Source organism: Mustela erminea, chromosome 16 (genome assembly GCF_009829155.1).
Source record: "Mustela erminea isolate mMusErm1 chromosome 16, mMusErm1.Pri, whole genome shotgun sequence".
Taxonomy (NCBI): Eukaryota; Metazoa; Chordata; class Mammalia; order Carnivora; family Mustelidae; genus Mustela; species Mustela erminea.
The window spans coordinates 40,147,277-40,208,224 of record NC_045629.1 but is presented as its reverse complement, the minus strand read 5'-3'; the positions used below and the strand labels follow the sequence as shown (position 1 = coordinate 40,208,224).

The following is a 60,948-nucleotide window of genomic DNA, read 5'->3' as shown; positions in this document are numbered from 1 at the left end:
GTTTACTTGTAGCAGTTACCATACTGTCAATGTACATCTTTTTTGGTCAGAATTGCTTGCTGGAACATAACATAGGCCAAAAGGGGGATACCCCATGTTGACAGACTGCTCTAAGTGGAGAGGTGCAGTGGAGTGCCCATTGGTTAAGCGTGCCTGGCAGCGCATGTGCTCATTACCCAAGATGGCACAGTACTCTCTGCCATGCTCACCGTCCCTGGTTGAGGGGCCTGTCAGCACCCATTGTGAATACACAGTAGTATCCTGTATTATGAGATCAATATTGAACTTTTTTAGGGATAGCATTAAATATACAGTGGTATTAAAATAGCATATGTGTATATGGTAAATATGACCATTCTGCTGTGTTTCAACAAAGTTGGTTAACCAAAGAGTAATGACTAACTGATATTACTGTCCTAAAAATGACTAGTATTCTGTAGGGTAATCTGCTGGGTGAAAGGCTTAAAAATCACAAAATATGCAGAGAAGTGGCATAGAAAAGAAAGAGTAGAATATGCATTATTCAAAGAATAATTTGAAAATTACAAAATTCTTACAGTAGGTATACAATTAGAGTGGCATTTTTTTAAAGATTTTATTTATTCGCTATAGAGATAGATGGAGAGAGAGAGTGTGAGCAGGGGGAGGAGCAGAGGAAGAGGGACATGCTGAGCACAGAGCCCCATGCAGGGCTCCATCTGAGGACCCTAAGATCATGACCTGACCTGAAACCAAGAGTTGGACACTTAACTGACTGCGCCACTCAGGTGCCCCTAGAGTGGTATGTTTTAATGTGTGTTTATCCTAGGATGCCTAAAATTCGTGACCACCATATAGTAGAAGCCGCTAAGGGGGAATTCTTTGATTCTGTCCTTATTAGTTACAAAGCGCTTCTCAGTTGAAATGTTTCATACTCATTTCATACTCATTTTCTCTCTCTCATTCTCATTTTCTCATTTTCTCTCCCAGCCCTGCACTAAGTTGACCTCAGTAAGGAAGGCAGGGAGCTGAATGGTTTTCCATTAAGTTTTTTCAGTTCATTACACCAGATTTTAAGTTAATTTGGTTTTGTGTCAGTTTTTAACTGGTTTTGTGTCATCACATTTCTACTTTAAATTGACAAAAGAACAGTTTTGCTTGGAATCTACATTCTAGGTAGTTTTCATAGGAGTGCATTACGTTATTAGATGGACTTGGAACAGATTCTGGAAACATGGAGCCTGAGATTGTCTTTCCTCCACTTGGCCGCTAGGATCTACAGACTGCTGGGCACAGGTGAGGTTTGCTTTCTGTGGGGGTCTTCGCGGAGAAAGCCCTCCATTGGTTTTCTCTGGTTTCCCAGAGAGCAGGGCTTTCTCTTTTGGGAGATAAGACTGGAGAACTGCAGATCGTGGGGAGGTTCTTACTTTGAGATTCCTGAGCCTCTCAGTGGAGGTTTGGTATGGGCCCCACCAAAATATGTCCGCTCTCCCTGGCCTCCAGTGGGCTGAGAGCAGCTGAGTGGCCTGAATGTTTCCTGCTCCTGGAGAAGGAGAAAATTCAGGAAGACCACATACAAAGAAGCTTCCTGCAAACTTCCTCCAAGGAATTCACAGCCTGCTTGCTTCACCTTCCATCCTTGGCATTTCTGATGTCTCCTATTAATTGCAGCATTGTTCTTAGTGTCAAACAACTGGAAGCAAAGTGAACGTAGCTTGGAGGGGGATGGCTGCACAAATAATGGCACATCCACACCCTGGGAGATGAGCAGCCACTTCAGGGAAAGGAAGAACTCGGTGCATGTCTGTGAGTGCTGACATCCACTCTCCTAGGCCAGTCACGGGGCAAGGCGGGGGTGCTTGAGCTTGTCCATTCCTGCCTGATGTGGGAGTCCTCTAACAGGAAACATTACCTTAGGGACACTCCATCAGTGTAACTGAGGTTTTCTCAGGATTGAACTGCAATCTGAGGTTCATCTTTCGTTCCTCTCACAGTTATTAGTCCCAAGTCTTGGTCAAAAGGCCCTCTCTGCCAACGCCTGCTTCTTTACCTTTATTCTTCACAGGCATTTCCCCCAGTGAGTCTCTTGTGTTTAGTTCAACTTGCATCTGTTTCTTGGAGGACCTGAACTGATAAAATCTGCTGTGATGCAACGAGGGGGAAAAATCACTTCTATGATATTTCTGCCAAAAAATACATGATCTGAATCTCTTCATGAGGAAACACCAGACAAATCCAACGAGGTACCTTGTAAAAACAAATGGCCTCTAGTCCCCAAAACTGTCAAGATATGATTTAAAAAAGACTGAAAACTGTTCCAGGTGGAAGGAGATGAGATAGCTAAATGCATGTGTGATCCTGTATTGAATTGCTACAAAGGACATTATTAAGATAAGTGGAAAACTGGTTCTTTTTATTAGATGGTGATCACCATCTTGATGGCACAAGACGAAATGCTCACCGGAGAATTCGGGGATAATGAATGGATCATCATGTTCGAGACTGGGTTCAGAAGATAAAGGTCTTTGCACTATTTCTGCAACTTGCCTATAGATTTGAAATTCTCATCTTTCAAGAAGTAAATGTAGAATATGGAGAATGGACTCGGGAGCTGAGAAGGAAAGTCACAAATCGGAAGGCTGTCGAAGATGTCCAGCTAACCATGAGTGGGCCAGCAGGTTTGATAAGCAAAGAGAGACTCAAGGTAGATTTAAATGATCAAATTCACCAAAATTCACCAGACTCACTGATGAATTGGATCTGGAGGGTAAGAAAAAGGGCTATTGAAGATAATTTTTTTTGTTTCTGGCTTTAGCAACTGAGTGGAGGCTAGCCACTCAGTGTAGCAAGGAAGATGGAGGGGATAATAGGTTTAGGAAGAATTTCAAGAGTTATAATTGAGTAGGGAGTTGGTTATATGGAACTCAGCCTTAGAGTAGAAGTCTGGGATAGAGGTGTAAATTTAAGAATTAATAGCATATAGAGCCATTGAAATAGATGGGAACCCCTGCCAGGAAAAAGTAGACATTAAAAGAAGTCCCTCAGTTAAACCCTGATGACCTCCACCATTTATGGGTCAGTTAGAAGAGATACAGCTAAGGAGACCAAATTTGATGGAACAATTTACTAATTACTCATCTGTCCCAGACTTTTAAAATGGAATGTAGGCAGGATACTGCTTGCTTACCCAAGAGGAAGCCATGCCACTGTGCTGGATTTGTGAGCTCCTGCCTCAGAAAACATTTCTCCATTGTAATTTTCCCTCGGGCTGCAAAGGGCTGAACAGTTGCTGCTTCCAGCATCACCCCCTATTGTGATAGTGACTGAAAACAGGATGAACTCTAAATATGCTTTTAAATTTGCACTTGCATTAGGCTGACTCCTCATAAGAACTTTGGGAATTACTTTCTCTCCTGGGGCTCATTAGAAGCTTCCTCAGTTTTACAAACAGGTAACTAGGTGCCTTATTACATATGTAATAGGGGGAAGACTACTCTCATTTTCAATTCACTGTCATTGTTACCATCAAAGGGAATTGTAAATGAGAGTTTTCTTAAATACAATTAGCTTAAGGCCACTTAAGTATTCTTTCAGAAAACATTCTTACTTAAAAATGTTTAACTCTGGTCTGTGTCTGAAAGATATACAACATATATAGACTGATTTTATTTATTTTATACATTTGCTGTTATAAAATTTGATAAAGATAGTCCACATTCTTTAGATAAAGATGGGTGGTAATTCTTTTTGGGATGCCCCAGTAACAGGTGAGTAGGAAAAGCAAAAACAAAACTAAGTACGCAGGAAAACAATTCTTCAGGAGTGAAAAAAGTTGGGGAGGTCAGTCATCGCGACATTTCAGTGAGGGGATTTCTGGGAAGATGTCGCAAATATACATATGGACCAAGAAATCTGTTCCAGTGTTCCATAAGATGTGTATTTTGTATGACCCCTACTCCAGATTGTCTCAAGAGGTCTTGAGAAAGCTGATGTTGAAAGACTGAAAGCGTTTTACTTATCTGTCAGTTTAACAGTAAGACTTCTGTCTCAACTCTGCCATTCACTAGGGAAAAGCTTCACCAAATGGAGTTTGGCTCTGCCTTTTCCCCAGGTTCCTGTTCTCTGCCGTCATATTAATAAACAATCGAGCTAGAGTTCTTGGCTTCTAACCCTCCAAAATATTAATAGTGAAATCAGTGGTAGTGTATTGAGTTATTTGAGTGGTTGCAGAGAGCAAAAGGAGAGAACAGCTGAACAGGCTGTCTTGGGTATCACCAGTCAGCACACAATTGCTTTTCTTCTTTTCCCCAGAGTTTACCAAAAACCCTTAATAGGGCTCAGCTGAAGTGTACACATGGAAATAACATATTTCATGGAGCCTTAGAGATGCCTACTAATGTGCACTATTCTCTTACTTCACCCTTGCTCTCTCAGAGGCGTTTTGTCTTGTTCTCTGTCTTGTTCATCACTGCCTTGCCGGCACACAGAATAGTGCCCAGCACCTAGGAGATGCATTTGAATATTTGTTGACTTACTGGATAGTAAAATTAGCATAACCTTGTAGACATGAGATATGGCTTGCTTACATTACTGGATCTAACAAATATTCTGAAAATACTGGCTCTAAATCATTTGTCAATTTTTCATACTTTATATGTCCTATAAAACCAGGGAATATAATTTAATACAATTATGCTACACCAGAGGATCTTTGTTTTTTTGGACTACTGCAAACATGTTCCCTTTTCTCAATTTCTCCCACTGGTAGCATCTTATGGAAATATAGGACAGTATCCCAACTGGGGTAGTCACATGGATATAGTCAGGTAGACTAGTCCTATCACAAGGGCTCCTCATTTTGCCCTTTTACAGCAACACGTACTCTCTTGCCCCTACCCTGTTCCCAGCCCTGGCAAGCATTAATCTGGTCTCCAATACTACAACTTTGTCATTGCCAAAATACTAACATAAATATATAGTATGTAATCTCTTGGAACTGGTTTTTTTTCCCTCAGCATAATTCCCTGACGATTAATCCAGATTGCCAATAATTAGAAAGAATTCAGCTTTACTGGTAATTAAGGAAACATAAATGAAGATGATGATGATGATACTGTTCTGTTAAACCAACAAAGCTTAAAAAGCACAAAAAGAAAAACATCCAATGTATGCAAAATTGGAAGAAAATGGATGCTTTCATAAAAACAGTAACAGCTAATATTGATTGCCTATTACATGCTTTGCAAGATTCTAAGCATTTTACCTATGTCAATTTATCTAAGCACAACTCTGTGAGGTAAGTGGTACTATTATCTCCATTTTATAGATGAGCAAGCCAAGCTTTGAGAGGTTAAAGTAATTTGTCCAGTCATAGAATACGAGTAAATGGCAGGGCTAAGACTCAAAGGTTTATTTCCTAGTTTGTTTTTTAATAACAGACATGCATTATTTGTAACATCAAAAATCCATTCGTCCACAATTAAAATGATGCTCCCCTAAGGTAGCAACCAAATATTCTGGCATCATAATTATCTCAATACTCCCATTTCATCTCCCAACCAATCCAAATTGGTGTTATAGCTACTTAAAATTGTGTGTAAGTTATTTCTATATTATCTATAATTAAAAAAAATTTTCCTTTTGATCATGTCCAAAGCCCTGAAATCATGACTATCAATATCTAATAAAATTTATAAAGTAAAATATATTATCATCTTAGTGTATTTCCTAAGTTCCATGCTATCTGAGGCATCTTACAGTAAAACCAAGTTTATAAAGCTTATTTTTTGAAAAGCAGTAGTTTATTTTAGATCTATAGATTCAGATTTTTTTAAGTGAGAAAATAAGTCAACTGTCCTGAAGGTATCATCCTCCCAAAAGTGTTTTGAAATGGCAGTGTTTTTTGTGGAACCAGAATCCATATTAACTATAAATAGTTTCTAAACTATTAAAAGTATTACAATTATCTACATGATTTCTGAGGATGGCAAATGACAGATAGATTATGTTAATGAGTTAAATATCTGCCTACATTTGAAATAAAATCGCTATTAAATTTGTTATTTTCCTCCGATAACAGAAATTAGTGAAAGACTATGTTCTTCACTGAGCTTCTGCCGTTACGGTTCATTTGCTTCATTCTAAAAGCGTTATTTTCTTTCCAGTTTTAAAACTTTTAGGTATATATATTTATCAGGGGAGGAAGAAAATTACATACATGAATGACTTAACATTACTCAGTTAAAAAGAAATTCTTAAAAAAAAAAAAAAAAAGAAAAATTCCTTATTTTCCTAAACTTAAAAATACTATTTCATGATTATTGTGGCTTGTCTTTAAGTTGTGATTAAAATTATGACAAAACATTTTGTTTCCAGGTAAAAATGTTGCCGATACGAGCTGAATATTACTGTCATCATTATCCATATAACTGGGCAGTTATACTGACAATGCAGCCCATATGAACCCATCAAAAAAAAAAAAAGCCACTGAAATGTTTGTGACTCAGAGCACATTTGAACAATTCCTATTTAACATGTCATGTGACCCTTTTCAGAGAGTAACTTATTACTGTTACTCAAAATAATGACAATAAATGTATCCTAGTATTTTGACCCTAGTGCCATTATGAATTAATGTTGAATATCTGTTCATCTTGGATTTTCTTTTTTGTGCTTCTTGGGATTTTGATTATCCCACAGTAGAATCATTATGTAATTTTGTAAAAAGATTTCTTTGTAGCAAATTCTTCATAGAGAAAATACAGAGGACTCAAAATAATTCTCAACAGATTTCAGATATGGATTATATGTTCTAATTTTACCTAGTGGGAAATAGAGTACTAACTAAATTTGCCCTTCACCCACAGAACATATGAATTGACTAAATGAGATGCTAATTACATGAATAAGGTAGAGACAAAGTCTGAGAATAAATTCCTATTTAAGTACTATATTGACAAGTATCTGTTCATATATTACAGCCCTTTTCAAGATAAGTAAATTTACTTCTCAACTTCATTAAATTCACATTCGAATTTATAAATTTCTCACATTATTATATTGCAAAGCCCAAATTATCTTCGATTCTTAATAAGAAAATAGGGGTATGGCGAAAAGAAATAATTTAAATGATATTTGCTTTTATGTAGTGAATAGATTCAATTCTGAAATAGGGACCTGTGCTGTAAATCCTATAAATTAAATCCTGTTTGCTCATTGAACTCTAGTCTGTATGTAGAATTATTCTTTGGGAAAATGTATGCCACAATCTAGTTTAGCTCTGATACTGCTCTTTGGAGCAGAGCAGGGACATTTCCATAATAACAATGTAGCCTTTTCTCCAGTGACCCACCCAGCTCCTGGGAAGTTCCTGTACTTTATTCGTGTGACATGGCTTCCTCCTATTTGGATAGTCCAAGGGTCTGAGTAGAAAATAATGGCTGACAGGTTTTGAGCTCCTACTGTCAGGCATGATTCTAATAAGCACTTTACAGGGATAATGGAAACCTGTGAGGTAGAATTTATTAGCTCTTTTGTAGATGGCGAAACTGACGAACACTGAGCTCTCCCGAGGAAGGGCTTGAGAACATGGTTTGATTCCAGAGCTGAGATTAGGGCCAACAATACACTATACTGCCTTCTTATTTTCTAGACTAGAGCTTCTCAGTCATGGATGGGTTCTAGGTGAGCTCAGGCATGGATCCTCTCAGCCCATGGGGTTGCCAGACGGGAGCAGTAGCCCAACTCACCTGTCTCTTCCCATGGTTGTGAGCGGCTTCATTCACTTAGACCAGTGGAGGGTCTCCACCAAGATGATTGTTTTCTTTATATGCCATAGTGTGAAAGTATCTGACAAACACATTGCCCTAGAACAAAGTACACATTTAGAGGTAAATATATGAACTGTGTTTCCTAACTTACAACTGACTTTAAAATAAATGTTCAGATTCTGTTATCTTTTGACAGGAAATAACATGTATACCTTACATAATTCTACTTTATGTTACTTCTTAATCAACTATTACAAATGAAAAAAGAATTGAGAACAAAAGCTGATCATTTTTCTCATTGATATTTTGTTACAATTCATATTAATTGTTCTTCCCTATACATTAGGCAACATTGACCCTGACTAGTTACCATGGAGTCTTAACATCATTAGAACTGCCATTATTTAATTATTATTGGTAAATCATTTTTGACTGTTTATTTGGGCTGCCTGCTTCCCAATTAATTGAATTGGCAAATATTTCACCTTGAATTTCAATGTACCACAAAGCACATCAGAGTACATAAGGTTAATAAGGGAGTGCTCTCTGAAGAGGGACATCTGCAGGTTTAAAATATATATATATATGATGGAGGAACTAGGTATGCTCTTGAATATCAGCTCTTGTGCCGCATTGAAGTGACTTTGGAGACTTCACATCTTCAGTACCAGAACGAAATAAAGACAAAACAGTTGAGAGTTCCTGGGCATCTTAGAAAGAGCTCAGAATGAATCCACTGGTAACCCAGCTGGCTTCAATAAAAGTGTAGACACAAACACTTGCACTCATATGCATTCATTGTGTTTAAAGTGATTTGTTCACAATCCATTAATCATGGAAGCTCATCTGGAAGTATGGTTTGTAGACCAGAAACCCAATTTTACCTCAATAGAAGTTTTCAGGTAAAGATAAACATGTTGCAGATAAGTCAAAGAGGAGAAAAAAAAAATCTTTTCTTGACTGCAATAAGCCAGAGAATGATGGCCCACTTATAACACATCCAGTCCTGTTTAGTATCTTGGTGGGGTCCATCTTTGGATCTTGGACCATTTGCATCTGGTCTGGATAACAGATTCCATATGAAATAGCAGGGAGGAGAAAGCAAAGGTGACTTTGAAGTTCTAAGCCTCACTAACTCAGTGACAATGGGCTACTGGAAAGTATCACCAAGAAGAGCTGGTTGGGTGTGTATGGGCTGGAGAAGATGATGAATTCTTTGGAGCACGTAGATCTGAAGGAACCAGGAGGAGATTCAAGTGGCAATTTCATGAAAGCAATTGAAAATGTTTGCCTGGGATCATGTGGAAAGATTAGGAGTAGAACTTTTGAGCTGGGAGACATCTACTCATAATCTTAGGAGTGAAAGACACCTTTTCTCCAAGAAAGAAAGGATAATGAGCTAAAGAGCTTCATCCCATTGCTGGGATAACCAGTTTCTCAGGAGGAGAAAGGCTGAAGGCAAAGGCTGACAAGGCCACACTGGCCGCCTTGATTTTCCCCAACCCACCAAACATAGACCCCTTTTAACCTCAGCCCGGAACGCTCTTTGTTCCCACAGAAGTGCTTTCTTTGTGCTTCCATAATACTCTGTTTCTGATGCTACATTCAACCACAGACTATGACAGTTAACTGTTCAGCTTCCTGTCTCACCTGTGACACAGGAAATATTCATTGAATGAATGAACCGGTTATATGGAATGGAGACTGTGCTCAGGCCACATTTCAGTACTCGAGATCTTGGCATTCTCATAAATTGGTCAGATGGTGTGTTATTTCAAGGAAAATAAAACTGAATGCTCATTGTGTGTCAGCCATTCCCAGAATAAAGGCCAGACATTTAAAAACAACATCAAACAGGACTCTCCATTTCTTGGCTCTGGTTTTTTAGGTACTTATCCTCAGTCAGGCTTTCCCTAAGTAACAGCAAAGTCAATATTCACTCCTCTGAAATCACTCTGGCCCTCCTGAGGTCACTTGCATACCCCTGTGAGTCTAGAGCAAGTGGAGCCCTTGATGGACCTCCCAGGGGAGGGGTGGGGCAGTTTTGAAAGCAGGGGCTGATATGGTGGCAGAAACAATACAACGTAACAGAAGTCCGTGGTAGAAACCATACAAAGGCCATCAAGTGAAACAACAATAGGGGAGCAGAGGGGAAAGGAAGTAAATACATTCTCCTCCCTTCCTCTGTCTTACTGTCAAAATTACAGTCTGTCAGGAGAAGGACCCTGAGCCCCCAGGACTGCCTTTGCCTTGTAGATGAAGGAGAGTTAGAAAAGCACCAGCTGTCGATAAAGCCACTTGTTGGCATTAGAACATTGAGCCTTAGTGTTTGTTTTTATTTAAATCTTGCCTTTGGTTTGATGTGAAAAATATAAATATGAAAATCTCACATAAACTTTAAAAAGACCTCTCAAGTTCTAAATATATATTATATAAAAACTAATATATTTATAATGTTAGAGAAGGATGATGTAAACTTTTGTATTTCATTCTCTTTGGTACTTTCCTTAGAGGTTAAATGGGAGAATGCACACGAAAAACACTGAGCACTTGCCCAGCACAAGTCAAAACTGGTAGGTATTATTGACATGATTGTTGTGGCTTAAGGATTTTTTTTTTTTTTTTTTTTTTGGTGGTAAAACATGTATAACACGAAATGTGCCACTTTACCTACTTTCTAAGCACGCAGTTAAGTGGCAGTAAATGTAGTCACTCTGCTGGGCAACTGTTATCACCCTCCATCTCGAAACCTTCTTAATCTTCCCACACCGAAACTGTACCCATTAAACAATAACTTCCCGTTTCTCTCTCTCCTCCAGACTTTGACACCACCGCCCTCCTCCCTCTCCAAGTTTGCCTATCCTACGTACATCATGTAAACGGAATCATGCATCTGTCCTTCTGTGTCTGGCTTATTAAAAAAAATTAATAGTAAAAGCTAAATCCACACTTTTTAATCATTGATTCCTGGGGTTCCTGTACTCTACGGGTCACATTCAAAAGGCCTCAATTCCATCATCCTCCTGCTAGTATTTACTAATTACTGGCATCATCTCAGTAGGAGAAAAACAATCTCTACAGTGCATTGTTAATGTCCCATCTATTCCCCCCAGCATCACAGAAGCAGGGCTTGCTTCAGGAATCTGGAACTATCTCTGGCAGGGAGCTCTAATGCTTTGGTGCCTTAATTGTAGCTGAGCTGAAAAGTTTCCAGCCTACGTATTGCAGCTTCCTCGCCATCAACCTCCCGGCTCCTCTCCCGAAGTGACTGTGATTTTGCAGTCAGTAAGCAAAGTCGATGGTAATGAGACATAAATATTCATTACTAAAAAATGAGGGCCTAAATCAAGAGATAAGATTAATTATTCAGAAAAAGCTCTATTTTAAAAGTTTCTCTCACAGATGTGTAGCAATTATGCAACCTGTTTCTTTTTTATCATGCATATGAGTTCGTGGAGCATTTCCCAGCCTGGCAAGTCTGCATTCCTTTCCGCACGATGATGCCAGTTCCTAATTCCTGGACAAAAAATAAGAACTGCTAAGCCTGTAACCATCAAATACCAAGCGGGCTGCTTCTGTAGCGACCAGTTACCCACGTGAAATCTCTTAGGGTACACTCTTTACTCCAAGGACTTGTCCATGCAAATGTGGTTTTATCAGTCAGTGGAACTTGCTAAAACTGCTCTCCGCTCCGGGAGCAGACCGTTTCTCCGTACCTCCGTGCCTTCACGCTGGGTCTTTCCGATGCCCGTGACCCAGATTACCACAACCACTACTACAAACAACAAATGACACCTCGGAATGCAATTTCTGCCCCATGATCTTGGGCAAGGAATTATCTCTGGACATTGGCTGTTTCCTCTGTAAAATAAGTGAATATAGCCTGTGAGGCCCGAGAGCCCAGTGGCCAGTAATCAGGAATGCAGGTAAATACTGGATTTAGGAAAGATGCATGCACGTCTGTGTTGTACTTTTCCAGCACTCTTTCTCCTTGAGACTGTTCCTCATTTCTCTGCCAACAACCATCTCACAGCTTCTCACTCCTGTATTTGGGAACTGAAATTTCCACCCCATTTGCCCTTCCGCTAGCAAGGCCTGTCCAACCTCAGGCTCTCTGCCTAGCATAAGCTAAGACTACAGGCTGGAAATCACCACCCTTGTGATTTAATTACCTTTATCTCATCCGTACCCTTGGCCCTCACGACTCCCAATTGCGGCTTTGCAGAGCAAATTTGACAGCCTCCTATCTCTAGCTTTTAATCTAAACAAAATGCCAATGACTCAGACAGACATATGAAAGGACACCGTGATAATCAAGAGAGAGGAAAATTCTATAAGAACAACAACAACAAAACCCCCCACAAAAACCAAACAAACAAAAAAACCCGTGTTCATATTTTATGTTAACTCTAGGCTCTGTTAGGAAAGGTGATGCTATGTTTGGCACATAATTCTGCACTTTGAACAAATATGCTGGTATTTATTAGGTGCTCACTATAGCCTAGGCACTGGGCTACAGAACTCCCGTATATTATTTCATTTAAACCACCCAGTAATCCTAGAAGGTAGGTGCCATGCATACCTGTTCATAGGTATGAAAACACAAAGGCTTAGGTTAAGTACCTTGCCTAAGTTCAGACAGTAAGTGGCGGGGCTGGATCAAACCAGGCCAACCTCAGAACCAATGGTCTGGCCACTAGGCTAGAATATTCAGTGATACGTTCAAGGGCAGGTCCTCACTCCGGATAAGGTAATACTGAGTTACTCCTTTAAATCCAGAAGCCTCTGGAAGGCTTAAATGATGGATACTGTATCTAAATAATTTACTCCACTTTCTCCCCACCCCTTATCTGTTTTTCTTCTATTGAGGTCCTTAGGTTTAATTTTTTTTTTTTTTAAACTAAAAGCCATCTGTTCTCTGTTCCTTGCAGTAGGAAACATAAAGCTTCAAGAGGGCCATACAAACATACATGTTTGAAATTCCTTGTCGATATAACATGCTGAATTCATCCAATGGTACATTGTGACCTCAAGGACTCTTGTGGCTGGAATTTTTCTTTTTTAATCAAAATAGTAAGAACATTTGAATACTTTCCGGTGAAGGTGTCCCTGTAAACTAAGAATTAGGAATACTCTTTATCCAAGTAGGAAATAAATAGTCCCACTTATAGAATTTATTGTCTATATAAAAGAATATTACTTAGAAATATAGGTAAAAAATTAATTAGGAGATTTTATGTGGGTGAGTTATAACGTCGTCCCCAGAGTGGGTCCGGAAGATAGTCCCTTAGGAAGGTTCTATTTCTTCTATTAGAATTTCTACTTTTATTCTTTCTTTTTTTTTTATTATTTTTTAGTTTCTATTTTTGTATATATTTTATAATGTATAATATATACTTTATATGAAATCATATATTATTATGTACATTATAATATATTCAAATATATCCATATACTTTTATTATATATACGTGTGTGTGTGTGTGTGTGTGTGTGTGTGTGTATGTTCCATATCTATCTTCCAACCCTGAATTTGTGAGACTCACCTCACATTTATGTCAGACTGGACTATCTAGTCTCATTTCCCTGGGCCCATTGTCTCCGTGGAGAAATAACGGGGCGCGACGGAAGCCTTCGTCCTTGCCCGACACAGTAGTTTTTCCTGCCCTGAAGGGGCCCTGCACATACTCCCTCATCAGCCCCCTTGCACTTTGTGGGTGCTTTATTAGATCTTTGATCTCATCACTTAATTATTTCCCACTCTTTTTTTTCTTTTCTCCTTCTTGTCCTTTCTTCTTTCTTCTTCTTCTTCTTTTTTTTTTTTTTTGTCCTTTCTTCTTTCTTAACCTGTTAGACTGACAGATCGATCTGCTGATATTTCTGTTCATACACTTACAGTCTATAGGAAATTAACCGTGGTCTTCCAGGTAGTTCAGCAAAAACTTAGGCGCTGATCCAGATAGTGGTCAGCTGGGAAATGCGGCCAAACAAGGGTGAGAGGATGCACTAGCAGCATAGGGAAGGATCAGACTGATTTTAGAGGAGACTAGATTTAGTATGCCATGTGACCCTGATCCACAATCAGTCTCTTAATGCAAAATATCCCTAATATGGAAAAAGAAGTTATATGTTTCTTTCTCAGTTCCTAGTCTTTTTTTTTTTTTTTTTAAATCAAGAAATGCTTTTTCTTTATCTTTTTAGGACAAGGATGTTAGAAATTATGCTGTCAGCAAAACTGTGTTTGATTATGAAAGCAAAAACATTGCTGAATTACTTGATATTCTGTATTGTTTATGTCCTAATTCAAATATGACATTGACACTATTTAACTGTAATAGACGGTGTGTTACAACCATTCCTCAGCTGTTTTTCTGGATCATGAGTTCAGATTTATGTTATATGACCGTTAGTTGATTTGAAAAGTATTTTACTTAAGTTTTCATTGTGTTGAATATTTCTTTTGTGGATCCGGATTGCAGATTTGCTCAACAACCCCCTCTCTCCCAAGGCTAACTTAAGCAAAATAGACAGATGGTCCTCTAACAGGCCCCATTCTCAAGATTGATTTCTACAGTAATTTTTTGTTGCCTCTAGTGATATTGTTTACTTTAATGTCTTCTCAAGATTGTGCCTTACAAAGAACAGCAAATTAATTTGTCAGTTGCTTAGTGTACAAAGCTTTCTTTTAGCTCTCCAATAAATGGGGAAAATTATTTTAAGTAGCTAGAAGTTAAAGTGTGAAATTCTTGTTTCAGGATATTATTTGCCTTTTCATGGTTGAATACATGATGAAGTAAACACCCTAAGACTCACAGTATTATGGTTATCACAGTAATTATCAATCATATATTCCAACTAAAAGTACAAATGATTGATGAGGAGACCATGTATATGTAGAAACATGGTCTGTTACTAATCATAAACTAAGAACAGCCTGAACTGGATTTATGTGTCAGGTTTATCTTTTCAAAAATATAGTGACTTAGTTATCTGGTTTGTTTGAGGAGTGAGGTCACAAAATCATTAAAAAAAAAAAAATTGAACTAGTTCCTTTTTAAAAATATTATACTCTTAAAGATCTTTTTTTTTGAGGCAAGATTTAGAGAATCGAGAAAATTCAGATAATAAGAGCATAATCACCCATAATCCTACTACCCAGAGATAACTATTATTGATATTTTAATATTAATCCCTTTTGTCATTTTTTATTTTAATTTAAAACTTTGTATAAACTTAAGTGAAAATAATAGTGTAAAAATAGAATATATAGAATGCTTATCTGTGAAGAATGATAGAAAAAGGCAGGCAAAGTTTCCTTAGTTCATGGTTGTTATGGTGGTTGTTTTTGTTTTTGTTTTTTTGATAGAACACATCCTAATTTTAGGCATCTTACTAAAAAGTATATATCTCAATACAACACCTGTTAGCCATTTTTTTTTTTTTAAGATTTTGTTTATTTATTTGACACACAGAGAAAGATCACAAGTAGGCGGAGAGGCAGGCAGAGAGAGAAGGAAAGCAGGCTCCCTGCTGAGCAGAGAGCCCGATGCCAGGCTCGATCCCAGGACCCTGAGATCATGACCCGAGCCAAAGGCAGAGGCTCAACCCACTTAGCCACCCAGGTGCCGCTAGCCACTTTTTAATAGAGAAAAAAAATTATTTATGTCCACTACAATTAATACAACATTTTGAACAAAATGATGCTTGGAAAAACCTCCACTAATAGTCCAGGCACAATTGGTAGGTTGCAAATCAAATGTACACTTTTTGGGGAGCTCACAGGTTTAACAAAGGTCATCTACTTTCCTGAGGTTGGTGCCTGAAGATGCCCTATTAATCTATACAAGCAAAAGTTTGTTGATAATTCTGTTAATTGGTGATTAGGAAGCAAAGCTTAAAGTGATTTATATTTTTATATAATAGTTTGTTATATAAGTAAGCATTCTACTGTGGTTAATATATGGTTTGGGAAATTGGAGGTTGGGAGTTGACATGATAATATAATTCATGCACTAGAATGATGAAAGTGTTTATTAGCATTTTCCTGCATATTTTCAGTACTGTGTTATTAGTGTTAATATATTACAGGTGTTACCATTAATTCTGCAGGCACGTGAGGTGCCTACATATGTCACTGTGAGTCCATAAATAATTTCTGGAGGCATATACAAGAAATAGTTATTATTGTTTGCTTCGTGGCTCGGGACAGGAATGCCAGTTTTGAACCATGTGTATATGTTAGCTATCAAAAATGGAATTATAAAAACACAATGAACTCTAATGTGAAAAATATACTGGTAGGTCCTTAAACATGGCCAGTTTTATCTATTTATAGGAAAAGCAAACATGATTTTATCTCAGTGACTCAAGGTCTCCTTCAGTATTAATCGTGTAATAATTTACTCAGAGGCTATGAGTAAATGGTGGACTCAGACTGGTGGTGCTGGAGTTCCAGTCAGGAGTCCAGTGGTCCTTTTAAGGAGTCACTGGGCAGGAGATGGCATGCTATTTATTGGGTGTCTCCTTAGGGAAGAGGAGACAGAGAGAGAGGGTGGGGGAGAGACAGAGACAGAGACAAAGACAGAGGGACAGAGAAAGAGAAAGAGAAGAAGGAGGTGGGGGAGGAGAGGGAGAGAGAAGGAGAAAGAGAAAAGAAAATGGCCCTCAGAGCTTCCCATATTTCTGCTTCTTATTTGCTGGCTCTTTCTGATTCATAATCCATTGCTAGCAACTAGCTTTCCCCATCAGCTCCAGGCATTTCTTAATGACCTCCCAAATGTTGCTTGAGCTGCCAAGTGAAATCCTATCTCTGGAAGCAAAGATTGAACTTCTTTCGTGTTCAATGACTTTTGGAAGTGCTCTAGTAACCCTAGTCCTGGCTTTTTCCACCTCCAGCTCAATGGAGGGCCAGGATCTTACTTTGCTACCGAAGGGTGGAAAGTCTCAGAGTCCCTCTCCATCTGTAGATTGTTGCAGGCGTGTGTTCTAATTGCTCTGACTTGTTTCAGAGAAGTCCGAAGTCAGACTTCTATTCTCATGCGGGAAAAGAGTAATGACTAATAGGACTCCTGGCTGCCTTTCATCCCGCTCACTCTACCACTGCCAACCTTTCATCCTCCAAACTTTTCCACTGATGCCTAGTTGAACCTTTTTTTTTTTTCTTTTGAGATTTTATTCATTTGTCAGAGAGTGAGACTTCAAGCAAGGAAACACAAGCAGAGGGACTGGGAGAGGGAGAAGCAAGCCTCCTACCGAGCAGGGAGCCTGATGCAGGGCTTGATCCCAGGACCCCGGGACCCTGACCTGAACCGAAGACAGACGCCCAATGATTGAGCCACCCAGACGTCCCTATTTGAATTTTTCCCTTTTGCTTTAAAATACCCTCTTGAGCTTTGGTAAGCAGGCACCCACTTTTTGCACATGCCATATGTACTGGTCTATTCCGGAAATCTAGTCGTAACTGAAATAAACTACATGCCTTAGTAGATGGGTTTGACCTAGTTTCATACAGGAAATTTAGCTACCTGATCTACACATCTGTCACAGCCATGAGAAGTTCTGATGACTACGTACTTTTATCAAGGCTTGGTGTCCCTTCCTCTTGAGGACTCATGACAGTCAAGGCTGATTACTTCCACATAATTCATTGCCAAGCCACCAGCAGCTCTTTGAATGACAGTTGTCGCCCGACACTGTCCTGGAAGATTTACCTGACTTTCCTGGGAACACTATCTCTTAAGCAATTCTCCACTTGAGAGTTTTGAAGCAAGCCACTCCCAGGCCACACCAAAGCAGCTTGTCCCAGATCCTTCGTTGACATCAGCTGGAACATCTGTTTTTTACTGGGAAGAGGTTCCATTCTCGCCGTCATGTCAAGGAAGTATCAGGCTCACGTGTTACAAGTGCAATGACACACGCCTCTCATCCCCACAGAGGCTCTCTGATGCCACCTGAATTCCTAGGAATCATCCGTACCAGGTCTGCTGGATTACCTCCCCCAACACTGTTACCTTTGTTGTATTTCTGCCTGACATCAGCTTGCACATCTCTTGACTTTTCAACTGGGCTTTTTTTTGAGCATGTTAGAGAAGTTCAGCGTTATTAACCGTCAAATGGCCTTTCTAGTCTTTAACACTATGCAAAGCTCCATGCTTGCAGACTATAATCTTTGCTCTTAAGGAACTTACATCTAGAAGGAGAGAAAAGACATATGCCTAAATTACCCCGATGCAAATCAGTTGATAGTGTACTCTATTAGGAATCCTAGCAAACCATGACAGTCATTTACAGGAATAGGTCTCTGACTGGAGTGGAGGAAAGCTTCCTGCAGGAGGTAGCATTCTGAGCGAAGAGTTAAATGCTGGCTAGGATTTGGAACTGCAAGTAGAAGGTGGAGTTGGCATTCCAGGTGGAAGAAATAGTCAAGCAAATGCAAGAAGGTCTGAAATTACATTGTTTAGAAAGCAACCAGCGGTTCAGTTTTGACTGAAAAAGAGAGGACATGAAAAACAGTACATGCAAGTCAAGTCTGAAAAGACATTTTGGGGTCAAATTGTGGCATGCTTTGATTTTTCTAAAGTAAGGAATTTAATTAATTATAGTAATTAATTGAAGTAAAATTACTTTTAAAAATAATAAAATTATAATTAAAGTATTAATTGAAGTAATAAAGGGGACATGAGAGGATTAGAGCTTTAGAGATCAACGTGATAGTGGGATACAGAATTGATTAGTCAGGAAAGATGGAAAAATAGTAAAAAGGTTATTGAAATAGTAGCAAATCTCTTATAGTGTTATAACTGGGGAGGTAAACAAGTGAGTGTAAAAGTAGAGTATAAGTTCTATGAGGAATACAAAGAAAAATTATTTTTTTAAGATTTTTAAAATTTTGGACAGACAGAGATCACAAGTAGGCAGAGAGGCAGGCAGAGAGATCAGAAGGGGAAGCAGGCTCCCTGCCGAGCAGAGAGCCCAATGCGGGGCTTGATCCCAGGACCCCTATATCATGACCTGAGCAAAGGCAGAGGCTTTAACCCACTGAGCCACCCAGGCGCCCCATATGAAAAAATATTTTAATGCAGAGCAACCAGCTAGATGTTAATAAATTTGACAGTGACTTAGAAGGAAAAGAAATCGTGTCTTACTCCTTTTTTGTATCCTGTGTGGCCTCTATTGTTTTACTTTGCACATAGAAGAATTTGATGAATGTGGAACCAAGAGGCTCTAAATGATAGGCCAAGAGCTGTACCTTTCGTCCCTGCACCTGTGAATATCTGATTTCACTATTTAGGGTGTTTCTGGGTTAGCTAGACTCAACTTTTTTGCAGCTAATTGAAAATACTGGATTTATAGCTCCTGGGAAGTGACCTGTACTGCAATGCTCTTGATACGTTATCACTGATTCTTCTGTACTTCATTCCACACAGAGTATGCCATCAATATTTGCAATCTATTTCTTATTTACAAAAGTAAAGCTTACTTATAACAAATTCATAGACTCCAAGAGCATATGGAAGAAGGAAACAAATTCCAATGGCCCTGGAAAGCTGGCAGGTGACATCACAAGTCAAGCTTGACACTGAGAGAGGGCACATACCTTTTAAAAGGGTCAGCATTCCTCAGCTTTAGCTGGTAGTTGCCAAGCAGGAATACAAGGCCTGGGGTTTTAAATCTCCTCATTTTTGGTTTTGTTTTTGTTGTTTTGTTGTTGTTGTTTTTAATGAGATCAGGAAATCCAGATTTTCTCAGGAATTCTTTTGATTTTTAAAACATTGGCTTTCGATCTCCCTCAGTCTCTCTCTTTGTGTGTGTGTGTACAAAATATATCTGCTGGTTAAATCTAGGTTGATAGGTCATTAGTTTGTAGTCTCTGATAAGAAGTTAAGAAGGTGGGACGCCTGGGTGGCTCAGTTGGTTAAGCAGCTCCCTTCGGCTCAGGTCATGATCCTGGCGTCCTGGGATCGAGTCCTGCATCGGGCTCCTTGCTCAGCAGGGAGCCTGCTTCTCCCTCAGCCTCTGCCTGCCATTCTGTCTGCCTGTGCTCGCTCTCTCTCCCTCTGTCTCTGTTAAATAAATAAAATCTTTAAAAAAAAAAAAAAAAGAAGTTAAAAAAGTGAAAATCCTTCTGCCCTCAAATGTCATTTCCTAAAGATGTATATGGCTAACAATATGATATATGTCTCCAGTAACTTTACATCTATTTTCTGGAAATTGCTTTTTGAAGTTAACAATAGTTTGCATGTATATCATGTGCTAGCACATGTAGACATTCTTCTCCTGCATCTCTTCCTTCATCATAATCATCTGCAGGTTCAGAGTTTTTCATTGTTAGGATTACATCATCAAATTACCTATTCATCTCCTCTTAAGATAAATGTATATTATTTCCCCCTTTTCCCATTTCAATTGCCAATAAATGGATATTCTCACAGATGTATATTTTATCTCTTGTGCTAACATAAATTTTATGATGTGATGTTGCTGGGCAGGTAAAAGGCATGGCATTCGAAGTTTTTAATAGGTAATTCTAAATGGTATTCCAAAAAGGTATATTATGTTAGAGAGTGCTAGATTGCTCATCTTCTTCTTCTTCTTCTTCTTTTTTTTTTTTTTTTTAAGATTTTATTTGCTTATTTGAGACAGAGAGAGAGAGATTGAGCACAAGCAGGGGGAATAGCAGGCAGAAGGAGAGAGAGAAGCAGACTCAGCACTGAGCAGGGAGCCCTATGCCGGCCTCTATCCCAGGACCCTGGGATCATGACCCAAGCCAAAGGCAGACGCCTAACTGACTGAGCCACCCAGGTGCCCCTAGATCTCTCAACTTTTTAAAATACGAGATATAATCATAAATCTTTTTCTCAGATTACAAATGTATTTGATTATTTTGTTGTTTTAGATTTTTTTTGGGGGGGTGAGGTTGAGCATCTTCCCCTATGTTAGTTGGCTGCTGTATTCAATTGCCTGCTCATGGCTTTTTGTCTTTTGCCTACTAGATTGTTTTGTTATTGATTTGTAGGAGCTTAATATTTTCTCCCTTACTGTTTGCTTTTGGCTATAGTTCATGTAGTTTACTTGTGTGCTATCTTTTCACTGCATGGAAATATTAATTTTTTGGGTGTTCAGATGGGCAAATCACCAAACATTTCCTATGCGGCTTTTGAGTTTTGGGTTCCACTTGGAGAAGCCATTTTCTCTTCAGGATTATAAAAGTACTGGCCTATATATATATTTTTTCTGGTACAGTTTTATATCGAGAGCTATATAGATATTTAATCCATATGAAATTTATTTTTCTAAATGATTGGAGTGGGGATCTACTTGTTTTTTCCTCAGACTATCCGTTTGTCCAAATAAATGCCATTTGGACAACTGGACCACTGTTTTGAAGTATCATCTTTGCTGTGTATGATAATTGAGGTTGCAGGTGAGACCTTTTAACTCATTTTATTACTTGGGTACATTTGTCATATAGGAAAGCTATTATTATCTATACTGTTTCATCTAACAATTATTTCTAAGCAGATGATTTTAGTTCCCTGTTGCGGAGGAAGCGAGCAGCAGGCTGAGCTGCTAAGAAGGTTCTTGAGGTTTGGGCAGCCTCGTGTGTGTCTCTGAAAGTCTGCTCTGAGAAGGCTGTGGTTTTGTGTGACCTAGTAATGCTTCACAAAAGGGAAATGAGGTGGGTTCCCAATACTCTGGAACTCTCAGGACTAGGTAGTGTTGATAACTTACATTTTAAAGCAAATTAACTACTAATTGAAAATAAATTAGGATGTTGGCATGCATTCTCCAAGGGCCAGCAGCACTCAATTTAAAGTTCTGAAGAAATGGTTATGAATGATTGTATTAGGAGGCCTCGGATGGAAATGTTTGTGATGATTCAGCACTTTGTTGAGGTAGCGTTTTTAAAAATTAATCGACCACATATGTTTTATATGTGGCAACGGGATTACATTGAAGGGTGAAAAACACCGAGTCCTTTACACCTGAACTGTAACAAATATTTCCTGTAGCAGTTGTAACCATTACAATTCTACAGAGCTGTACAGTTTACATTGTTCTTTTATATATTAGAGGCATTTAATCCTCGTAAAAGCCTGTGAGATGGAAAACAAGGCTCTGGCGTTATCCTTATTTTTCCCATGAAGTAAGTGAGATTTAATGAGGTTAAAGGAGCTTCCAAATTCCTACCACTTTAAAGTGGTAAGGTCAGGGTTTAGATGCATGTCCTCTGGGGCTTCTGCCAAAGTGCCCTGCAGTCCACGTTGCTGCCTCCCAAAGGATCTTGTGTATTGTAAAAGCGAGATGAAATCTCCTGACTGTTTTATCTCGGATCTTTGGTTTCAGGGTTGCGTGCCATGTCTGCCATTAACGTGGCTCGCGGACACGAACCTGCTCCACGTCAGAATATGGCTTTTCTGCCGTGGCCAGTGGAAGATGTCATTAAATTCCTCCAACATATTTAGTTTATTTTCAATACTGACATTATGCTAAACTATTTTGTGTCCTCTATGATCAATTGCAACATAATTCCAAAAGAGAAAGTTCAGTTTTTCCTCCACTCAATGAGCTCTCTACCCTGCTACTGGAATGGCTATTCAAAGCTCATAAAGATTTGACATTTTTGTGAGTCTTAGAATCTAGAATATTTTAAAAAGCCTTTCTTAACTTTTCATAAAAATCATTTTTTAAAAACTTTGAGGCTGTAGATCTCTTTGACTATTATCTTTCCTGTCCCAAATACCCCTTTTCTGGTAGAGAGAGGTGAGGATAAAAGAGGGTAGATAATAATGGATTAAGTGTATCTAAAATAGTCAGTACTCTTTTTTTTTTTCTCTCCTCTCAAAAGTCTCTAATGGAGGTATTATTGATGGCTGGAGAACATACTTAAAAAAAAAAATTAGGTCAATCTTTTCTTCCAAATTCTTAAAATCTTCTGAGTAGGACAATCCTGCCTTTTCCTCTATGCATTTATTTAGTTAATTATATATTGACCCTTTCCAAAAATATCCAGGATCTTGGTATGATCCATCCTTCTAAAGCACTCATTTCCTGCCTTCTTTTCCACTCTTATTTTGCCCCGCTCTTGTCTTATCCCTTCTTTCCCAAATTCTTCACCAGATCCACAAAGCTAACTCATTCATTCTAAGCCATCTCCTACCCAGCCAAAGTGCTGGATTATAGGTATGAGGAAACAAGTGTAATCTTTCAAGTTGAGGAATAGCATAGAGGATGGAAGAAGACCTCATCAAGATTACCTTTAGGGTTCTGTTTTGTGCTGGCTGCTGTCAAACTTCAGGAATCTGAACTGCGAATAAGGAGAGCATATGACCTAAAAATTAGTAATCAAAATGTACTAAAAAAAATACTCTTTCTGTGAAACTCTCAGAAAGTTTTACTTACATAAGGAAAAGTCAAAATGCCATACACTGTGTTCATCACCCGACTACATGGGTCTAACATGGGTTTGACAGAGCCAGCTGTCGATCCAAATTACGGATGAGAAACCTCTGTCTAGACCAGCAACTGTAGGAAAGACAAGGAATGAATGTCACATTGAAACGTTTTCTTTTAAATAAAGGAAATCCATGCATTGAGTCTCCTAACCAAAGCCATCTTTGTTTCCAGCTTACGTCTGAACTTCTTATAAAATGGGGGATACATTTTCATGGCATTACATCTCAAACACCTCAAGGAAGATAGTGTCTTAATGTACTAAGCTTCCTACTGGGAATATATGATATAGCCACAAGTCTTCTTATGCAATATTGTAGCATCTGTGAAATTTTTTCCTTATTTCTGTGAGTTGTTTACTATTTACTTGGCTAAAGAGCATGATATTACCATAAGGAGTCTGAATGGTGTATTCCCTTGTTACCAAGAGAGAATCCTCTAAAGATTCTGGTTTCTTAGCATTACTTTTTGCCTGGTAATTAATGTTAGCAAGGATGCTGTGGGGTGCTTGAGTATGAGTGATGTTAGAAATGTACCATCACAGGCTTCAGTTAAACATTACTTTTGATCTGAACACATACCTCGTTTATTTCTCCACCAATAAAATATGGCAAGCAGCCTCTATATCAATTAGTATTGAATTACAAGATTGCCTTTACTTTAGAAAAGAGGAGGTTGCTCAAAATAATTATTCCTAAACTATAATGGAACTTACTATGTAGCAGGAACCATACTAAAAATCTAATGGGATAGAAAGTGGTTATTTATGACCATTTTTCAGCTAAGAAGGCTATAGTTGTGCAAGGTCACAAAACTAGTAAACAATGGGGACAAGATTCAGTCCAGGTCTATTTTAATCTAGAACTTGATGTTTAGCCAGGCATATAGCTACAGAGGAGGAAAGGGAATGTTTGGCTTCCTCTGAACACATCCTTCAAAAGATGCATTTTTTTAACAAGAAAATTAGCAGCAGTGTGAAAATAATGTTTGAGCCTGGCAATAACCCTTTGTGTGATCACCACCCTGTTGTGCTTCTCAGGACCCTGGGTACTTCATCATGAAGAGTGTCTGTTTTTTCATCTTTCTATCTTCCCATTATCTGGTGATTTGTTTATTACCTTGATATTGATTATGTATTACCCAGTTATACATATGATTTATATATGTTTTATAGTTTTAGAAGTGTCACAGAAGTCAGACATTACTTTTTTTTTTAATCTTCTCACATTCAGAAAAGGAATATGTGGTCTTCCTACAATCTCTGGAAGGACTAGATATCCCCCCACACCCACACCCCCACCCAATAATAATCCTGCCTTCATATGAAGATAATGTCAGGAGGTCACAGCATGGGGTTACTTTTCCTACTAGTGGTGGTGACTGTGCCTAGATACAGTCCTACTCTTAACTCACCCTAGTGAAAGATATTCTTAGGTCACCTGGTAAGATTCAGTAAGTTAGAGATGCTTACAAATGATCTTGGAGTTTTGAGTTACAGCTTTAATGGAAAGAGTATGGATGTAGCCACACAATCAACAGTGTTGGAAAAAGACTGCAGAGTGTTCCTCACACTTAGAATCTCATTCATTTGGTTATCAATAGCAAGGATTTTCCGCAAACAAGCAGATGATTAAGAGCTTGGTTAGGAATTACATACAATGTCTTACTGAAGCTTTTGTCATGTCCTGAGTTGTATGGTCCAATTCAAAGAAATGCCCCTGAATTTGTGTTGGGGCAGCTCATTTGTAGCTAAAAGATTTATCCCATATCATCTTGGTCTATTATGGGTTGAGTTGTGTCCCCCCACAATTTCATATATTGAAATTCTAACCTTAGAATGTAACCTTATTTGGAGGTAGAGTTACTGCAAATGGAAAAGATGTAAAAAAGATGAGGTCTTGTTGTAGGAAGGTGGGTTCTTAATCCAGTATGAAAAGTGTTTCTATAAAAAGGAGAACCTAGGGCACCTGGGTGGCTCAATGGGTTAAGCCTCTGCCTTTGGCTCAGGTAATGATCTCAGGGTCCTGGGATCGAGCTCCACTTCAGGCTCTCTGCTCAGAAGGGAACCTGCTTCCCCCCCCCTCTCTCTGCCTGCCTCTCTGCCTACTTGTGATCTCTATCTATCAAATAAATAAATACAATCTTAAAAAAAAAAAAGGTTGGGGGGAACCTAGGCACAGAGATATGTACACAGAGAGACTGCCGTGTGGACATAAAGACAGAGATAGAGGTAATGCATGCATAAACCAAGAAATGCCAGATTTCCAGCAAATCACCAGAAGCTAGGAGAGGAACCTGGAGCAGATTATCTCCCACAGCCTTCAGAAGTAATCAATCCTGCTGACACCTTGATCTCAGACTTCTGACAATAAATTTCTGTGGTTTGAATAACCTAGGTTGTGATACTTTGTTATGGCAACTCTAGCAAACTAATACATGGTCTTTCGCAGGGAGATCTTTATTGATATAGGATTAAATACATTTATTTTTGCCTTCGGATTGATCCAAATAGTGTTCTGTTTATAGAAATAATCCTTTATAGTTTATAAAGCTATTATTAAAGATGTCAAAATGCTATGATAAAGACCATTACAAGAAATTCCCATGTGAGTTTAGTTGTGAGAAAAGCTTGTCTTAGTATGCTAATATTTACGCTTTCCTTCTTAAAAGCTTATCTTAAGGTGCTTCTCTTTTTACTCCGGCACCCAGAAACCAAGTGCATCACCCAAAAACTATAACTCAAGTGTATAGTCCAGAAGCTGAACTTGTGTACCTCAAAACGTCTACTCTGCTTACTTCTTTTAGATGTTTTCTCTTGTATCCTTATTTACCTCATCTTGATTTAATTAATAAGTAGTTTAAAGCCTTTAAGAAGTGAAAGAAACAGCCACTTCATGTTTTTTTTTTTTTTAATCTTTTTTTTTTTTTTTTAAGATTTTATTTATTTATTTGACAGACTGAGATCCAAGTAGGCAGAGAGGCAGGCAGAGAGAGAGGAGGAAGCAGGCTCCCCACTGAGCAGAGAACCCGATGCGGGGCTCGATTCCAGGACCCTGAGATCATGACCTGAGCTGAAGGCAGAGGCATTAACCCACTGAGCCACCCAGGCGCCCCCAGCCATTTCATGTTTAAACAAACAATAATACATGTCCTCTAGAAATTAGTCATGATTTGTGATAATTCCAGAGAAATCAGAATCATTAGCTGGAGAACCTTGAATGCTGGACTGCTATTAATTCAGGGGGAAAAAATGGAGGAAGGAATCATGCCTTTGGGATCCAGGAAAACTCTTGGGCAAGCACTAATAAAAAGCGTGAAAGACCGAAGATTTTTCCCATGTGGTGTTTGGTCAGTTCACCAATTGTATCCTCATATATGATTGGCACATGATATCTATGCAAGGTTCATCTTTTTTTGTGTTAATTTTGAAATGAGTAGAGAGAGCGTGAGCTTAAAGTGTCTATGAGGAAACAAGAAGCAAGCTGTCCGAGAGGAGGAGTCATGTGGGCCAAAGCTTAAGCAAGGGGAGCTCAGCGGCGATTCTGGTAGTGGTGCCGCCAGTAAGCAAACATCTTGAGGTCAAAATCAAGTGAGTCAATGAGTTCATACTGAGTATCAGTGAGGTCTTCAGTCTGGTGATATACACTGTAGCTCTCGTCCTTGCGCCAAAGCCCATTAAGCCAGAGACTAAAGAATTCCAGAAATATAGAGCTTTGGTACTCATGCCATGGAGCATTTGTGCTAGGAGGATATAACGGAATTCAAGAACCATGTGAACCTTAGCAACTCTCTCGATGACCACTGGCCCATACGCAGCAATGTACAGAGTCCATCAGCCAATAGAACCCAGCATCTGTCAGTGGAAGGGGAGGTTTCTCGCCACTGCCTACAGTTTCATGTCCTTACACTGCACCACAGTCTTTCTCAGAACCCCCCCACCCCCCGCCTTCAGCTGTTACTGCACCTGCATTTAAGGCATGAGTTCCAGGCACTCAGGTCATATATAATCCCATGTAACCCTCATAATAACCCTGTAAAATGCATTTTATTTAACCTTACTCTAAAGGTAAGGAAACAGGCTCAGAATAGTTAATTGCTTTGTCTAAGGTGAGTGGCAGAGCTGAAATTCAAATTTAGGTCTGTTAGAATTTAAAGTATTCCCATCCAGGGGCACCTGGGTGGCTCAGTTTGGTTAAGTGTCCGCCTTCTGCTGGGGTCATGATCCTGGGGCCCTGGGGCTCCAGGGTCCTGGGATTGAGCCCCTGCATCGTGCTCTCTCTTCAGCGGGGATCCTGATTTTTCCCTCTCCCTCTGCCACTCCCCTTGCTTGTGCTCTCTTGCGCATTCTCCCTCTGTCAAATAAATAGATAAAATCTTAAATAAATAAAGTATTCCCATCCAGACCTTCCAGGGAAGGATCATTGCTATTCATAACGCTAACTCAGTCATTGTCATTACCCAATTTGGAAATGTCCAGATTCAATATTGCTTAATACATCTTTATTCTTCAGAAATAAAAGCTATTTACAGCTTTCCAGAACATTTCCTGCCCTTCCCCATCCCCCTTTCCAGCCATCCTTGTCATTTCGTTAATGTTGCTTATTCTGTCTCTCCATACTGCTGCTGACTGTAGGTTGGATCTGGGTACAAGGGCTTTTAGAAAGGTCAGATAATTATGTCTACTTGGAATCAGCAGTAAGTGTGCCTTTTGATTTCTACACGGTGTCTCAGGATGATTGGTTTGGTCTCCACTGTGACCTAGTTGCCTTGCCCTTTTGCAAAACTGGGGATCTGGAATCACAGCTATTTCGGTCTGAATTTGTTTTATGCAGGAACTTCAACAACTCTAGGCTCACACAAAGGCCAATGACAAGATGGGTCTTAGCGTCCCAGGGTGTGTGGATCTAGCCACCACACTGTTCCTGCTTTCTTTTACTTTACGTTATAACATTTAAGTGAACTGTGTTGACACTCAGGCTGGCAGCTTGATTAATGGCCAATATATCCACGTCCTAATCTATGAATGTTACCTTGTATTGCAAAAGGGACTTTGTAGTTGTGATTAAATTATAAATTTTGAGATGGAGAGATTCTCTTGGATTGTCTGGGTGGGCCCAAAATGTAATGACAAATGTCTTTACAGGAGGAGGATTAGGAAGATTTGATGGCAGAGGAAAGGTGATGTGACGGAAGCAGAGAGATTCGAAGATACTATGCTGTTGGCTTTGAAGGTGGAGGAAGGGACCACGAGCCAAGGAATGCCGGGAATCTAGCTCTAGACGCTGGAGAAGGCGAGGCGAGGGATTTTCCCTAAGAGCCTCCAAGAGGGGTGCAGCCTTGCCAACACCTTAACAACAGCCTAATATCAGACTTTTGACCCCCAGACTTGTAAGAAAATGAATTTATTGTGTTAAGTCCCGAGTTGTTGATAGCAGCCATAGGAAACGAATGCACTCATATTTCGATTTTTAAATAGAATAGGCCTCGTGTCTTTGAAATGTTACCATTTTTTTTTTTTTTTAATCAAGAACTTTTCAGAAAACAATAACCACCTTTAGAACATTCCACTCAGTTTTGCTAATAAGGGGCTGGAAGTTCAGGAATGGAATTTGAAAAATATGCAGTGCCCCTTTCCAGGAAATGTGTTAGTTAATGGGGGTCACAAACTTGGTTGTTTTTTTTTGTTTTTTTTGGTTGTTTTTCTTTTAATACTCTTTGCTCATTTGGCACCAGATAGCTTGGTTTTGTTTGGCTGTGTTTACAAGGAATAGTAGTGAGGACTCCAGAGTAGCCTTGACTCTATCCCCTCACTGATCTTTTAGCGCTGAGGGTCTGGCTGCAAAATGGAAATTTATTCCTTTTGCACATTTCATCTTTTTCTCTTCAGTATGCCAGGTCTGTACTAGCCGCTTATTTCTGGCATCTGTGTGAAATTGTAGGTCTGGGAAAAGGCCCTGTTGCCCTATGCAAAGGTGAAACAGATGAAAGTTTATTAAAGAATGCCAGATCAATATGCAAACTTACCATAGCATTTTTGTGTTTTCCAGGTAAAACAGAACATTACTGCTCTTTCCCCAGTGCCTTCTCTATAGGAGTTTATATTCAAAACCCCTTATTTCAATTAGACTTCACAAAAGACCTTTGGATTCAGCTTCTTTCCTTTTCAAATTCCACTCTAAGAGAGTGCGACTGATGATAGTGGGCTGGTGTGGTGTATATTTGAGAGAGGTTCTTAGGCTCCTGACCCACTTCTCCTGCTGCTCGGATTTCTGAATGCTGCTTGGATCTCTGCCAAAGCACCTTGAAGCCGCTTTCCACTTAGCTGTGGTGATTTCAGGGCCCCGTGGCACGGGCTCATCTCAGCTTGTAACTTACCAAAGAATATACTCAGAAAAAGGAAATGTGAAGATGATTCTGGCTTTATTGAAAATGACTTAGAACAAGATGCCACTTTGTTCTCAGTGGTAATGTCCCTGGTTTAAAAAACACTGGCAGCCTTCCAGTTTTGACCAGGAGCTGCTGCTTGTGATTCAGAAATTAAGGACTGAGAAATCCTTTAAAGCTTTTTTTCTCAGTAAAAACTCAGGGAAGATTTGCTGTTATCTGAAAACTTCCTAACAGAAACAATGGAGTCAGATGGAATTTGGGTCATATTTAGAAATGAGGAAGCTGCTTTATAGTTCTTATACACTTGGATGCTGTTTTTATTCTGTGAATTGAAAAACAATTACTCACCATAGACAGGAAGTTGCATACTCTGGGTGGCCAATGAGTCCTTTTCATAATTCACTGTACACACCTCAAATCTCACTGGAAATCTAAAAAACACTACCTAATAACAGGAAGATAAGAGGCTTGGATAGTGGGCAGTTTTTGGAAAAATTGGGGCACATGCTTGTGGTTCAGAGGGAAAGGTATAACTCAGAGAAGAGACTGAAAAAACAAAAAGGGATAAAAACACAAGGTCAGAAGAGGCACGAGGCAGGTTGGTCATGGACTTAGAAGAAAAAAGGGAGGGGTGAGAATAAGTGTTCGTTTGTTAAATTTAGGGATGGACATTGAGGGATGTCATAATGATTTCAGTGAGTAAGGTACAAGTGAGACCAGAGTTTGAAGTCCAGAAACGTTCATGATAATATCTATGAATATTGTGATAGAAAGTCAATGAAATGAGTGAAAAAACTTTTGAGTAGGATGAGAGCTGGGGTAGAGTTGCATGTCACAAGTCTAGAACAGAACAATCAGCGAGGCTCTGCTTTCTGAATTCAGGGATCTGTACGCTGGGCTCTGTCAGCCGTGTGCCCAGGAAGCACATGGTACAGGAACACAGCACGTCTTCCTCTAGTGTCAATTTTACTCAAAACATTTGGAACAAAATTTTAATTGCTTCACTGACTATTTAAAAAATAATTTTCATATAGATAGAATGAAAATCAGGGTCCATAGTTTTAAGGTATATGAGAAATTTCAAATAAAATAAATGCTTGTGGTAAGCAGCTCTTGATTACAACCCCCAAACACGCCCAAGAACCTGCAGGTTTCTGCTCATTTTCGTCCACCATTAGAGCAATGTCTGCGGACAGGTTTGAGACGGGAGGGTGCTGATCTACCCGAAGGGTAGACAACATGAGTAGGTAGAAAGCAAGGAAAGAATAGGTTTCTCCTGGGGATTGTCAAAGGCTGTAGGTTGACAAGGCGAGGGATTCCAGGGTGTTTGCACGAGGTGCTATATGTGGCCTTTCGCTCTGGAAGATAAAATGATTCTCATGACCTTCTGGCCTAGATGTTCTATTATCCTTGTTTTAGAGATTTAGCTGAACCTCAGAGTGGTCAACCATTTGCCTAAGACACACAGTGGATCAGGAACAAGGTGAGCTTGGAAAGGCTCTGTTGGTTTATGACACCAAGAGGGAGTGGAGGCACTCCCTGCCTAGATGAAGGTAAAGGCAAGGCCAGCAGGGGGCAGGGTGCAGGCAACAGAAAGATAGCAAAGGGAGGCACTGTGATTTATTGGTTATGTGATACTCTCAAGTCATGGCTTAAAATAACAAGATTCTGTAAGCACCATTCCCAAATGTCAAATTGGGCCTTAGACCTACACCCAGCTCTTCATGGCGGTTTATCCTCTGCCTTGCCATTCTTCTCTCCCAATGACAGAAGCCATGACAAGGCTGAGATTCCCGTCCTTGTAGGCACATGGATCACGAGTTCTACAGATTCAAGAAGTAGAGGAATCTACTTTGGAATAGTTCTAAGGTGCTCAGTTTTTCCCCCACACCATCTATTTGGAGAAAAGAATGAACTCTAGTAAATTGTATCATCCTGCTTCTCCTTAATAACATAGAGTGTGCCAAAGATCTGGAGACTGATGAGAGCTTCTGTTCCTCCCAGTTACACATCATTGAGCTCAGGCTTCTTTGCTACTTTAAAAGACTTTCCATGTCAATGTTAAGAACAAACTTTTCGATCTCTTTGGGATTTACGGTTACTATTGTTGTTCATTTAATACCTATTTCTTGAGCTCAAACTACATTTTCAACATTTTTTTTTTTTTTTTGAAAGTCACCAAGAGACTTACTTTCAACCCAGGGATCATCTTTAGCAGCTACCTGATTTTCCTTTGACCATTCCCGAACCCATTTGTTTCCTGATAGATGAGAATTCTAAATTGTTAAGGTTAAAGACAGGAGGAGCTTGCAGTAAGCATGGTTGGTCGAGTTTAGAACCTGGTGTTTTGAGAGAAACATGATCCAGGTGAGTGTGGGAGTCTGGCAGAGAATTTGGGACCCTAGGTACAAGGTGAAATCATTTTGTGCAGCAGAGCTGGGAGGCCACAGGAAAACTCACAAATTAGGGAGGTCAAAGATACAAGGGGCAGGCTGTAAAATACATTCATGGGGTGCATGCCGAACAGGTAGAAATCAGCCAGGGCAACTCTGTCCTTACACAGGATTCTCTACCACAGTCCAACCCATCAGCAGGAGCAGCTGTAGACTGAAAACAGCCATATTAGCTCTGAGTCCTACCCTATCTGCCCCAGCCCAAAGAGGCCACTGTGTTTAATGTATTGAATGCTTTTGTCAACAATGTCCCTCTTCCATGATGTAAGCCTGGTAAAGGGAGAGGCAAATGCTAGCTGGTAGACTTGTCTTTCATGAGGTCAGTAGATTTCTTAAGAATAAGGTGCAATCTTAGTGCTTTGTGTGGGAACAAATATCTCTAGATTCTTTTGACATCTTTTGTCCAAACAGCAGAAGCTGATTAATGATGCTGATTTTCAGATAGGCAAGTTAATTGTTAACCTAATACAGAATTCACTGACCTAATACTTGTGCATTTGAGTTGACCAAGAGAAACTTACCGCATACAAATCGGTTTCCAAATCAAAAGAATTTTTGATATCATATCACTTTGTTAAAGGCACATGGACTGGCTTTTAATGGACAACCCTAAAAGCCTAAATAAGGTTAAGACACATGAACAACCCATGACTGTATTTTGAATGTCAAGTCGGTAAAAATCTGAATGTTATTTCGGCATTCAAAAGCAATAAAGCAGAAATGTCATGAAAAACATAAATGTTGAATTGATAAAGTACCATCTGACAGACATTTCAGGGGAATGATAGCACTATGATTTCAACAATAAAAACAGTAATAAAACCTAGAGGGTCCTCCTGTCTTTTCCATTAGACATCTATGAGACAAGTCTGAGAATGTCTTGACAGGGAATTTGGAGGTTTTATCAGGATGACTTTCTCCTTCATGGATTCTAAGGAACGAGACAGGTACAAGTGTGTGCCATTAATTGAGATTAAATGTCCTCCATAAAGGTTTGTAACATTTCAGCATGTAAACGGGGTTTCAAGCACTAGGCCAACTCTGAAAAATCTACTTATGCTGTTTTTTAATCATTAAATGGAAAGAAGGGGTCTGGGGAGAGAGGCAGGGTGAAAACAGCACGAAGAGGGATATGCTGAGAACGTAGTAGAAAATCAAAAGGTTTCCTAACACCTGGGCAAATTTAAGTATGTTTAGGAGAGGCAATTTAGAAATCTTGAGTATAACATGGCCTGAAAATTAGAAATCAGAATTCACTTTTTTTTTAAGATTTTTTTTCTTTTCTTTTTTTTTTTTTTTAAGATTTTATTTATTTATTTGACAGAGAGAAATCACAAGTAGATGGAGAGGCAGGCAGAGAGAGAGAGAGGGAAGCAGGCTCTCTGCTGAGCAGAGAGCCCGATGCAGGACTCGATCCCAGGACTCTGAGATCATGACCCGAGCCGAAGGCAGCGGCTTAACCCACTGAGCCACTCAGGCGCCCCTTCTTTTTTTTTTTTTTTTTTTTTTTGATAGACAGAGATCACAAGTAGGCAGGGAGGCAGGCAGAGAGAGAGAGAGAGGAGGAAGCAGGCTCCCTGCTGAGCAGAGAGCCCTTATGAGGCTCCATCCCAGGACTCTGGGATCATGACCTGAGCCGAAGGCAGCGGCTTAACACGCTGAGCCACCTAGGTGCCCCCAGAATTCATTTTTAAGGCTTTTAACAGAAATAAGTGGGATTTAATATTTGAACTTGTGTTCATACTTTTTACTAAGCAAAACCAAGAACATCATGTTTTTATTAAAAGAAAAAAACACAAAGAATGATCTTCACTTGTTGAGGGAGTCTTGTTTGAGTAATTACTTTCCTTATTCCCAGACTGTTTGAACAGTGGCTGTGTCACAAATGGTTTTTTGAAAGGTGAATTCACAGGGCCCTGGTTTTTGTCTTTTCCTTTTGGAGAGGACCACATGGTAGAATACTTAGGGAGAGCAACATTTGCTTGAAAGGCAATGGGTAACGGAAAGTCAGGGGTAAGGGAAGTGTCACTGAGCCCTCACAGACTGGCCCGGAAGGCCTCCTGCAGCCCGGTGAAAACCACAAGCACCAAGAATCATGGACACAGGGTGCCTCTTAAATCAATCCCTCTTCGGATCCTGCCCCACTTTAAAGCAAAAAGCAATGCATCCCTTGTCCTCACTGAGGAACTGACCTTTAATGTAACAATTTACTCTAAATTTAGACTCCTGCCAACTTTACACTGGAGACCAGAGATTGTGTTATAATAGCAACTATTTAACTTGGGTTACTCTCTGGCCATTCAAAAAGAGAGGTCACCTCCCCCGAGCAATTTGTCATCTGAAAACAAAAAGGGGAATTTAAATGGGAAGGGCATTTCAACATTTCTACTAAAAAAAATATTTTTAAATGGATAACATTTACTTATAATGATGATGATAATGAGAAGGAGGAGGAGGGGGAAAAGGAGGAGGTGCTGACCCTGCCTTCTTACTGTGAGCCAGATGCTATAGAAGGCACTTTCAGGGGTCGTGATTTTTCATCTTAAAAATTAACCTCATGAGGTTTGTCCTGCTGTTTTAACTTATAGATGGGGAACCTGAGATTTAGGATGACATCCTCGCCCAAAGTCACACAGCAAGGGTGAGGCTCCGGCCCAGGTGCACTCAACTGTAGATTTCACTGTTCCTGCTTTTCACTTCACTCTTTGGGGGTGAACAGAAAAGGGAGGCGTGGGTATTGTCGTGATAAATATAGAAAAAGTATCTAGAAACAGGAAAAAAGTCAAGAGATGACAGGAAGAAAGACAGACTAAGGAAAAAATCGAGTTGACAGAAAAACAAGAGGAGGGGTCTATTGCCAGAAGGGGAAACTGAGGCCGTAAGTCTTTGGACAGTGTGTGTATATTCTGGGGTGCTGCTGGAACAACAGGGAGGTCGAGGTTCAGATCCTAGACCCTCTCTGACAAGTGTTTGCCTGAGTTTGTTTCCTCCTGGGCAGGGAGATGAGCTGAGTGAGGCTCGGGTGGCCATTCGGGGCCACAAACACAGGCTCTGTAGCAAGTTCTCTAACCTTCCTCACTAGTGCCGTTTTCTCATTCATAAGATGGGCCTAAAAGCAGTGCTTAGCTCACAAGGCTACATGTACAATGCCCAGAACACACATGGTATGTTTCAATAAATATTCATGTTCTTATATGAGAAATTGGAGCCTCATTAACCCTGATCATCATTTAGGAGGATTAGATGCTAAGTACAGAGTATCAAGACAAGACTCAATCAACTATTGTCATTTCTATACTGAGGTTTAATTCCTTTCTTTTCTTTCTTTGTCTCTCTTGCCTCCCTTCCTTCCCTCCTTTCCTTTCTTCCTTTTCTTTCTTTCTCTCTCTCTCTTTTTTAAAGATTTTATCTACTTGACAGAGAGAGAGAGAGAGAGAGAGAGAGAGCGAGCACACGCAGGTGAGTGGCAGGCAGAGGGAGAGAGAGAAGCAGACTCGCCACTAAGCAGGGAGCCTGACGTGGGACTCCATCCCAGAACCCTGGGATCATGACCAGAGCCCAAGGCAGATGCTTAACTGGCACCCAGTGCCCTCCCTTTCTTGTCTTGTCTTGTCTTTTGTTGTCTTGTCTTTTCTTTTCCTTTTTCTTTCCTTTTGTTTTCTTTTCCTTTCTTTTTCTCTTCTCTTCTCTCCTCTCCTCTTCCTTTTTTATTTCTCTTTCTTCCCTCTCTCCTCTCCTCTTCTTTCTTGCACTTGAGAGCTTTCTATTTCCAACCCTAAATCAATGTTAGCAGCCTTTCTGAGTTGAATACTTTTTTTTTTCTTAAGATTTTATTTATTTATTTGACAGAGAGAGAGATCACAGGTAGACAGAGAGGCAGGCAGAGAGAGAGGAAGGGAAGCAGGCTCCTTGCTGAGCAGAGAGCCCGATGCGGGACTCGATCCCAGGACCCCGAGATCATGACCTGAGCAGAAGGCTACATGTGGCTTAACCCACTGAGCCACCCAGGCGCCCCTGAGTTGAATGCTTTTAAAATCTGGCTTTACCAGCATTCATTCTAATCTCTGGACATAATTCTTCCCAAGGCTCTTGCCCTCAGTAAACCAGTTTAACAATGTAGCTTCAAAAATTCGGATCAACACAACTAGCTTGTTCCTACCATAGAACCAATATTGAGGGAAACAGATTGAAGATCTGAATTGGTGTCTGTAAACGTATGGTGAATTTAACCATGCCTCACACTGGGATCTTTCATTTATATTTTATGAACAGTATGTCCTAGAAGGGGGCAACTGAGAGAAACAGCTCCAACCGAAAGCAGGGAGGGAAGAAGAGTTAGAGAGCTATAAAATGGATACACAATCTGGGATAAGAGTAAATGGACACAGAAGGAAATCAGAAAAGCTATCTTTTTTAAGTTTTACAATGTGCGTATTGGCACATGATGGCTTGCTTACAGCTGGGTCAGAGCAAACTGCTGTAATCTCTTGAGATATGTCCAAACATCCAATGTTTGACTTGTAAGAACCTAGTGCTGAGATTTTTCACTGAGTCATTGCTTCTTAAACATCGCAGGTGAGAATACAAAGATTATTGTAGAGGTAGGTTCTGGTGCTTGGTCCATCATTGGCAATGGGCCATTTTAGTTGCTTGGCCCCGAAGGCAGCTTATTACTGTATTTGAGGAAGGTGTGGGGAGTGAAATAGTATTAAGTACAATTTAGAAAAGCCATCCTGGTCCTTCAGTCTTTTACAGACACTTTATTTATGAGGTATAACGAAATGTGGGATCCCTGCATGAAATTTGTATTCTAAAAATAAAAATGTGCTGTGTGCATCTAGACTAAGTCAGGCAGAGGAAGAAGTAGAGGAATAATGAGCAACTCTCCTTCCCTTTAAACTCAAGAGCTACTCCCAGAAATTTCCAGATTCAGCTAAAACATCAAACTCATCTTTTTAGTTAAAAGTCAGTGCTATGCTTAGAATAGGAAAACTAGAACTGTTTTATCTTTTATCTAATAAGACATTTCTGTTTATTACAATGGAAAATGTTTAGCCTATTAAGATATCACTCTTAGAATCTAATGACTGAAGAAGTATCTGTCAAAAAATTTAAATCAATACATAGTGTCTGTGTAGGGACAACACTGGCTTTTCAGGGGCCTACCTCAGTTGGAAGTTTTTATTTTAGGGTCATGTGAATTTGTAGATCCCTTAGAAGAATTCCCTATGTTCTGAGAGCATTTAAAAGTTACTTCATTCGTTTGTTCTACTTAGCAGTAGGACTTGATATTTTTAACTTTGGAGGAACTGAGAGATAAATAAACTGTGGGATTTTTTGTTTTGTTTTGTTTTTTTAAAAAAAGTTCCTTCATTAATGTTGACTGTATTTCTGATACTTTGGGGGATACTCATACAGATAGTCCAAGTTAGATAACACTGTAGTACTCATCACAACCACAGGATGGCAGGATGCTAACACTTTTGATTGTATTTCAGAAAAACTTCCTTTACCTTCGGAAGTTCTCTTCACAATCTTTTTTGGATGGGGCAGAAGAGTGTTTAAACAACCAGTGTTCTCTCTCTCTCTCTCCCTCTCTCTGTCTTTCTGTATGTGTGTATGTGTGTAATTTTACTTTATTTTATATATTTGTGTTTGATAAGCGGATAAGTGTGATGTCAATCAAATATTTCATTTGCAAGAATCAACATAAACAATAATTATATTTGTCATAAAATAATTGTGCTTTTCTGGACCAAATAGACCATCATTCTAAAACTCTAACTACTGGCTTATTCGAAACCATTAGTGTGTCAGTTAATTAGTGGAGGATATAACTCCATTTCTCAGGTAAGCTAGAAGAAACAATAAACCTATTTCTGGATTCTCAATTTTAGTGTTTCCCTAAGGAAGAGAGTCAGAATTTGCACTACTTTCATTTCCAAGAGGTGTAGAGAAAGAATATGACTGATTCTATGCCCCTGAGTGATTGAGGATCACCATATCAATTTCAGAAATAAGTATCTCAACTGGGCTTTTCAAAGTTCAGGATGAAAAGCTTAGATAAACTTAAACAGGACATTAAAATATGCTGGGTAAGACTAGCATTAAGTTGGGTCAGTTTTAGGAAACATCTCCTTTATACTGAGAGTTTTTGCACTTTTCTGGGTTTTTATACTTAGCACAATTAAACACTTTTATAATTTTAATTATGATTAAGTACTTGAAAAAAGAAGGCTTAGTTTAGGAAAAAAAAAAAATGGAATGAAATTTTAGAGTGTAAAGACCTAAATTGCCTGGACATGGTAACATTATAAGACTTTCTTTTTGTCACTGAATTTTTTTAAAGTGAACTTCGAAGTTTTAATTTGATTTGATTGTTTCTGTTTAGTGGTCTTTCTTTACATAAATAAGTGTTGTTTTTAGCTATTTAAATAATTTGTTTTCTCTCTGAAAGACATATTATCTAACTAATGTGAATCTAACTTCTTTATTTATAGACTTTTAGGTCAGGGAAATTAAAGTGTATTATTACATTCTCTAAAGCTACCAAACAGAGACCAAAAAAAAAAAAAAAAAAAAAAAAAGAATCCATTTATTAAATTCATGTGAATGGATGAAATCTTAAATTAGTTAACAGGTGTTAACTATTTTTACAATTAGTGTACATTTATATTTATGTAATTAGTAAATATATGATTTGATAGTGTCTTATATATGTTATATGTATTGAATGTTGGAAATTCGTCATGTATAGCGAATCTGGGGTTTTGTGGTTATGTCTTTTCATATAACAAATATAACATATATTTCACTCATTTATTCATTTTTAAAAGGAAGTGTTTAAAGGGGGAAAACTGACTTCTGGAAATGATTATGTGGTATTTTCAAGATATTACTCTTTAAAAATGAAACGCTCTTCCTTTTATAATAACTAATAAGTTTTGAACTATGGAGTAAGTTTCATTCTCTTACTCTTATCACACGACTGGCATTATGTATAATTGGCAATGATTTGAAAATATGAGAGGCTTTTTATATTTCCTACTTCTTCCTCTTTAGTTTTGAGTATTTTCTGTGTCTATCCTAGGATATAGAACTACTTCATCAAAGTGGGGAAGAGTGAGTGTATCTACCTGATATACACCCTCAGATACCTACAACTATTCAGTCACTCCATACTATGTAATAATAGTTTTGCCCGTGTGGTCTGTCTGTCTCCCTTACTTAGTTGTAAGCTCCATGAGGCCAAGACCACATCTACTTTGCTCACCGTTACATTCTCAGTGCCTAAAATAGTACCTGGAACGTTATGAATGTCTTGTGGCTATTGGCTTGCGACTAGTTAGTGTTGCGTGAGACTGATGTGACACAATCAGGACCCAGAGATCTGGGCAGTCCTTGCTGTCTGTTCACTACTTCACTGACTCCATTCAAAAATCTCTCCCAGGTACATCCCTCCATTAGAAGAACAAGTGGGTTATTGGTCTTTTCACTGGGCAAGAAAGTGTTCTCCAGGAAATGAAAAATCACTTGCTTGGTCCAACTCAGTGCCCACAATTTGATAACAGCTTGGGGTGATCAGCCTTTCCCTAGGACACTTTTCCTTGGAGGAGGCATAAGGGATATGAGAAAAGCGGAAGGAGAAATAAAGAGAAGGTATATGCTTCTGCTTCCACCTTGTCTATTCTCTTTCCCTTCTCACTGGACCATCTGGACACTGCCCCTGTGAACGCCTGACCGTGGGCTTGCTCTTGAGCCGTCTCTCTGTTTTACATCCCACATTCTATCCATCAGCACATTCTGTAGGCACCTCCATTGCTACAATCCTGGTTGAAGCCACCGCTGTCTCGCACTTAAATTACTGTAATAACCTCTTGATTGATCCTCCTGATTCTGTCATTGGTCTTTTCACTCTGTTATCAACACACTGGTCAGAGTGATACCTTAAAACTAAAAACAGAGCATGTCAGTTTTCTGCTCAAAAACTTTTGCTGGCTTCCCATTTTACATGCAAAGCCCAAATCCTTACAACTGCCTATCAGATCTGGTCCCCTGTATTTCTCTGTAATCAACGTCTATGGCTCTTCCCCTAAGATAATTCACTTCAGCCATACACACCTTCCTACCATTCCTGAATCCACACGACTCACTCTTGTTTCAGGGCCTTTGAACTACCTAGGCCTACAGCCAGGAATCATTTTCTCCCAAGATATCCTCATTCCCTTACCTCCTCTAAGTCCTGGCCCGAATATTTCACTCCAGTGAGAGCTTTCCTGAACACTGCACTTAAAATCGCCACCCACCGCTCCTCCTGCCCCCAACAATCCTTAATTTCTCCCTAAAGCAAGTAATACCATCTGATGGCTTATTTATTTGTTCACTATCTGCCCTGGCATCTTAACACGTGAATCCACTCACCAGCCGAGTACTACAGGTGCTTGCCAAGGTCCCTGGGGTAAGGAATTTTGTTTGCTTGTCTCACTGCCTATCACGACTATCTGTTAGAGTCCATGACACATGTAGGTACTAAGTAAACACCGTTGAATAAACTACTCACTGAAGGACAAATCCAAATCCTCTGGTAAAGCTTCATGTGTCACTGACTAGGCAGCAGCCTTGGTAGGAGGACTTGAATTTCCGCCGTGGTCAATGTTTTGAAGGTCAAAAGAAAGATACTTGCTGCCTGAACTTTACCCTCCCTTTGGTTCCAGAAGTGCATCCCCTGTCCTCCTCAAGCTGTGTGGGGTGAGGTGCCAGGTCATGAGGGTGGGGGCATTAATAGGAACCTGAGAATTTGTATCAGGATTTCAGAAGGGAAGCTGGGGAGTCATGTGCTTTATACCCAGTGAAAAGTAACAATATAAGGCAGAATAAATGTATACCTTGGGAACCAGAGGAGAGACATCGTTTCTGGCTGATGTGAGATCATTAACTCAGGGTGAATGGGACAATTTTGTTAGCGGAGAATAGGAAAGAGAGTTCTCATGAATGTGTGCTCTGGGAGTGAATGGCGTAAGACACAGATTGAGTCAGTAAAGTGCATGGAATTTTGAGGTAAAAAGCAAACATATGTTGTCAAGTAAACCTACAAGCCTAGTGCAGGGAAAAGGGTTCTAGTCCTAGTTTTGCTAAGCATCCCAAGTAGCATCATAAGTTGTGTAGAACCCTCAGAATTCTCATTTGGGAATCAGGAGAGGCAAGTGTGCGTTCTAGTCCTTAAAAAGACACAGAAGACAGGATCAGATTCTGGAGAATTTTTGACTTTCAAATGTTCAGGTTCAAGTTCTTCTCCAAATTAACTTGACCTGGAATCTCAAGAAAAGAACCTGCTTGCTAGCAAAACATTATAGATGAAAGTGATTCAGACAAGAAATCTAAGTGATAAGGGTAAATAAGTAATCAAGGAATTGACCAGGCCGACACTGACCATGCTGTCCTTCTCTAACAAGGTCACATATGGCTGGTGACTAACAGAGAGCCCATGATATCAGATGCCTGTATGGGAAGATTTACCTTCAGGAGAAACACACCCATGTTCATTGTTAACATCGGACGCATTACTAATGGCTAGTTCAGGCCCAGGGAAATCAAAAGGGTATTCCAGAGGAAGGAAAAGTGGCAACATCACCAACTGACCCTTCTAAACACTACCTATAGGTACCATAGTTTGTCACAAAAAACAGGTACGTTCTTTCGTGTTTGATTGAGGAGGATGACCTAAAGAGCAAAGGAAAGTTCTGAACATCCAGGTGTGCGTGAGATGTGCAGAAGAGGGTAAAACTCCCAGTGACCAGGAAGGAAAAGACAAACTTAGGCACAGCTTCACGACTTCACCACACAGGGTCCCATGGAATGTCACAGGAATTAGATCATCGGGTTCACACAGGCTTCATTAATTTTTCATAGCTTCCTGGAGCACAGTCTGGAAGAAATAAAGACCTTAGCCACGTGGGTGAGAAAGAATCTAGACCACCTGTAATGTCTTCCTGGGAGGGGAGAAGGAAGGTTGATGCATTTGCCAACCGTTGGTGGAGATTTATTGTCATAAATGAATTTGAAGTTCAATTTACAAAGTTTTTCTTTTTTTTTTTTTTTAAGTATTGTACACGGACAACTTATTTTTTTTCCTCAGAGATCTCACTGCTCATTATGCATGAAATCCCAAAGTCTTGGTAAAGCAAATACAACATGCTTGCTTTTGCCCTCTGAATTGATAAGGTCAAAGAAGTAGGAAACCCTGCAAAAATGTCCTGGGTGAAAGAGGGGATTTTGTGCATAGAACTGAGTGAGGTAATGAATGCATTTTTTTTTTTCAACACACAAGGGAAACCCACTATTTGGTGGGAACTGTGATGGGCATATGCCTGAAAGCTAGGATGTGCCAATGGGCCAACAAGGTTAGGACTTGCAGCACCAGTAGAGGATGTGCTGATCCTCTGGTTTCCTGTGAAGGTCCCCGTATGGAGCCTTCTCTCAAGTCCTCCTACTCTAGTTTAGAAGTTTCTGATCACGCCCACTCTCCTTCTGGTATTGCCCCTTCACTTCCTCACTCCACACTCCTGGTACCAGCACTATCATGGGACCCCTGGGTTACCTCAATGTACTCAATATTCCACCAACTCTCTTTGCTTCCTCGGCGTGCTTTGTCCAGTCTGCTCCCATTCCTGTCAGTACCCTCTTTCAGAACTACCCACAAAGAGAGACTTCCAATACACATACTCACTCCAAGGCACTAGTAACTGAAAACAACTTAAACTGATATCCCTTCATCCTAACAGGGAAACCAAGAGTTAGACAGTGCCTGGCTCAATGTCAAGTGATGGAAGGAGGGATATTTGCGCTGAGAGTGTGCTGACAAGGCCTCCACTGATGCATAAAAACAGCCCTTCCTACAACAGTTCGTACTGATGGTTCAGGATCCTAAGTTCTTACAGCCAAACATTGATGAACAAAATGTTCTATTTTTTTGTTTGTTTGTTTGTTGTTTTTTTTTTTTTTCTTAGAACGATGTGTCAATATAAGCTGGAAGTAGAAACAAAATCTCTTTGATTTTTTTTTATTTTCCTTTTTTATATTTTCTTTTGCGTTATAGCAGGAAACTTTTGTAAGCTACTGACACATAAATTTTAAAGCTTTCCCTGTGTCTTGGTTCCCTTACTACAGAAAAATCTTTAAAACCTTTCGGAAAAAAGGCAAGTTGCCTATGAAGAAAGAATTTTAAAAAACTAAAGGTGTATAAAGAAACCGTGTTAGAAGGATGGAAAGAGAATACCAGTGGGAGAAATGGGAAGATTTGATTTGGAAAGCAAAGTAAAAAATACATGTAAACAACTAGAAAATATGAGAATAAGGAAGTTGAACATTAAGGTACTTCTTTTGTAGAACCGAAATAAAGTGCAAATCTGTATATTGTGAAAAGAAGTGAAAGGAAGAACGAAAAGGAACGAAAGGAAGGGAGACATCCAAAGAAAAGCAAGTTATGAATATTCTGAATATTTATTTTCTCTAAAATTACTTTTTAATATATGATGTCATACTGAGACTTGACTGGGCTTATTTTATTGCATCATTTTAAATCTCTATTGAAAAGTCAAGCCAGTTTCTGCTTAAAGCACCCTTCATGAAGAGAAAGCAGCCCTAGGAGAGAAATGATTAAATGGAGACAAATAGAAAACAAGGACAGTGAAAAAAAGGAAAAAAAGAACACAATACCATAGTTATGAAGGTTGGTTTACAAACTCTGAGAGGAAGCGTGGGTAGTAGCTAGCCTGCTTGTAGTTAGATAGATCTGGACTTAAGTTCTGACACTGGGCAAGTTGCCTATGAAGAAAGACTTTGCTGACTTTGGTGGTGGTGTGGATGGGCCTTGGCCGGTTTTCTTAAGCTCATCTGTCTGATTCAGCTCCAAACCCTTGAGCCTGCAACAGGGCCTGGCACACAGAAGGGATACACTTAGTGTCTGTTGAATGAATGGTTGAATGACTCCCCCAACATGAATAATAATTCTTATCCAATGGGGTTGTGGTAAGATTCAAGTTAGACTGTATCTATTCTCTTAGTATTAGAATATTGTCCTTATTGAAAGTGGAATGTATTTTGGGTAATGTGGAATTATGCATGCAAGGGCCAGCTTTTCACAAGCTCCTGACACATCATTTAGGATCCAAATTTGTGCTTAGGTATATGTGGTCCCAGAGTTTCTGCTGTGTCATCATGTTACAGACGGCTCTTCTATGTCCCACAACCTCTAATACCCCTGTGCTATACGTTATTATATACCTGCCCCATAAGACAGTACACAGGTAAAGAGTATATAGTTCTACACACAGTACATGTATTAGCTGAACATATTAGGCATTTGGTAAATGATTTCTAAATGAATGAATGAGAGAAAGTTGGCAGACAGTGTAAGAGAGCTTTAGGCACCACTGCCAAGGATCCCCTTGCACACATATAGTCTTCACCACCACATCCTTCTGTGGCCAGATTCGCACAGTGGAGGCAGGCTGCCAGTCACTGGACTCCTCAGTATGCCTCTCCACACTCAAAACACACATCCGTTAATGTCTAAGCCCCAGTTCCCTTGTACCTAGTTATCTCCTAAGATAAAACCAAGATGGTAAAAGGGTGGGATATGGATAAGGAAAAACACACGAATTCAAGCAAGTTTGTGGTTAAGGAAAAAAAAAATACTGAATCATTTTAGAACACTGAAAAAAATAAAATAAATTTAAAAAAATACTGAATCAGATAAAGAGGGAAATCCTTGTAGTTGGGGTAGACATGGAGTTAGTATTGTACCTTATTTTTTCCTCCCTTCCTCTGTGTTCATCTGTTTTGTTTCTTAATTACACATATGAGTGAAATCATATGGTATTTGTCTTTCTTGGACTGACTTATTTCACTTAGCATAATACCCTCTAGTTCTGTCTTTGCAAATGACAAGATTTCATTCTTTTTGATGGCTGAGTAGTATTTCTCTCTCTCTCTCTCTTTCTCTCTCTCTCTCTGTGTGTGTGTGTGTTAATCTACTCATCTGTCAGTGGACATCTGGGCTTTTTCCATATTTGGGCTATTATGGACATTGTTGTTACAAACATTGGGGTGCAGGTGCCCCTTTGGATTGCTATGTTTGTATCCTTTGGATAAATACCCAGTAGTGCAATTTCTGGGTTTTAGGTTAGTTCTGTTTTTAATATTAACTGTTATATTAAAAACTTCATTTATTTCCAGAGAGGTGGGGTAACAATTTCCAAAGTTGAAAGTTCAACATCTTTTCAAGGTTTATCCATGATGAATAGCTCTGAGTAACCAGTTGTAACAAAACAAGTACAAAATATAGCAAGTACAGTGAAATGTTTAATGCTGACTTGGCACCTGACATCTTACATTATTGTAAATAATGCTGCTCTGAACATGGGGGTGCAGCTATCTTTTTGAGTTAGTGACTTTGTTTCCTTTAGATATATTACCAAAAGTGGAATTGCTAGCCTATATGGTAGTTCTGTTTTTAATCTTTTGAGGATCCTTCATACTGTTTCCCATACTGGTTGTACAAATTAACAACCTTACCAACAGTACACAAATGCTCCCCTTTCTCCATGACCATGTCAGCATTTGTTATTTCTTGTCTTTTTGATGATAGTCATTCCAACAAGTATGAGGTAGTATCTCACTGTGGTTTTAATTTGCATTTCCCTAGTGATAGTGAGCATCTTTTTATGAACCTGTTGGCCTTTGTATATCTTCTTTGGAGAAATGTCTATTTAGGTTCTTTGTCCATTTAAAAAACTGGGTTATTTGTTTTTGTTTTTGCTTTGTTACTGAGTTGTATGAGTTCTTTACATAACTTGTTTATTAACTTCTTATCAAATATAAGTTTTGCAAATATTTTTTCGCTTTCCATAGGTTATCTTTTCATTTTATTGATTTTTTGGTTGTTGTTGTACAGTTAGTTTGATATAGTCCCACTAGTTTATTTTTGATTCTGTGGCTTTTGCTTTAAGTGTTATATCAAAAAATCATTACCAAGACCCATGTCAAGGAGAATTATTCCTATGTTTTCTTCTAGAACTTGCATGGTTTTAGGTCTCACATTTAAGTCTTTAACCCATTTTGTTCATGTTCTGAGATATGGGTGCAGTTTCATTCTTTTACATGTGAATATCCAATTATCCCAGCACTATTTATTTAAGAGACTGTCTTCTTACATGAATATTCTTGGCTCCCTTGTCAAATATTAGTTGGCCATATATACTTGGGTTTATTTCTGGGCTTTCTATTTTATTCCATTGGTTTATTTATCTGTTTTTTATGATAATACCAAACCATTTTTATCACTTTATATCTTTTTTTTAAGATTTTATTTATTTATTTGACAGATAGAGATCACAAGTAGGCAGAGAGGCAGGCAGAGAGAGAGAAAGGAGGAAGCAGGCTCCCCACTAAGCAGAGAATCCAATGTGGGGCTCGATCCCAGGACCCTGGGACTATGACCTCAGCCGAAGGCAGATGCTTTAACTCACTGAGCCACCCAGGCACCCCTTGATGACTTTAGTTTTAAAATACAGCTTGAAATCTGGAAATGTGATGCATCTTGCTTTGTTCTTCTTTCTTAGGATTTCTTTGGCTATTTTATATCATTTGTGGTTTCATATAAATCTTATGAGTGTTTTTTCTACTTCTGTAAAAAAAATGCTTTTGGAATCTCGACAGTGATTGCATTGAATATATAGATGCCTTTTGGTAGTACTGACATCCTAATAACATTAATTATTCTAATCCATGAATACAGGATACTTTCTATTTATTTGTATCTTCTTGAATTTCTTTCATCAGCATCTTGTAGTTTTCAGAGATCTTTCACCTCCATAGTTAAATTAATTTCTATGTATTTTATTGTTTTTAATGCTCTTGCAAATGGAATAGATTTCTTTATTTTTCGGAAAATTCATTGTGCACAGACATGCTACTGATTTTTGAATGTTGATTTTGTATCCTACAGCTTCATTGAATTCACTGATTAGTTGTAACAGTATTTGTTTTTTAAGTAGGTTCCATGTCTAGTGTGAAGCCCAGCACAGGACTTGAACTCATGCCCTTGAGATCAAAAACTGAGCTGAGGGGTGTCTGGGTGGCTCAGTGGGTTAAGCATCCTATTCCTGGTTTCAGCTCTGGTCACAGTCTCATAGGTCCTGGGATCAAGCCCCATATCAGGCTCTGTGGTTAGCCTGGAGTCTGAAAGATTTTCTCCTTCTACCCCTCCCCCTACTCACGTGTGCTCTCTCTCTTTCTTAAATAAATTAATAAATCTTTTTTTTTTTTTTTTTTTTTTTTTTTTAAAGAACTGAGCTGAGATCAAGCCTGACACTTAACCAACTGAGCCTCCCAGGAGTCTGGAACAGTATTTTTTTTAATTGAGATTTTATTTTTAAGTAATATCTACACCCAATTTGGGGCTCAAACCCACAACTCTGAGATCAAAAGTTTCACACTCACTGACTGAGCCAGCAGCCAGGTGCCTCAGATCTTAACAGTTTTTTGAGTGAGTCTTTAGGATTTTCTATATATATAGAATCATGTCATCTGCAAAATAGAGGCAATTTTACTTCTTCAGTTTCAGTTCTGATACCTTTTATTTCTTTTTCTTGTCTGCTCTAGTTAGGACTTCCAGTACAATGTTGATAAAAGTGGTGAGAGTGAACACCCTTATTTTGTTCCTGATCTTAGAGGAAAAGCTTTCATCCTTTTACCATTGAGTATGATATGAGCTATGGGTTTATTATATACAGCTTTTATTATGTTGGAATATATTTTTATACAGCCTTTATTATGTTAGGATGTATTTTTCCATGCCTAATTTGTTAAGAGTTTTTATCATGAATAGATGTTAAATTTTACCAATTTTTTTTTCCCCCTGTGTCTATTGAGATGATATAATTCTTTTCTTTAATTGTATAATTGTGATGTATCACACTGACTGATTTGTATATGTTGAACCATCCTTGCTTTGCAGGGATAAATCCCACTGGATCATAGCAAATCATTTTAATGTGCTACTGAATTTGTTTTTTGAGTATTTTACTGAGAATTTTTGTATCTGTAATTTTTAGAGAAATTAGTCTACAGTTTTCTTTTCTAGGTTTTCTGCATCAGGATAATGCTGATCTTGTAAAAGGTGTGTTTCTATCTTTTTGTTCTTTTGTAAGAGTTTGAGAGGGACTGGTGTTAATTATTCTTTAAGTGTTTCCTAAAATTTACTTATGAAGCCATTTAGTCCTGGACTTTTCTTTCGTGGGAAATTTTTTTTTTAAAAGATTTTATTTATTTATTTATTTGACAGACAGAGATCACAAGTAGGCAGAGAGGCAGGCAGAGAGAGAGAGAGGAGGAAGCAGGCTCCCTGGGATCATGACCTGAGCTGAAGGCAGAGGCTTTAACCCACTGAGCCATCCAGGTGCCCCTGTTGGGAGATTTTTGATTACTGTTTCAGTCTCCTTATTAGCACCTGGTCTATTCAGATTTTCTATTTTTTCCTGATTCAGTCTTGGTAAGTTGCATTTTTCTAAGAATTGTTCTATTTCTTCTAGGTTGACCAGGTTATTAGTGTACAGCTGTTCAAGTAATCTCTTATGATGCTTTAAGTTTTTGTAGTATCTGATCAATGTCTCCTTTTTCAGTTATAATTATATTGATTTATGTCCTTTCTTTTTTTCCTTGGTTAGTCTAGCTAAGGGTTTGTCAACTTTGCTTATTTTTTCAAGAACAAACTCTTAGTTCTGGTTAATTTTTTTCTATAATTTTTCTGTTCTGTATTTTATTTATTTATGGTTTAATATTTATTATTTCCTCTACTCTGCTAACTTCGGGCTTAGCTTATTCTTTTTCTCATTCCTCAAGGCCTAGAATTAAGTTGTATATTGGTGAGCTTTTTTGCTTCTTAATGTAGCATTTTTTGCTATAAACTTGCCCCTTAGAACTTCTTTTGCTAAATCTCACAAGTTCTGATATATTATGTTTCCATTTTCATTTGTCTCAAGAAATTTTTTAATTTCCCCTTAATTTCTTCTTTGATCAATTGGTTGTTTAGGAGAATGTTAATAGTCTATATGTGAATTTTCCACTTTTCCTCTTGTTATCAATTTCTAGTTTCATGTCATTGTTCTCAGAGAAGACACTTGCTTTGATTTTAGTTCTCCTGAATTTGCTCATACTTGTTTTGTGGCCTAATACATGGTCTATCCTAGAAAACATTTCATGTGTGCTTGGGAAGAATGTGTATTCTGTTGGTCTTGGACAGAACATTCTGGATAGTTCTGTTAGGTCTATTTGATCCACAGGTTGTTCAAACCTGCCATTTCCTTGAGTGATTCTCCTATCCATTGTGGGGAGTGTGGCATTAAAGTTTCCAACTATAATTATATCAGTATTTATTTCTCCTTTAACCTCTGTTAGTTTTTGCTATATATATTTAGGTGGTCCAATGTTGGGTGCATAAATACTTATAACTTTAATATTTTCCTGATGTATCTATTTAGCCCCTTTGTTATATAATGACCTCTTTGTCTTTTTTTTTTTAAACCATTTTAGTTTAAAGCCTAATTTGTCTGATAAAAGTATAGTTTCCCTTTCTTTGTTGTTGTTGTTGTTACCATTTACTTGAAATATCTTTTTCCACACATTCACTTTCTATGTGTCTTTAAGGCTAAAGTGTCTTGTAGGCAGCATGTTGTTGGATCTTGTTTTTTTATTTCTTTAACCTGCTCAGTCATTCTATGTCTCTTAATTGGAGAATTTAATCTGTTTACATTTAAAGTAATTATTGAAATGTAAGGACTTAGTATTGCTATTTTGTTAATTGTTTTTTGATTCTTTTGTGGATCCACTGTTCCTTACTTCTCATCCTACTTTTGTGTGTGTGTGTGTGTGTGTGTGTGTGTGTGTGTGTGTGTTAATGGCTATTGATACCAGTGTGCTTTGACCTCTTTATCTTGTTCTTTAATTACATTACTACAGGATTTTCCCTCATGGTTATTTTGAGGCTTACATAAAATATCTTAAACACCCTATTTTAAACTGGTAACACCCAAATTCAATATAATTCATATGCTTTAGGGTTTTACTTCTTCCCCTCACATTTTAGGTTATTATTAGGTTAGGTTATCATTAGGATGAGCAGGTTGACCAAAGTCCCTTCCTCTTAGAAACTTTTTGGACTCTTCAAGATGGAATGCTGTTAGCAGAAATAAATAAATATCATGATTATGTGGGAACAGACACTGCACCCTGGAGGCTGATGGTCACAGAAGAAATTTTCCAGTTTGGGGGCATTACTATATACCTATGTATTAAAGAGGAAAGGAAAAATGGATGCTAGGATAGGTAATAATAAGAGCTAACACTCATCTAGTGTTTTCTACCAGTTATTGTGCTAAATTCTCAAATATATTCATTCATTTGTGTGTCACAACAGCCTGTGATGTAGTTACTATCACTATCCATTTTATTTTCAGAAACTTGAGGCTTAGATTAAATTTTTAAGACAGCTAGTAAGTGGGGGAGCAGGCATTTCATCTATAGTTTCTTTATTTTATAATATGAGCACTGAATCATTATACATTAGCATGTAGTAAGCAAAATGATTTTCAATAGTTCATACATCTGGTGTTTTATATAGTGGGGATGTAAGTACATCCACTCTTAGGGAGAACTAAACCAAGAAGCACTGATAGTTTAATCAGATAGGGCATGTTAGGGTAGCCATGTAAGTGTTGAAGTTCCAGACTTCAAAATTTCAGGCCCTGAACCAACAGTATTCTAGAGGTTACATTAAAAGGTTTTTGTGTACTGGTTATAGAACTGGAGATTTTAATTCAATGTGGTAGTACTCCTAAGCCCTAACTCTGGATCCTATCTATTTAACTATCTATTTAAAATTTTCTCCCTCTTACTCACAACATTGTTTATAAGAAGAGACTAAGTCATGGATTGGCATTCCTGGAGAGATCTTCAAGAAAGCACTAAAGATTGATCATAAGTGATTTTTAAAATTTTTATTATTTTCTTAATTTATATTTTTATAACTTTTAATTTTTTAATAAACATATAATGTATTATTAGCCCCAGGGGTACAGGACTGTGAATTGCCAGGTTTACACACTTCACAGCACTCACCATAGCACATGCCCTACCCAATGCCCATAACCCCACCACCCTCTCCCTACCCCCCTCCCCGCGGGATCATAAGTAATTTTGCAAGTATTTGTAGCTTATGTAAAAGGATTAAGTGTATAACTCTATTTGCAGTCTCACAGTGGCTACTAAATGTTAACTAATTGTTGCTAGTCAGACAGTAGAAAGTTATTGTATCAGAGCCCTGGAAGAAAGAAATGGCACTCTCCAACAAGAAACTTCAGTAAAGGTGACTTGTTAGTAGTTAAGGGACTATTTACTGGGTTAAAGGAAACCAATGAGAGGATGATGAAGCACTATAATGCTAATAACTGCAGGAAACCAACATCCACCAAGAGAAGAAACAATTGATGGAAACTTCTAAGAGTAACTCTACTTCTAGAGGTCAACATACAGGACCTTTGGCCTTGTGTGAAGAGCCTCGGCTTACCAATGGTAATTTGGATGGAGGGAGCCGGAGGATAAATGCACTGAACTTCCTCCTTCCCACCCTCTGAGTCACTGCTCATGCCATCCATGACAAAATCTAGTTAGAAGAGGACAGGAAACTTGTTGGTACAGTCAAGTAAGATCAGCTCCCAGGTTGCAGAACAGGATGGAGAGCGTAGGGGATAGACCTATAGAGGCAAATGGAAATATTCTAGAAATATATATTTTATGTAGTCACAAGTTAACTTTCATCTTTCTATCCCCATCACACCCCATTAAGACTGTGGAGGAAAATGGGAAGGGACTTGGCATTCTCTCCCTGATAAAAGTCCCTGAGCTTTTCTTATGCTGATAAGTCAAACAAGGACAGAAAACTAGACATTGTATATTTATAATACAATGGCGCACAACAGATTTCCACTATAAGAGGATAACTTTGCCTTGTGCTGCTACGAGGTAGTTGATAAGCTGCACTAGGTGAGTCCTAATGAAGGCCATAAGACCTCTGTATTCACAGTTATATGATCCCAACGGCTGTCCAAAGGCAAAAACAATAAAAATCAGGATTTATTTTCTGCGACTGTACTTACCTATTAATCTGGTATCCCTTGGGCCTCATTTAAATGTCCTTATGCAGGGCACCCGGGTGGCTCAGTGGGTTAAGCCTCTGCCTTCAGCTCAGGTCATATCTCAGGGTCCTGGGATGGAGCCCCACATCAGGCTCTCTGCTCAGCAGGGAGCCAGCTTCCCTGCCTCTCTCTGCCTGCCTCTCTGCCTACTTGTGAACTCTATCTCTCTCTGCCAAATAAATAAATAAATAACAAATAAATAAATAAATAAATAAATGTCCTTATGCTAGCCCTGACCCCCAGATTGTGCACAGTCTAGGTCTACACTTATAAAATAGTCCATGATCTAGATTTAAAAAATTAAGATTTTATTTATTTATTTGACAGGCAGAGATCACAAGTAGGCAGAGAGGCAGGCAGAGAGAGAGGAAGGGAAGCAGGCTCCCCGCTGAGCAGAGAGCCGGATGCAGGGCTCAATCCCAGGACCCTGGGATCATGACCCAAGCTGAAGGCAGAGGCTTTAACCCACTGAGCCACCCAGGCGCCCCCAATTTTTTTTTTTAAAGATTTAATTCATCCATTAGACAGACAGAGATCACAAGCAGGCAGAGAGGCAGGCAAAGAGAGGGAGAGGAGGAAGCAGGCTCCCCTCTGAGCAGAGAGCCCAATGCGGAGTTCGATCCCAGGACCCTGGGATCATAACCCCAGCTGAAGGCAGAGGCTTTAACCCAGTAAGCCTCCCAGGTGCTCCAGATTTTTATATTTTTTAGTCTTCAGTGTCTCGGCCTTTACTAAAACTCACTTCTCCTGGGTTCTTTTCTGATGGAGCCTGCATAGCCTTTGGATATACAAACTGAGAAACCAATTCAAGAAGAAATGTGCTTAATGGTAAATAAATTTTTGATCTATTGCCTCATTTATAATAGGAAAGGGATCTTCAATGGCTCATTTCACAGAAGTTTCTAAAGTAGGGGATTCTTTGTTTACCTGTCAAATCACAATGGGAACCATCTTGACTACTCAGTGGTATAAAGTTAATGTTGTTTATTGTCTTTAAGATGTCATTCCTTTATTCAGACATGCATTTACTCAATATCTGCTATGTGCTAGGCATCAAGTTAGTGCTGGGAATGTTGACAATAAAGCACTCCGGCCATCGGTAAGACGCTCACAGTTAAAACGCTCTGAAACATGTCAAAGAGACATAGTGAGATGAGGTCTACAGGTGCACGATCTCAGGGACTACTGGATTAGAGAGGGGAAGAAACTATTACAAATTGGGAAGCAGAAGGGGATGGAAGGACGGGAAAGGCTTCTCTTTGAACCAAGCTCTGAGAAACTATTAGGAAGGAGCTAAATGAAGAATGGAAAACTTTCTAGACTTCCAAAATGGCATGACAGCATGGGATATTTGAGAAACAGTAAAATGGAAAGAGGGACTGTCATAAGGAGTAGCTAGAGATGATACTGGGAAATGAGATAAGTTCTTACGGTCGTTATAGGTCAAGCATAGGATTTTGGACTTATACATTATACAATGGACTTCATTTCATCACCCAAAAAGGATGAAAACCCAAGAGATTATACACAGTACATTTGTACGTTTTTTGATAAGAGATGTGGCAGAGACAATGCTATTCACTGTGCCATTTAATTTTTTTTTTCTAGGCACATTTTCCAGACTCCTGTCATCTCTCTGGGGCCATAAGACTTGCTCTGATCAATGGAATATGTGCTAAAGTAATGAACACCATCACTCTAAAGGGTCCAGCCTCAAATATCCTGCATCATGTTCCACATTCTGTCAATTCACTTGTCAAGCGATCAAAATGTAGGTGATCTAGGAGAGGAGTCCAAGGAAGCCCTAGGAGATAGTGGAGCTATGGGAGGATCTTTTGTCATCACTTGAAGAATTGTCCAGGAGAGCAGCCATTAAACTATGGCATGAAGAAGGAATAAACTTTGTTGAGGTAAGCTGCTAGGATTTGGTGTCTGTTCTTTTAGAGTAGGAAACATGAATTACACTGACTAATCCAAGAGAGTTCATTGGATCCTCAGCAAGGGAATAATATAATTAAGTTTATATTTTAGTAAGATTAGCAGCATAGAGAGGATAAAGTAGGGATGGTATGGAAAACTTGGAAGTGGGGAGACCAACCCTATGATTAGTGCAATAATCCAAGCAGGAAAGGAAGATGTCTTGATTTACAGTAGTGGCAGCAAAAATGGCAAGAAGATACATTTACAGGGTATTAACAGGCTAGAATCATAGTACCCTGGGATTAGTTTCAGGGATCTTAGCCTTGCCTCCACCCTAGAATCACCTGAGGAGATTTTAACAAGGTCAATAACCATGCTGCACCTGAGATCAAGTAGGTCAGAATCAACATATTCATAAACTCCCCAGGTTATTTCAATGTGCAGTCAAGCATGAAAACCACTGTTTTAGAGCCATGGTCTCAGAATATTGTCCCTGGACAAGAGGTATCCATGTCACCTGGGAACTTGTTAGGAATGCAAATTCTCATGCCCTACCTAGGCTGACCAATTGCTTGTATTTACCTGGGACTGAAGGGCTTTCTCATAAAGGACTCCTAATAATAAAATTTGATAGTCCCCTATATCAGACCTACTAAACTTAAATTCAAGGGGTTGGGCCCACCAATCTGCGTTTATATCATCAATCCATAACATCCTATTTGCCATATAATAAGCTATTGCCATTTTGTTGAATGAGTAAATGAAGAATCTAAAATATCTTCCCTATACTCTTCGTACAAAGCCAGGCTCCTTTAGCTCAGATTACACGAACTTACTGCTTGGAAGTACCCAGGTTAGTGCTTCAGTTTCAGAAGACTTAAAATTAATTCCAGTTAGGAGCTAAATTAATTCTTTGTTTCTAATCAGCAATCTTTTGGGGGCATTGTTTTTGTCTTGTATTTTGCCTAGTGTTGATTTTTCTGGGCATTAAGCCCAGTCGGAACTAATTTGTGTTTGTTTTTCCTTCTACTAATGCTTCCAATTTAATATAGAAATGGTCAATTTCCTCATTATTATTATTACTCACTTCATTTAGTAGAATAAAGATGTCCCAACGCCTAGGCACAGGGTCAAAAGTCAGACCTCAGGTTTTTCTTCTGCCTCTTACTGAGTGACCCCAGTGCATGTGGGTAAATAGCCAAGTGAACACAAACACGCCCTCTACAGCCGGAGTGGGATTCAGGGATTAGCCAGTGCAGCCTTGTTTTCACACATAAGGAGAGCAACCCCACACCATGGTTTGTCAGGAAATATTATCCTGGAGTGATTATTACTGTGGCCCCCCCTCCTTGTTAAGAGTGTCCTCGTTTGGACTATGGTCTCCCAACATATGAGGAATTTGAGAGTTAATATGAGCTAAGACATGCAATAGGTTAGTGACAGAACTGGACATATGGAAAAAATGTTCTGCCTTTTCATAAATCAATTTGCTTTTCCAACAATTCAGGATGGTATGGTTTCTAGTTTCAAGTTTTATTATATATACCACTGTAACAATTTGACAAAAATATATATGTCACCATGTCCCGTCTGGAGTCCTAGAGGAGCCCACTAGAATTAGTCTAGCATAGCACTTTCGTCTAAAGTTTCTGATTGTATTTTATTTTACTCCATTTTAATATTATCTATCTACCTTTTATTATTTATCTATCTATCATCTATTATCTATCATCTATAACCTATCAATCATCTATTATCTATCACCTATTGCCTATCTATCTATCTATCAAGTTTCTGACTTGAAGATACATCTTACATAAAAAGATCTCATGCCAGCAATAAAGTACTGTCTAAGCACACAAATCTGTAACCAGATGCGTGCCTGGATCTTAGATTCATCAATAGTCAGTTCTGGCTTTACTCTCTCCATCTCTCAGTTTCCTCAATTGTAAAACAAGGATGATGACAGTAACAATATTACCCAACTCCTAGGGATTTGGGGGAACTAAATAACGAATCATGTGTCTATCATACATAAAGTGCTTAGACATTGCCCGACACCTAGCAAGCATCATGCATTGTGAGTGATGATTATTGTTTTTACCATCATCCCATCTGCTACTAAGCACTCTTCCCTCACTGGCACATCACAGTCCAGCAGTAATAAACCTTGGCACAGACTTCTGTGGCTTTATGAATCTGCAGGTCCTTAAAAGTGTGTGTGGCAAAGGCAAAAACCATGGCTTCCTGATTGCTGCATCAGTAACCAGTAAGGAAATGGCAATAAGAGAGGCACTTAATACATGCTTCTCCGATAAAGTGAATGAAAGGATGAATAAAATAATGGAGGTACTTGTAAGACAGACATCTGTGCTCCAACTTCCTCTTAGAACTTTATCTTTTGAAGCGAGTACACTTAAAATAAATCCCACAGGACCCTGAATCTTTTAGAGGGTTCTTGATTCAGAATTGGAGGGAGAAATATGCTGAATGAAGAGGGAAGTATAGGTACTGACAATAGGGGTAGTATCCCAGAGGGAATTTTCCTGTTTTTCCTGATGGTTTGTTATACACATATCTCTGAACTTTTAAAATTTAATTTCCTACATTGCCTATAATTCTGTCATTTGGCAATAACTGAGATTCATAAGTATCTTCTTTGAAAGAGTGGGCATTCCTATAGAGAGGGTATAGTGTTATTAGTAAAAAAAAGAGTCATACATTTTAGCCTGTTCCAATTTCATTTTTACTGACACCAGGTAAGATCGCCTCCACTGCATGTAATGGAGATTTTGACTGCAGAAGTGAGAAGATAAAAGGAGTAATAAACAACTTTGGAGCATGGGGTACTTCGTGGAAAGAATGAGGCCTGGAAGTATGCTTCAGAAAGGTTTAGAGCCTGGGAAGCAGGACAGCATGAGAGGAGAAAGAGATGTAAAAGGAGAAGAATATTAAAATAATGTTTTTCTGGTTTCTGGATTTTTTTTTTTTTTAAATCCAGGGTCATGCCTAAACACAAGAAAGGTAAGAAAACTTCCTTTTTCTGTCTTCTTTTTTTCTTGTAACGGTATGGATACTGCTCTCCTCAGAGAGTTTATGATAGATGTTAGGAATAGCATAGAAACTAATTATAGGCATGGGTATAAAAGACAAGAATGAGTCATTTATTTAAAAATTCATCCTGATATAATAAGAGAGAGACATATAATCTAAATGATATGGTCAACTTATCTGTATTAATCAAAAGAGACAGAAGGATATCAAATTTAAAATAAAAATAAGTCAAATATTACTAGACCTTCAGCTTCTTGAGCACAGGGGCTGGGCCTTACTCACCACACGATCCCTAGAACTCAGCCGACAGACAACCACATAGACTCAATGGAATGAAGGAACGGATGATCTGGAGTTAGAATCGAGTTAGGGACAAATTTTTCCTCTTTTTGCTTTACTCTTCTCTTCCCTTTTTCATCTTTCTCTCAGCCTACCTCCGGGCTCTTTTTGACTTAGCTCTAATGTCTGAGGTAAGAATTACTGAAAACCCTTCAAGCTACTTTCTGTCAAGGACACAGATTACCTGGGATCCAAAAAAGAGGTGAACTAAACCCAGAAAAGGATCTTCAGAGGCAGGATCTACTCTAGGGTTGTGCCATTAAAGACAGCTTCCTACTTTCCCAGCCTGGCCCACTGGTTGAGATTTTTGAGAGACTTTTTGGCTTCTGCACGGTCAATAGTTTGCTTCATTGGATTAGTGGACTTGGGCTGGTCTACTTCCTTGGCCCAATCAGTTATGGGAAAGGAGAATAGAATCAAGTCCCTTTAGGCTGATGGAAGAGAGTTTTATTGGTTTGCTTGGGCTGCCACAACAACGCACCACACACTGGGTGGCTTAAACAGCAGAAATTGATTTTTTTCACATTTCTGAAGCCTAGAAGTCTAAGGTCAAAGTGTCGTCAGTACTGTCTCCTTCTGAGGACTGTGAAGGAAAGATCTACACCAGTCCTCTCTCTCTGGCTTGTAGATGGCTCCTTTCTCTTTGTGATTCACATTGTCTGACTTTTGTGTGTGCATGACTATATCCAAATTTTCTCTTCTTATTCATAGGACACCAGTCATATTAGAGCCCACTCTAATACTCTCATTTAACCTTGTTTACCTTTGTGAAGATCTTATCTCTAAATACTATCACATTCTGAGATACTGAAGGATAGATCTTTAACCTATGAATATTTTTTTGGTGGGGTGGGGACAAAATTCAGCCCATAACAGGTACATTCCTTAAACGGTAGCAAGAAAGCGCGAGCATTTCTTGTATTCCTGCTATTGAAAACGCTACTCTGGTCTATTATTTAGGGATAATAACTCCAGATGAATGCTCAGATAACCAACAGTAGATACCAACGATACTCCTATTATGTCCTATTGGACAAAATTACACTTCCTTTTAAAATAGAAATACTTGTTTTCAAAATACCTAGAAAAGAATTTTTTTTTTTTACAAAAAAGAGGACCATAAAATTTTCTTTATTATAATTTTTGATATTTATTAAGAAATCTAAATTATTTCTAACTTGATGTAAGAGTTCATCTACATCCCAGTTCATTTTCGAGGCATGTGTTGCATCTGGGGTATAGTAATTATTCCTGACACTGGAGCCTGGCCCTTGATGTTTCAGAGCATGCTAACCCAAATCAGCATAAAAAGCTTCTTATGAAGCATACCAAATTAAGCTCATGTTCCGTTTTCAATTATTCATCATCCGCAGGGTAGTGGGAGTTGATGCCAGAGTCAACACAATGGAAACAAGGAGTCTAGGAGGACTCAGTGGCATGGAGCTGTGCAGTGGGCAGCAGAGAGAAGAGGTTACGACAGAATGAATATGCACTTCCAGCAGTCACTGTTGCTGCCTTTAAATCCTTCTGGGGAGCCGCAGCCCCCCCGCCCCTCGATCAGTGGAGTCACAGTCCTCATAAACTATGCATCCACACAGCAAATGAGGGAGAAATATGAAAACAGAATGGGGAAAGATAGATGCAAGTGAACCATTTTGGAATGCTGCCTATGTATGAATGGAAGGGTAGGGAAAGAACTTTATGGGAAGCTCACTATTCTAGGACAGCCCCAAAGCTTACATACCTTTCTCTGTACCCTGATGCCCTTATTTTTAATTAGAAGGAAGAAACTAATTCCAAGGTAAAGTTTTATATGCATATATAGACTTTATATGTATAAATATACACACACGTATATGTGTATATATGTGTCTGTGCATTTACATACACACACAGATACACATGTATATATGGATTCACTATTTCTATTTCACATTAACTTCTATTTCATTTAATCCTAAATTAGGAAAAGAAGGGTGTCTATGTAATAGAAAAGATCGGCTCAGATGGAGCACCAGCAGGTGACGGTACCTGGCATTACTCTTTTCTCAGGGAAACAGTGACACATATCCACCCCAGAGTGGGTCTTGCAAACTCCGCTGCCTCACTTGGCAGGAAACAAATAAACCTGTTGGTGATAAGACTGACCCACAAGTCTTTTCCACTGAAAAATAAAAGGGCAGTACTTTTTTTTTTTTTTGCGCTGAAATTTGATAAACTATTTTTATTTCTATTGAATTTAGTAAAAGCATTGCCATGGACTGAATTGTGTGCCCCCCAAACTCATATATTGAAGCCCTAACTCCTAATATGATAGTATTTGGGGATGGGGTCTTTGGGAGATAATTAGATCTAGATGAGGTTATAGGGGTGAGACCCTCAGGATTGGATTAGTACCTTTATAAGAAGGGACACCAGAGAGCATGCTGTTTCTTCCTACATGCATATATACACACGTGCACTCATGTGCATACACATGCATAGCTCCTCCAGGAAAAGCCATGTGAATACACAGCGAGAGAAGGAGATGTCTGCAAGCCAGGAAGACAGCCCTCATCAGAACCTGACCATGCTGGCCCTCTGACCTTGGGTTCCTGTCTCCCAAAACTCTAAGAAAATACATTTCTGCTCAAGCTACTCAGTCTATGGTATTTGCTTATGGCAGTTGAACAGAATAAGACAAATACAGGAAGCATATGGGTTGGGGTTTGAAAATCCAGAAGAGAGAAAATTTCAAAAGATCTTGGAATGGAGTAAGTACTCTTATGTTTTATCAATACACAGATAATAAGACCTCATTTCTTTTTTTTTTTTTTTTCTTGAATTTGCTGCTGCTTTATTTTTTTTATTTTTATTTTTATTTTTTTTTATTTCCAGCATAACAATATTCATTATTTTTGCACCACATTTCTTAATGAATGTGTAGGAGGGAGAAAGGAGTTTATTTATTACCTGAAAGTCTGAATGTGTTCCAGAAAAATGCATTTTCCCATTAAATTCATAATTATTCTATGAAGTACATTGTCTTTATGGCAGAAGATAAGCATAATTGGTTAAGTATGAAACCTTAGTCCTGTTTTGCTTTTCTTTCATTTCTTTTTTACACTGGAAAGATGGAATGCAGATATTCCCTCCCCATTCATGACCCATCTTCCACATCCTGGGAGGGTTTATGGACTAAATCCTTCTAGTCCTTAATGAAAAAGCAAACTTTTTGGTGTTGATTTTCCTTCTAATTAGGGTCAATTAGGAAATTAAACAAGAAAAGAGTGAAGAGATTTTCCTGAGCAGAGTGACTTGGAAGATGAGAGGATTGAAACCCACCCACCCCTTGCTTCCCAG

The 60,948-nt window shown here is 38.9% G+C and overlaps 2 long non-coding RNA genes across 4 annotated transcripts; both read left to right on the top strand.

Annotated features, from left to right (window-relative positions):
- The first annotated feature begins 958 nt into the window (after positions 1–958).
- Positions 959–10,322, top strand: LOC116575377. 3 transcript variants are annotated; one of them, XR_004279744.1, is made up of 4 exons: positions 959–1,275; positions 2,045–2,746; positions 4,995–5,275; positions 6,355–6,478. It is a non-coding gene; the product is annotated as an uncharacterized LOC116575377 (long non-coding RNA). The 3 variants fall into 3 exon arrangements; XR_004279745.1 differs by lacking the exons at positions 959–1,275; positions 6,355–6,478 and adding an exon at positions 10,260–10,322 and having other exon boundaries at positions 1,284–2,746; XR_004279743.1 differs by lacking the exon at positions 959–1,275 and having other exon boundaries at positions 1,284–2,746.
- An 872-nt stretch (positions 10,323–11,194) lies between these two features.
- LOC116575378 lies at positions 11,195–57,232 on the top strand. The gene is made up of 3 exons (XR_004279746.1): positions 11,195–11,674; positions 53,902–54,203; positions 56,973–57,232. It is a non-coding gene; the product is annotated as an uncharacterized LOC116575378 (long non-coding RNA).
- Positions 57,233–60,948: the final 3,716 nt, after the last annotated feature.